The sequence below is a fragment of the Gossypium hirsutum genome, chromosome D08 (assembly GCF_007990345.1).
Source record: "Gossypium hirsutum isolate 1008001.06 chromosome D08, Gossypium_hirsutum_v2.1, whole genome shotgun sequence".
NCBI classification, from domain to species: domain Eukaryota; kingdom Viridiplantae; phylum Streptophyta; class Magnoliopsida; order Malvales; family Malvaceae; genus Gossypium; species Gossypium hirsutum.
The window spans coordinates 51814495-51886583 of record NC_053444.1 but is presented as its reverse complement, the minus strand read 5'-3'; the positions used below and the strand labels follow the sequence as shown (position 1 = coordinate 51886583).

Here is a 72089-nt window from a genome sequence, read left to right as displayed (position 1 = left end):
AAATGGGAAGTAATTTGAGGAATAGTAACTACCTTCAAGCATAAAAAAATCTAATTACCATAAAAATTATAACTATACTCAATCATTTAAATTCACACGATAATTAAAACAAATATATATTGTTCTTAACTGAATCCGAATAATTTGGAAAGACGCAAATTCCATTCCCAGGGGATCAGTCAATTAGATAAAAAGAAACTCTAAAGTTGCTATCTTTCTTTCTTGGCTAGGGAAAAAAATGAACCTTTCCTTACTCTTGTTTCTTAAAATTGTAAATAGGAAAGGGGAGTGAAGCTTCCATTAGAGGCAAGTTTACAAGAATTATTTTTGTGGGATTTATAGGATTAACCCCATCTCAATCGTCCATGACAAATGTGGAAGAATATCACAAGCAGATAAGGGAAACAATTCTTGATTCATTTTCTATTCAACCAGGTAGATCTTACATTTCTACAAATTATTTACTTTCTTTTCTTCTGCTGCTCAAAAGGTATTTTAATGTAATTTATTTTATTGAATTGTGTCAATAATTTGTAAAATCCTCTTCCTTTTCTTGGTTAGTGTCTGATGCAATTGTGGTTGTTTCATTTGGAGATATGGGTACTTTTTGGGTTTAATTCTTTAATATTTAAAAAATAAAAAACCCTACGTTGGTATTTTCGTGAAATTCTTAACATCTGATCTAAATTAATGAAAAATGAAAGAATTTATTTCCCAAGTATTTCAAGTTTTTTGTATATGTTTCAGAGAAATGCAGACCCTATAATCTTAAGAAGGCTGTCGAAGATGAACCATAGCATCGCATATATGAAGCAAGGAATGACTTCTTTAGCTCAAGCTCCTCCTACAATGTCCATTGCTCGAACTCCACAGGTTCGTTCCATCAGCTTACAATTGTTAAAATCCTCAAAGGTGCCACATTTGCTCGCCATCCATCGCATCCACATCAGACGATACCCTTCTATTTGCTGCACAAAGTTACCTCCATGGGAACATTCACCACTCACATCGGCTCACACTGACAAATCTGGTAATAACTTCTTGGAAAACCCATCTGAATTGTTTGAAACCCTTCGTTCTGGGAATAGGGCTGAGGATCCAACAACTAAAGCTGATCATCTCACAGCTAGGACCGATCAGGCATTGGCAGCAGCACAGGCTCGATTGCCAATGTGGGTGTTTGGCCCTTGTCTTCTTCTCATTACAGGCATGGTTCCCACCCTATGGTTGCCAATATCCACTATATTCATTGGCCCAAATGTGGTCAGCCTTTTTTCCTTGATTGGACTCGATTGCATCTTCCATCTGGGTGCAACCCTTTTTCTCCTCATGGCTGATTACTGTGCCAAGACAGTGAACCTGAGACAAGTCTCCAACTCCAAGTCTCCTTCCAATTACCAGTTATGTAACCTAGGTGCAACTTTGGCTGGATTTTTGATCCCTCTGATGTTACTTCTTGCTTCCCAAAGGGGTTTCATGCAACCTCACCTGCCTTTCCTCCCATTTGCAGTTCTATTGGGTCCCTACACGCTGCTTTTGTCGGTTCAGGTGCTAACTGAGATGTTGACCTGGCATTGGAAGTCACCGGTTTGGTTGGTGACTCCGGTTGTGTACGAGGGCTACCGTGTGTTGCAACTGATGAGGGGATTGAAACTCGGGGCTGAAATCGATGCACCAGCATGGGTGATGCACTCAATCAGAGGCCTGGTCTGTTGGTGGATACTGGTTCTTGGTATGCAACTCATGAGGGTTGCTTGGTTTGTTGGTTTTACTGCTCGAGCTAGTCAACAACAGGTTTCTTCTTCTGATTCTGATGCTCAACACTAAATACCCACCAGTAAAATGTTAAAAACAAAATTTTGGGTTTTGATGGTATACGAATCAAATAAGACGTATGTACATGTTTATCATACATTCCTTACTAAAACTAGTGTTGTAAGAAATGTTATTTACATTGAATAGATTATTATAGGAAATGTTAGTATTTGTTTCATAAGTCTGATTCGACATAAACTTCCCGTAGATGTGTGAATAGGGTTTGATATAAGCTTGCCACCAATTTGTATATCACACGTCAGATGGAGTTCAAAAATTGAAACTTATTATGTTTAATCAGTGATTGTTTTTCAAATATATATTTTACTAATTTCTCTAAAATATTTAAATAATAATTAGAAATTTTATCACACAATTATAATTTAAAAATAATACTCGTGATTTATTTTTATTAAAATCTTATCACGAAATAATGAAAAGTATGCTTTATTTTTTAATTATATAATAAATAATTAAAAATATGATTTAGAACTTAAAAAAAATAGATTAAATTGTGAGTAAAATGAAATTTAAGCAAAAAACACATCAGATGAATAATACTAAATGAATACAATAGTTTATCGTTGTTAAACAATTGTTTTTCTTTATCAATCCTGAGTTGGTGCCACGCTCATTTGTGATACTAATTCAATCAACAACATTATTCATACTAGAAATTCTGTCACACTCGTATGCGTGTGAAAACTACACATTATTATTACTCAGGGCACGTTTGGTTCGCTGTATTGGAATAGAGGCGTAATAGCAAATCAATTGTTTGGTTGAATGTAATGGAATAGAAGCGTAAGTTGAACGGAATGGAGGTGTAATAGCATAATGGAAAAAACTAAAATGACTAGAATACCCTTAGCATAAATTTGCTTAGGTAAATGATTATTGTTATTGTTATTAAATTTTAATAAGATTATTAATATCAGTAATAAATAATTTAATCATTATTATTAAATATATTATAATTAAAATATATAATTTAATAAAATTCTTAATAATCAATATTCTTATATGAATTTATATACTCATTTCCTTTTAAATATTAATATACCACATTAACCGGTTTATATTTATATCAATGGCACAAAAATTTTGGGAGAAGATTTCTGAGGACTGCTTTTGTTTGCAAATAACATCATTCATTCTGTAGCATTCTGTGGGGAAAAAATTATGAATGAGCCTGCTTATTAATTGCCTTTTTTATTTTGTACTGAAGTAGTTGCCACTGGTTCAAAAGTCGATATATATGTAATATTATTAAAATATTATTTTTTATTTTAATTATTTAAAAATATTTTTAATTAATGCGGTATATATGAATATACACATTTAATTAGTTTTATTTTTAATAAATTTTTTCTAATTTATTCATTCAATTTTAATCACCTTACAATTTATTCATTGTATTATATCTACTGATCCAATTTTAATATATTGAATATTTGTTTTTTAATCAAGTTCTTTACTTGATTATATCTAATGTTCCAATTTTAAAAAATTCGATTAAAATTTTCGAACTACATCAACTTAAGAAATTCGATCCCAAATTCAAATTAAATATACCAATAAAAATCAAATTACTACATCACCACTTGCAAAATATAACTCTCCAAACATTACTATGGAGTAAACCCCAAAAAAAAAACAGAACATATATATGTCTTACAATTTTTCTTTAGTTTAGAAGGTTTGATAAGTTACCAAACCTCTTGAATTGCAACTACAGCTTCAGCTTGCCAACGATTTATGTCTGGAGCAAATCGGTAGCTAACAGTCCAATACCTACAAAATTCCACATAGAACATCAATTTACTGGAACAACAGTGGTCAGAATAATAATATATGACTTATGTAACTATTACAAAAGTAATGGTACTATGACTTGAGAACAATTCAGGGACAACAACAGTGGTCAGAATAAAGCATATATTGACAACGGTACTATGACTTGAGAACAATTCAGGGACAACATGAAACTGGAAAAAGATCATCAATACAAACTACTACAGCAGCAATACAATTTTTATTATAATTCCACCCAAAGTATATGGACGACATCCCATTGCCTCAGCACTAACATAGCACATTATTTTTCTTAATTGAACAATTGGGCAATAAACTGATTTAAACAAAAAAGTTGAGTTAGTAAAGGAAGATATGGCAGCTATTAAAAAAACATATCTTACATCTAGATCATACTTTTTAAAACAATCTTCACATAGTGCCCTATCATTTGTCCTCTTTGTTTTATTTATTTTCCACATTAGCATGTTGCATCAAAGCTGGACATTGACAACAAACTATGACCAAATCACAATAAAAAATTAATACTTAAGCCTGAATACCTTTGCAAACCACATAAATAAATGAAATGAACGAAAAAGGGCAGATACGAGGCAATATTTACAATCAAAATAAAGAAAGGTAGCATCAATCTCAACCCTAAGAAAGAAAGTATTTCTGCACACAAATAAATTTATATAGAAAGATTCTAAGATACTCACTTCCTTAAGCATTCATCATAAAAGCCATACACTTGAGTAATCTGCGTTTAAAACATGAAATCATTAACAAGACATGAAACAATAAAGACGATATAACTGGCAATGAAAAATGGAAAACATAAATGACGCACAAATAACATAGCATACCTGACGGCTCTCATGATTTCCCCTGAGAATTGTTATCCGTTGAGGGTAACGCACTTTGAGGGCTACCAAGAGCTGATCAAGAATCATCACAAGCAAATTAAGAGTTGCAACTATAAGAAAACACAATTAATTTAAATCAGTTAAGGTCATTGAAAAATCATTCATAGAATGAACAACAATATTTATAGCATTATTCCTGAGACTCCACCTCATCTAGACTACTTATGACAATAGCAAAGAAAAAAGAATCGATTATACATTATAATCCCTTTGTTGTAGTGATCAACCCACAAGTATGGTAGGATATGAAACCCAAACAACAGATAGAACTCCAACAGAAAAAATACAAATTTAAACTTTAAAGATGAAATTATTAAGAGGGGCAGCCATATGGTCCCTAGACCATAAAACAAACACGAAAAATATCCCCCCCAAAAAAATTCTAACAAAAAGAAGTAGAAAAAAACAATAAAAGAATGTAAAATTAAATAGATAATCAATCTCTGCAAGTAGCAAGACACTAATTTCATAGAACAAACAGAGAGCAATTTACACAATATAAATGGACTTAAGCAGGTTTGGCCAATAGCAGACAACTTTAGAAACAACATAAGTCATCCTTGAACAGCATAAATTAGGACATACAATGCTGCAAACAACCTCAGCACCCTTTGCAAACCTACCGAAGCTTTTAAGCAATGGTAATATCCAATGGTAATATCCTTGAACAACATAAATTCGTCTTCTTTCGTCTGAACTTTTAAGGCCTTAAAAAGCCAAAACTTAACTACTACACTCTACTCTTTAAGTAATGGTAATATCCAAAGGATACCTTTTACACCGAAGAATGTAGCTTCAGTCCACATTGCATCCGACGATTAGTTTCTACATCTAAACCTTTTATGGACTCATCAAAATGCAATGTCAAAATTAAAGTATTTTTCTTTTCAGTTTGCAATTGAAGAATAAAAAGTGTCAGTTTCTTGATTTTTACTTTAGGTGGAAAAGTATTACACATACGAATCTTCTGCTAAACCACAGTACAGCCAAACAATCAAATCGACAATTTAGCAAATTACAGGAATCAACAACAAAATAGAAAAAGAAAACTTCAAATTTAACATGATGTGATAAAAATCGAAATACCCAAATCCAGTTTCTCAATTTAATTTCAAACAGAAACCCCTACTATGTGAGATTAAGCAAATGGAAATTAGCAATTTAGCATAATCATACCACTCAGATGCAAGTTCATTTTTTGGCAACCGATTCATACATGATAATAACTTGCATGTGAACATTAGCAGTCTAACGTATGCATTCATGATAATATGAAGGTCAGGAAGCAAATTATTAGAGAGACAGAGAGCAAATCTGCAAAAATAAAATAATAATAAGGTTGTATCTTCCTTACCGGTTCCAATGGACAGAACACAGTTTCACCGATGGAGAGGAACGGAAAACATGAGATGGAGGCTGCTTTCTGATCGATGTTCGAAGTCCAGTTGTGACTCCAAAGAGAGGTAAGACAGAAAGGTAGAAGCGTGAATCGGTGGAGACAGAAAGGTAAGACAAAAAGGTGAGGAGAGTGGAGAAGAAAGGTAGAAGGAAGAAACAGAAGACGGTGGATTTTGGGTAAGACAGAAGCGTGAATCGGGAGGGTAAAACAGGGACCAAAACTCAATCAGGACCTAAATTGAGCACAAGGAAGGGATTAGAAATCGGTGGATTTTGGGGATTAGATCAGTAATGTAATAGACCCGTATTAGGCTAATACACCCAACCAAACAATGTATTGAGTGGGGCCCGCGATTAGGGGTGTAATGGCTATGCCAATACACCCAACTAAACATGGTGTCAGTGTATAATTTAATATATATTGTTACAACATAAATTACTAAATCATATTTCTTAATCAAATTTAAATAAGTTTAGAACAACAAGTAATTATTTGCTTAAACTAATTTAATTTGTTGGGTTAATTTTTCAACTTTTTCTACAACAACTACGAACTTTGTTCGAGCAAATGAATAAAACAATTTCATATTTTTAACATGCAATTTTTTTCCTTGAAATTTAACTCTAAAAGTCCTCTCCATGTCATTTTCATTTTTTAAGAAAATTCTGAAAATCAGACATGACTATACAAATAAGAAAAATACTTCTAATGACATTCATTTTACATGAAGACTCTGCCATTTAATCTGGAAAAGACGAGATGAAATAAAAAAAGTTTCAAATTGAAAGGTTATCACGAAATTCTGAATTTTTTTCAATTCGAGGATCATAATTCTTTTTATCAAATGACCCTAAATAAACCTAAATTTAAAAATCCTAACACTGCTGACATGGCACACCTATAGGGTACCAGTAAGAAATTCAACGTATTCCCAGAGAGTATAACATACTTATTGATAGTCTAGCCAAAACCATTCATACTAAGACCCCGTTCTCCTCTACTTTTCACACGAACTTTTGTAATAAAAAAGTCCTTTTTCTCTTAAAAGCAAAGAACGGCCATCATTTGGTCACAATTTTCACCAAATAAAAAGTACTTTTTAGCTGATGAAGAAATTAAAATAAGAGACTAGGCTTAACCCTTTTTGGGTCTACTTTATTTACTTTGTATCTTTCCTTCTTTCGAGTCCACATTATAATCAATATAACGAAAAGACAATTATCACCCTAAATGGAACCGCATGATATTGTAAAATATGGAACCGGAAGTCAAAGTCGAAAGTTTTAAGACTGCCAAACATCGCTGTCCTCCCACGTTCTTGCCTTTAAGGTCTCTCTCAAACACTAGTTCCCATTCGTCTCTTTCCTCCGTCGCCAGAGGACTAGAAAGCCCACCGCCACTCTCAAGGGCCGACGGAAGCGGCCTATATTTAATATCTCCAACTAACATCTCCGCGATCCACTCATGATGAGCACCGGCGAACTTCTCAGCATCGACCCTCAAGAGCTCCAATTTCCCTGTAAACATCTTCCAATGACTTTCCCTTTCCAAACATTTCCATTTCTGCGTTGTCAACTGTTTCCAATTCTAACATTTGTTGCTTATCCTGAATTAGTTGAACTGAGAAAGCAGATCTCCTGTTCTCTAAACTTGTCCAACAAGACCCACAGTTATGTAGCTTTTAAGGTAATTATGGTAAAATAAAGACACAAAGTATATTATAAACAAATAAAAAAACCTTCTTCCTTATCTGGGATTTTGTTGTAACCTAAGAATACTTAGATTCTTGATCTTCTACGTAATACTTAGATTCTTGATCTTCTACGTAATCTTTTTGTGTGTATGTGTTGTGGCTTTCGCAGGTCAAAACGACAAATCCAAAGAAGTACTGTGTAAGGCCCAACACTGGAGTTGTTCTGCCTGCCTCTACGGGCAACGTTATTGGTCTCTCTCTCTCTGCCACATAATTTGAGTTTAACTATCATTATTTTAGTTAATCATGTGTAATGTTTAATTTACGGAAGCAGTTACAATGCAAGCACAAAAGGAAGCACCTCCCGATATGCAATGCAAGGATAAATTTTTACTTCAGAGTGTGGTTGCTAGTCCCGGAACCGCAGCAAAGGATATAACTCCTGAGATGGTATTTGCTATGATATACTCTTTTGTATCAGATTTGAGAATTGGGTTTTGTGTTTTCTAATTGTTGGCTTTCGAATGTGTTAGTTTAATAAGGAATCTGGGAACCGTGTTGAGGAGTGCAAGTTGAGGGTTGTTTATCTTGCACCTCCTCAGCCTCCTTCCCCTGTTCAAGAAGGATCCGAGGAAGGCTCTTCATCTACGGCTTCAGTCTCAGACAACGGTAGCTTGAACGCTTCAGAATTTACATCTGTGAGTATTCATCGGGTTTTAGTGTTTTTCAGTCTGCTCCTTAACCAATGTTAATGAGTTTTGTTGTGGTTATATATTATTGTGCCTGCAGGTGCCAAGGGCTCATGTCAAGCAGCATCAACCTCAACACAACTCATCGGATGTAACTTCTCTTTCTCTTTCACTCTTGTTGGTACTGTTAGCTTTGGCATTGGAATCTTATCGGCTGTTGAAAGGAATATTTAACAATTTCTATATAAACCAGTGAAGTAAAGTGAATGCATATGATTGCGGTTTCGTTTCGTAATAAGCATAATCTAGGAAATGGTATATTAATTTTCAAATTATAAAGTTGAAGAATACACTTGATGATGCTGGTAATCATACTTGCACGATGCATCTTGAGGTGGAAATTTTCTTGACTCGTTTTTTCCTTCTATTTTCCCCCTAAATCACTTGTCATCAAACATGGTTCATTTAACATCACTTGTCATAGAGTTAAAGAATGTTTCTCAGCATACCCCTGTGTTGGGGTACTGGACTCTGATGTTGGGGGTACGCTAGCTTGTACATACCCATGTATGCCAATAAGTTTAGTAAAAACTTGTAGAAGAATTTTGTTCATTTTGAGTAAGATTACTGGGTTTGCCTTTCAAAAAATTGAACCTTTGGTGTTAACTTCTCAAATGCACTTGATGCGGCTCTATCACCTCGGTAGCTAATTCTGGCAATGTTCCTTTGTCACTGAAGCTATTCATTTTAAGTAGACTGATGCTTTGTTATGGCATTTTTATTCTGAAAAGTAGTCTTAATTACAGGCAAGGTCTCGCATTTCCAAGCTAGCCGAGGAAAAAAACGCTGCCATTCAGCAAAATAAAAGCCTTCAGCAAGAACTGGTAACTTACTCCTAATTTCCTAAGAGTTTCTTTCTGGGCACTTTGGAATATTTATTAAATATCTGTTGTCCTGAACAAAATAACTGGTACCCGCAAGGTTAAGGCATTGAGGACCAATTGCTAATATGTCAGATATAATAGTGCATCATCAATCATCCATGGTCACTGTCCAGCTATCAATAACTTAAAACTGTCTTCACGTTGAAATGGAGCATGAAAATCAGTCCCGAAAATGGGATTTAAAAAATTAGAACAATAGTAGAGAGAAACTGCTGCCGACAATTCTATCGATACAAGACCGACAGTGTTTATGTTAGTAGCTTAATTGCAGCCTCAAATTGAAATTTTAATTTGCAGGAACTCTTAAGACGCAAAGCCAGAAAAGGTCACACTGGTATTCCACTCATGTATGTAATACTTGTTGGCTTAATTGGCGTCATTTTGGGATACCTCTTGAAAAGAACATGAAGGTGAAAATTACCATTTTCTTTTCCGCCGGAAAAATGAAATGTAGGAGACTTTGAAGAAACAAATATTTGACCCATTGATTAAGTTGTAGCTCTTATTGAATGTATCACTTCACTACCGGTCTGTTTGTATGCTAGAAAACCATGTCCAATATGACAGGTAGAAGCAACTGTTGTTCATTGTATTAACTGGAATTAACTGGAATTCACAATTGTGGCCAGTAACTTGTTTAAGAACAATTCTGCAACTGCCATTTTACCCTTCAATTGTAGTGGACCGATTCAGGCTGAGTCGGCCTCAATTTGTCTTTTATACGTAAAAAATTGGTAAAAGATCGCAATTTAATTCCTAAATGGTTTTTTTTATTAATTATACATATTTTTATTGATATAATAATCATTTACCCTACAATATTTATACAAAATATATAAACATCGAGGGCTAAAATTGTTACTATACCAATTAAAATTATGTACAATTGATGAAAAATATTAACAGTGTAATTAATTGTCTTCAGTTACTTATTTTTTAATTTAACTGTGATTAAATTGTTCCAATCGCTTTTAAAGGTAATAGAGGAATTTTTACCTAAAAACTAATAGAAATTGGGTTAAAATATGCCATAAGTCTCTATACTCTTTACAAATTTGAAATTTAGTTTTTGTACTTTTATTTTTAGGAATTTAATTCATCTACTTATCAGATTTCAAAATTCAAGTTCATTATGTCATTTTTTTAGTTACATTGTCACCAAGTGAGTATTTTTTTTTTATTTGAAAATGTCACACCAATAAATTTAACAAAAAATTTAACAGTATTAACAATTGGAGTTGAATTTTAAAATCTAAAAAGAAGAGCGACTAAATCCTTAGACATAAAAGTACAAAGACTAAATTTCAAATTTGTGAAGACTATAAACACCTAGACATATTTTAACCTAGAAATTAATGTGTAAACAAGGTAATGATAATAAGACGAGGGATAAAACAATAGTTAGTCCATGAACTTGGTAGTATTTTTCCAATTTGGTCTTTGAACTTTTTTACTCATATTAGTCTCAGAATTTAATAACTTTTTTTTAATATGGTTATTGAAACTTAAATTTCTTTAAGGTGTGATTATATGATATTTTTTATTTTAAATTTAGAGGTTATGAGATGCATATATGATGAAATTGAAGCCCACACCTTACCTCTAAGGTGTTAGTTAAAGGTGGGACTTCAAGCCTGAGTGCCTACTTTTTAGTTTTGGTATAAAAAAAGGCAGAAACTCATGCAATGAAGGCGTTGTTTCTAAGCAGAATAACAAAGAAGGCAAAACCAAAAAGTGAGGACCAAAGAGAGAAGATATGGTGGGCAAGGGCAAGCATCTATGAAAGTTGAGTGAGATCAATGCCATGAAATTTATCTCATAAATAAAATATCAATCCTTAATTCTTTTAATACCGGACCCATTTGTTTTCCGAAAAGAAGGGGATCAGATGAACCAGAAAATGCAATGGTTATTGAATTACAGAATTAGGGTCTAGTTAGTGACCCACCCAGACCCAGTCTTGTTTTTGAACTTGGAAGAAGACAAAAGCTGGCAATTCTCTCACTATCTTTCTTCTTCAAACAATAACAACTGAATCCCCAGATCTGTACTCCTAGGAGCTTCCTTCTTCAACACTAAACTGCTTACTTCGATTTCTTAATGAAAAAGTTGTTCATCATTACACTTTCTTAGCAAAAAAATAAACACTATGTTCAATAAAAGGGTTTTTTTTTTTCTTCCTTCTAAATACTTTCTAATTCAATTACTTTTATTTCAATTTTCAAACATCTTTTAACTTTAACAATAATACTAAATTAGCTTAAGAAGATGCTTTTAGAGAGTGCATTCAATAACTCCTTTTCACCTTACATCAATGAAAAATATTATAGAACAAATTTATGACTGGTTTCTTGGGAAATTATTATAGGTATAACCGTACAGTTACGGTTAACTAATCGAATGAGGAGATGAAATCTTTTTGCCATGGTGTCAGATGAGATTATGATGATGATCAATGGTGTAGCGTCAGTCTCTGTTAGGAGTATAAGGAAGGCCTTAGCCATTTGTTAGTCTGTTATACTCAAGTTGTTATGCAGTTGATGAATTGTTAGCAGCAGTTAACTCATACAACACTTATATAAATACTTGTAATTGTACCTATTAAAATAATAATCAATTCGATTCCTCAGTTCAATTTTTGAATTACTTTCAGTATTACTAGATATTTTAGCATGGTATCAGTCGCCTAATCTTTGGAGACCTGCCATATTGTGCTCTCATGGCTACCACCGTTTCCACCGATTCAACCACTACTCCTTCATGCTGCTCGACGTTCACCAACACTCAGTTGATTAAGTCTTTTCCTCGCCACGACACTGTGAAGCTCAATGATAACAATTTCGTGTAGTGGCGACAGCACATTCATTTAATTACAGACGGTTAGAATTTGACTGGGTTTCTAGACGGCACATTACCTGCTCCGCCGAGGTTCGTGCAGTCGCCGGATGGTTCTTTGATGGCAAATTCAGAAGCCTCATCTTATGTTCAATAGGATAAGTTACTTACCTCTTGGCTTCTTTCTACTATTGGCTCATCTATTTTGTCTAGTTTCACAGATGCAAATACGGCGAATGATGTCTGGACCATCGCTACTCGCCTTTTTGCCCCGTTTCTGGTGCGAAGCTCTCTCGAATCCATCATGATCTTCTCTCGATCAAGAAAGGTGCGATGTCGATCAAGGAGTACATTGTGAAGATCCAGAACACATGCGCCTAATAGATGCAGACAGATCTCAGATTTCTAAAACGGAAAAGGTCGATATTGTGCTTGTCGGGCTGCCATCGGAGTTTGACGCAGTGCTCACTCTTGCGTCCTTTTCATCCAAACCTCTACCATTACAACGTCTAGTTGATGTCTTGTTGGAGTTTGAGAGTAAGCAAATCCATGCAATTCAGGAGGCATCGTTACATGCACACTCAGTGGAGGCCACCCCGTCACCAATGGTGGTCAATTTCTCGCGCGATGATTGTCCGCCTGCTAGTCGTGGGAAAGGCTTTAGATCTCGAGTTCAGTGCCAAATATGTGGCCGATTTAGACACTTGGATCAACGGTGTTACTATCGTTTTAACCGTGATTATGGTGGTCCAGCGTTGGGGGCAAGAGCTTCATCTTCATCTGGTTTTGCTGACCATGGTTCAAGTGTGTTGTATGCTGCTATGTCTGCTCCGATGACAATTCTCTGTGTTGGTCTTCCGTCAATGGCGCCTCAGTCGAACTTTCCCAGTGGATGGTAGAGTGGTTCTTTCTCTACTGCGGCTCTCTCTTTTTTGCAAACTAGGGTTCCTCAACCTTTTGTGCCTTATGAAGATAGGGTCGATTATGCGCTTAGGCCATCTATTGGGCCTGGCGCTAGACCGCATAGACTTCAGCTGGGCATGGTGTTAGACCATATAGGTCATCAGTTGGGCTTTATCCTTCTTTTAGTCTTATCATTAGGTTGGACCAAATTTAGCAGGCTATCAGTTTAGCCCAACTTCAGTAGGCCCTGATCTTAGGAGCCATTTCAATAATGTTGGACCGTCCAACATGTTCACCCCACACCAGCCGGTTTAGAACTGTGTTCAATTTACGGAGACTATTGGTCATGGTTCAGGTTTTTAACCTGTCGGTGGTGATGAGTATGGGTCGGATTATGAGTCTCGCGTTTCATGGAGCACAAAACCACGTACTCGTATTTTTCCTGCTTTGGTGCCGCCGTGTGTTGGGTTACCCCGTGTTCCCAACTTTCACACGTCTGATGTCTCGAATTCCAATGGATCCAATGTTAATGCAACTAATTTTGGGTTTAATTTTGATGATGATTCCTATATTCCTATGCTTGTAGGGATATCATCTTGGTATCCAGATTCAGGGGCTATGCATCACGTCTGTCGAGAGGCCTCTGCTCTGAATGAATCAACACCGTACTCAGGTATATCTCATCTTCTCATGGGTGATGGGACTCCTACCAAAATTTCAAGTATTGGTAATTCTATTTTGCCCACGAAGAATAAATTAGTTCACTTGTCTAATGGTTTATGTGTGTCGACTATACAAAATAATCTTCTGTCTATTTCCTAGTTTGATATTGAAAATAACGTATTTTTTAAATTTCATCTGTCTTACTGTGTTATTAAGGACATCAAGACTCAAGAAATTTTACTACGGGGCCACATTCGTGATGGTCTATGCCAATTCTCCCCGATTGCTTCTGTTCACACTACAATGGCTTCTCCTACCTCAGATATTGAGCTTTTGTCTTCTTTTAACAACTGTAATACCTTTACTTTGTGGCACCAAGACTTGGTCACCCATCTTCTCCTATGGTTAAATCTGTTTTAGATAAATATCAGATCGTATTAAATAATTCTAGTCTTACCAATGTTTGTATTGCCTACCAGAAAGGGAAATTTCATAAATTGCCCTTCTCTCACTCTACTACTAAATATAATAAACTGTTTGTTTTGGTTATCTCTGATTTATGGGGACCTACGTCTATTGCTTCTGGTACTCACTGGTATTATGTGTCGTTTATTGACATGTGCACTTACTATACTTGGCTCTATCTTATTTAGCGTAAGTTTCAAGCTGTGGATTGCTTTATTCAGTTTCAGCGGTTGGTTAAAAATCAATTTAGGTGAGATATTAAACAGTTTCAGAGTGATTGGGGCAGAGAGTGTCATGCGTTCAAATCTATCTTGGTAGAATATAGAGTCATTCATCGGCTTTCCTGTCCGCATACATCCGAACAGAATGGTGTGGCAGAACGTAAACATGAACACATTGTTGATATGGGACCTACCTTGTTAGCTTAGGCAAATCTTCCTATGAGTTTTTAGGGCTACACATTTTGTTGTGCAGTTCATCTTATTAATCGCCTTCCCACCTCTGTTTTGAAGTGGTAGTCTCCTTTTTCAGTTCTCCATGGCAAAGATCCCACGTATGATCATTTACGAGTATTTAGATGCTACTGCATTCCATATTTGTGACCTTTTCAGTCTCATAAGCTAGATTTTTTATCTCAGCCATGCACCTTTTTGGGGTATAGCTCTCAACATAAGGGGTATCAATGTCTTACTCCAGATGGGAATGTTATTTTATCTTACCACGTTGTGTTTGATGAAAATCATTTCCTGTTTCCTAAGTCTGTTACTGACTCCTCCTTGTCAAGTTCATGTGTCTCTACTTATGTGCCTATTGTTGATAGTCGATCCACTGAATCTTCACAACCTTATCAGCCTCGTCACTTGTTTTGGCTTCGTCTTTAACCCCATCTATTTCAGTTCCCTCTCCAGCTGACTCAGGATCTTTATCTCTGAGCACCGCTCTTCAGCCATCCTCTGTCTTCTCTAATCTTCCGCCTATTCCTCTGCGCCTGAGCAACACACGTTCCATGGTTACTCGTTTCAAAGTTGGGATTTTCAAACCAAAAGCATTCACTGTAAGCTTCTACTTATGAACCCCAAAAAATTGATGAGGCGTTTGCTAGTGAGGAATGGCGTCAGGCCGCTCAAGCTGAATATGATGCTCTTCTTCAAAATTCTACTTGGGAGCTCGTTCCCTTACCACCTGATAGGAAGATTATTGGTTGTAAATGGCTATTTAAGGTTAAGAAAAATCCTGACAAGACTGTTGCTCGTCGTAAGGCCAGGTTAGTAGCAAAAGGTTATTCCCAGGTTCCCGGATGTGATTTCAAAGAGACATTCAACCCTGTGGTCAAACCTACTACTATTCAAACCATATTTTCTGTTGTTGTCTCTAAAGGCTGGCAACTTTGTCAAGTTGATGTTAATAATGCCTTTTTAAATGGAAATCTCATTGATGAGGTGTTTAAGTAGCAGCCTCCAGGATATGTTCAATATGGTCCCCATAGTGAGCACTTGGTGTGTCGTCTGACTAAAGCTTTATATGGTCTACGTCAAGCTCCTCGTGCATGGTTCGATAAACTGAAATGTTTCCTTCTCTCTACTGGGTTTGTCTTATCTAAATCTGATGCCTCTTTATTTGTTCGTGTTACATCTTCCTCCACTTTGTTTGTCTTGGTTTATGTGGATGATATTATTGTTACTGGAAGTTTGTCAGATAGCATTGATGGTTTTGTTCAACAATTACATAGTGAATTTTCGCTTAAGGACATGAGTGATCTCCATTACTTTCTCGAAATTGAAGTTACACGATCCTCTATTAGATGTCTCCATTTATGTCAGCGTAAGTACATTCGAGAAATCCTTGACAGAAGTGGCTTAGTTAATGCAAAAAGTGTTCACACACCTATGATCAATTCTTCGATGTTATCAAAGGATAAAGGAGATCGTCTAAGTGATCCCACTGAATATAGGAGTCTTGCCGGTGCTTTACAATATATAGTCTTAACTTGACCTGATATTGCCTACGCCATGAATTGAGTTTGTCAATTTATGCATACTCCAACTCCTGTGCATCTGGTTGCATTAAAATGACTTTTACGTTATTTACATGGCACTATTGATTTTGGGCTAGTTTTTCGTCCCTCTAATAGACTGTCCTTAGTGGGATATGTCAATGCCAACTGGGGGTTAGGTTTTGACGATTGTCGGTCAACGACAGGGTATTATGTGTATTTTGGACATACACAAGTCTCGTGGTCATCCAAAAAGCAACAAGTAATGTCTCGATCTACAGCTAAGGCTGAGTATCGGAGTTTGTCTGTCGCTACCAGTGATGTTACTTGGTTAATCTCATTGTTACAAGAACTACATTTGTGTTCTGCTGACCTACCCGCCATTTGGTGTGACAATTTGAGTGTCGCCGCTGTTGCAGCTAATCTTATTCTTCACTCTAAATTCAAACATGTTAAGCTCGATCTCTTCTTTGTTCGCGAAAAAGTTGCAAATGGATCACCTGTTGTTGGTGAAGTTCCAGCTTGTGATCAGGTGGTTGACATCCTCGCCAAACCCCTATCTGTTTCGTCCTTTGTGCGTTTTCGCAATTGTCTTCAGATTTTACCTATAGAGAAGTTGGGAGAATGTTAGGAGTATAAGGAAGGCCTTAGCTATTTGTTAATCTGTTAGTTTGTTATACTCAAGTTGTTATGCAGTTGATGAATTGTTAGTAGCAGTTAACTCATACAACAGTTATATAAATAATTGTAATTGTACATATTAAAATAATAATCAATTCAATTCCCCAGTTCAATTTCTGAATTACTTTTCAGTATTACTAGATATTTTAGCAGTCTCTCACCACTTTGAGGTAATTTGGGGCAATAATGTTTTCAAAGTTTCCCATTTTTTCATTGAAAATAATTTTTGTGAATGATTTACTTTTTTGTAAAAATTAATATTTCTTGATATTTGGATGAATTTGTGTAAAATATTTTTATTGTTTGACAAATTAACAAGCATACATTTTAAATTTTCTTATCTTTTTATTATTTAATTGAGTTTATTTTATGTCTATAAATTTATATTTTACGTTGTTCTTTATAAAACAAACACGACATGAATACATTTGTTATAAAATATTATAATGCAATTTTCTTATAAAAGAATATTGAAATTTATTTTATAATAAGAAAATATTTTATAACAATCAATGTCTTATATAAACTTAATAATAAATAATACTTAATTAAAACTTAATTTAAATTACATATATGAGAATACATATTAATACATTAGAGTTGTAAGGGATAAATGAAGCTAAGCATTATTTAAACACTCATATTTATATAATTAAAATATTCATATTTTTATACTAGATTTAAATATGTCATAAGTTACTGTACTCTTCGTAAATTTGAAATTTAGTCCATGTACTTTCATTTTTGGGTTAGTCCTACTTTTTAGATATCAAAATTTAGGTTCAGTTGTTAATATTATTAAAAGTAGTTTGTTAAATTCATGTTAATTATAATGTCATTTTTTAGTTACATGAATACCAAATATTTTTTATTTAAAAATGTGACATCAATAAAGTTGACAAAAAAAAATTAATAATGTTAACAATTGGACTTGATTTTCAAATTTGAAAAGTAGAAGGAATAAATTCTTGAAAATAAAAATACAGACACTAAATTCCAAATATGTGAAAAGTACATAGACTTATGACATATTTTAACTTTTATACTACAAAACATTTATTCTTAATATATTTATAATTGTAATAAATATTTATTATTGAAATATTAATATTGAAATATTTTTCAATAATATATGAAGAATATTATTTAAAATTATTATTTTTAAATTTTATTATTGAAATAAAATTGAAATATTAAATAATTTATTAAAATAAAAAATTATATTAATAATTCATTATATGTTTAGATATAGATAATTAACGTTTAACATTGAAAATGATAATATTTTATTAAATTTAAAAATAAAAATAAAAATTTATTATTAATATAATAATACTAAAATTGAAAGTTAATTTTTATAGCTTATAGAAGAGCTTTTTCTAGAGAATAATTAGAAGAAAAAAGGTTTATTTTCCTTTACCTGTAACTCATTTTTCCATTGATCAGAAACAAACATTAAAAAAATTATAGGAAATATTTTTCAAAAATCATTTTCAGGGATTCAATGGATGCACATAAAAAGTTAAAAAAAATTTGAAAATTCAACCCAATACTTACTGAATCAAATTTAAACTTTTTCAAGTTAAACTTGTAAGAAGGAGTATCTCATTTGTTTATAAAAGTTTTGTTGATACCTTCAAACTAAATGTTAAGAAAAACATTATTGAAGAGAAAAAGTTACGAATCGAAAAAATAATCTTTCATCACTGCTGATGTCAAGTTCTTTTCTCTTTAGTAAGTGACCCATTAAATAATTCTAATCGATTTAGTAAGTTGCCTCTACCATTTAACTTTCAATAAGTTTATCATCCTTCTATTTTTGATCTTTCATCTGCTGATGTCAAGTTCTTTTCTCTTTGCTCAAGACATCCCAAATCTCATGCAACCCAAACATTAAAGAAAATAAAACTAGACGAAGCTACTAACGCAAAGCTAGTAACAAAAACTTTCTTCTTTCAAAACATGTTTATAACTATTCTGGTATAGTTTTTAAACTAAATTTTGTTTTTATTAGATTTTATATTTTTTTATATTAATTCTATTCTATTTTATTTTTCATTATTATTAGATCTAGTTTAAATTGATTTGAGCTTTTCTGGGTTCGTTGTAGGTCTGAAATGAAGATTGGAGGAGTGAGGCAATGAAGAAAAATTGACAACAAGCTGTTTAGTCCACTAAACTTAATACTCAGTGGAGTGCTGCGTTAAAAGACTAGGAACCAGGTTATTCCAGGTAACCATTTAACGAATTTTTTCTCTAATAGTTTACATGAATGAATTCTTTCTAATGTGCAGGACAAGACAAAGATTCATGGGGGAGCTAATTTGCTTACCTTTTTAGATTACTTGCTTGGCGCATTTGGAAGAACTATAATCTCTTTATTTTTCAAGAAAGAATTTGGAGCTCGAGTGAGATAGTCAAAATATCGTATAGTTGAGCCAAACAATATTTTTCGGCCTTTAGTGATGAACCGAATGGATACTACGAAGTTTCTTTTGGAGAACAGATAATTGAGAATTGGGTTCTTATCAATACCGATGGTGCAGTTCAATTGGATTCAAGGAATGCAACTTCTGGGGGAGTAGTGTGCGATGAGAATGGGGATTGGGTCTTAAGGTATAACTGATATATAAGAAAGTGTTCGATTTTTTATACAGAACTTTGGGGCATTTTGGAAGGTCTCAAGCTTATTCAACGTAAAGATCATGACAAGGTGATAATTCAATCAAATAGCTTGGAGGTTGTTAAAGCCATTCCAGGAAGCATTTCTAATGCATCGAACTTAGCTTTGATTAGACGAACCCAATGCATTTTGTCTCAAAAAGGCAAGTGGGTCTTGCAATAATCAGGTTGCAGATTGTTTAGCCAAACTAGCTTTGGCCAAAATACAAGATTTGCAGGTGTTTGATTTCCCTCCAAGGACGATTCTAGCATTTCTTGAAACAGACAAGGGAAAATGTGTTTTTCCACCAACTCTTTTTGCCTTTAGCTTAATAAATATTTATTACTTGATTTAATTTTAATACTATGAATTAAACAAAGGTAAATAGTCTATACTTAACTGGTTAGAACGATTTGATTTTATTACTTTATTAATCAGCCCTCCACATTTTAATTCCGGACCAACATGAGAGTATACCATAAAAAAGATCTCAATAACAGAGGTATATTCGAAAAATTAATTTTATAAACCAGGTCTCTATCACCATTCATGATTTCTATTTACTAATTATATATATGATATGGGAAAAAGATAATATAAATATTCTTAATTGATAGGAATATAGATGTTTGTGGTTGGTGATAAAGTCTTTCATCATGTTATTTGGTGCTTGAGCTAATGGTATGTTTTTTTTTTTTTATTCCTCTAATGAGCAAAATTCTAGAAAAGAAATGCAGAATAGTTACGGGTTGCCAACTTTGAGTGCCCAAAGAAACTTGTTTACATCAATATGAAGAAAAAGTTACAAGTTTTGAAAGGTGTTGGTGCCAGAAAATTCCCTGTTTTCCTTTACACCTGACCTACCAACCATTTGGGATTTGTTGGTCATCCCAGAATAGATTGATGGTGAAAGATCTGAATTGAACGGTTGCCATTGCTGCCAGCAATTACAAATAATATTAATAAATTCTATTGTGCATTTTTAGTTCTTTTTCTTCATATATTCCACATCTTTTATATATCTATCCTTTCTAAGTTTGATGAAAAAACTCAATAGTGAAAGTACGTAAAAGTTGAACTACAAACTAAGTATTATTAGAGTTGGGAAGTGATCTACTTATACCGATATATATTTTAGAATGATTAAGATTTTAATGATTCAATCGTCATATTTTATATTTTATTCTCGATTTTGAAATAAATTAAAATTTCATAATTATTTGTTTTATATAAAAACTTTTAACCGTTTAATAAATGTTAATGTATATATATAATATTCTAAATCAATATGTTAGAGATATTAGCCAATTTCAAAAACTTACACGAATGAAAATTACAATTATATCAATAAATTCAACAATTAGATCTTTAAAAAATTATTTTAGTTTTACATCATTGTAGTGGATCCCTCCTATTAAATCTATATCAATAATACAATTTTTTTTCATTTAAATAAAATTATTTTCGTTATTTATACACCTCCTATTTTTACTCTTGTATATTCTAGTGTTATTTGAACCGGGTTAGGAGATTGGTTTGAAAAGTGGTTTTGAACCAATTAAATTAGGAACCAGTACGAACCGGTTGAATCGACTAAAAAATCGATTGAATTGACAGTTGAACTGCGATTTTTAAATTTTTAATTATTTTTTAATTAAACCGATTGGACTGACAAACCGATAATTTGATCAATTTGACCACCTATCCGATTATATTATGTTATTTCACTGTTTTCAATTTAAAAATATAGATTTTTATAATAATTTTTTTTAATTATGGAGTGAGTGTACATAATATTATTTTAAAGAAAAGATAAAAATGGAGAAAAATATATAATAGTTGTCCAACTGTACTAAACAATGTCAATTATATATGCCATATCACATGTTTTAAAAAATAAATCAAATCGAATTATTTGATTAAACTATTAAAATAATTTACTTTGAGATTGAAAATATATATTTATAAGAGTAAAGTCACAAAAATGATAAATTGAGAAAAACAAAACGTAAGACACTTACATTTGAAAAAAAAAATATTTAAAAAATTTATATGTAAATAACTGGTTTTCATAATAATTATATAAAAACTTAAGTACTAAAAAAGCTTTTAAAAATTTATTGAATCTTTCGTTGAAAAGTGCAATTATTTGAGTTGATGGGGGTTGAATCAACCAAAAATAAATGTCTATGACTAAATCGGAAATAAATTAAATTTATAGTATAGAAAGTAGGGTCGATCCCACAAAGACTGGAATGATTAATTTTACTATTTCTTATGACCAATATTAGACAAATCTACGAAATTAAAGAAGAGGAAATTAAATCTAAATCTAAAATAAATAATAGAATTTAAATGAAAATGAAATAAAAATAAGTAAAACAAGATTAAATCTAAATAAAACAAATAAATGAAAACTCTAGGCTCAGGCATAATTCTGACTCCAGCTCCAAACTGATCCTAAACAATGAATTTTCTCATCCAATTGATAAGTCGGTTATAGGGATTGAGGAACAGCCTTAAACCTCCTAATTCTTCTGTAGTAATAAATTAACTGCAGGAATAGTTCAACAACTAACTCGTAACAGTCCGATTTTGACCCTAATCGGAATAGTGGTTTTGGGACCACAAAATCTAGTCTGAAAAATATTTTAATATTATTTTCAGTATTTATTATATGTGAATTTGATTGTGTGAAATTTTCGTGTTTTAATTTTTTCATTTGAGTGACCGATTAAAGAAAATGACTTAATCGCGTAAAATGAAAATTTAGGGGTTAAATTTAAAAGTACCTAATTGTTGCTGTCTTTATAAAGTGGAGAATTTTTAATGAAATAAGGCCAATATATATACAGTGGGCGGCAAAGGACTAATATGTCCTTATTATATATGTTTTGTTTATTAGGTTAAATTATTAAACTAAAAATATATGATAATATATGTTAAATAAAACAAAAAAAAATAAAGCCATTATCATCTTCTTCTTAGCCGAATGTAAACAAAAGAAAAAGAAGAAAACTTAGCTAGGTTCGGCCATTGTTGAGCTTGATTTAAGGTTAGTTCTTTGTTCGGTTTTTGATAATTTTTACGTTTTTGATATCGTTGCTTCGAATACTTTAAAACCCATGTCTTAATTTTGTGAATTGTTGATGATTTTGAAATGTGTCATTGATGAATGTTGGAGCTTTATGATGTTAGTTGATAAAATATGAAATATATATATGTTAGATTAACATGTTTTGTCTTTGAATTTTTGGTGAATTTGAGTAATTAGGGCTAAATTGTGAAAATAAATTTTTGAGGGACTAAAATATGAAATAAATAAAATGCATGGACTTGTATGAAGACAAGGAACATTCGGCCCCAGCATGATGTGTGCAAATTTTGTGTATTTTGTGTTTTATGCAATAGGGACTAAATTGCAAAAAGTGTGAAATATTAGGGGTAAATGGTAATTTATCCATTTATGTGTTTTTAGATAAAATTGAATGAATTGATGAATAAAAGGGTTAAATTTGAATATGTTTAGATCGAGAACCGAAGAAAACGAAATTAGATCGGGGAAGTAAAAAATAGTCGATTAGTCGATTACGTCCGTAGATATCCGAGGTAAGTCTTTAAGCTAATAAATATCGTTAAATTAGAATTTATATGAATTCTATATGCTGAATTTAATTGTAGGGATTTACATATGTTAGCAGAAAGTGAAATGTGTTGCGAAAATTTGAGCAAAAGTTCGATTTTATGGAGATATTATGTTTCAAATTCCTATATAGATATAAATTATGTGTAAGATCGATTTCATATCAGTGATAATCGGGCTTTCTGCCTAGCAGGCTTTATGCCAATGAATTATATCAGGCTATACGCCTAGCAGGCTTAATGCCGGTGTACCATTACAGCCTTTATGCCTAGCAGACTTATTACCGGTGTTTCATATTAAGATTTTTGTTTAGTAAGCTTTATCCCGAAGTGGTATCAAGTAGGATTAACGAACTAAAGTGATCAGGTATATGATGTTTAATTAGCTATATGAAATTTGGTAAGTAAGTTGGTTGGTTGACACAAAATTATATATTTAATGCTATTATAAGTATATGTATATATGAAAGGTGTTCAGCCTTACATTAATTGGAGGCAAATGGTTGAAAGCTTGAGATTATTCGATTAGTCAGGATAAAAATATTTGAGATGTGTGATTGTATTAGTAATGTTCATATAAGTGTGTATTTTGTTTTCTTTTTAAAATATTGCTTATAAAATTATATGTTATTTAAGTATTTGTTTAAGACTTACTAAGCTAAGTTAGCTTACATTGTGTATTCATTGTCATTGTTTTATAGATTTTGGAGGTCGTTACGTGCTCGGGGATCATTAGTGAAGTCATTCAAACTGTCGTCTACTTTCGGTACTTTTAAAAGTTTCATTTTGAACTTATGGCATGTATAGGCTAATATATATATTTGGTTTTGATTGTAGTTATGTATATAAAAAAAAGCCATGCGAAAATGGCTTATTTTCTCTTGTTAAATTTTGGTAATTATACACATAGTAAGATGATCAAAAATGGAGGTTTTAATATTTATATTCGAGTGTGATTTAAGCTTATATTAGGGGTTAATAATTGTTGTGCATTGGTGTTGAATTATTATGTGATGAATTGAGTGTCGAATGTATTTGTAATGAAAGATGTTAAATTAAATGTGTGTGTGGGCTAGTAATAGTAAGTATGCTATATATGTATAGGTGCATGTTTTGTTTGATTTTGATATGTTATATATATTCGGTTATGGCATGGAGTTGAAAGGCTAAGTAGGATTTTCATGTTTTGAGAAATTGGCTTGAAATGATGTTGTTAACTAGGTATATTCGGCTATGACATGAGTGTTTGGTTATGAGCCTGTCAAAATTGTTTTTTTTATTATTTAGCTTGGCCTTAGTTTGTTATAAGAAATATGGTTGTTAGGTTATGGTTGATTAAGTGGATATGTTTTGGTAATGAATGTTAATTTAAGTCATGATTTCTCTTATACATTGAAGTCTTAAAATAGAATAAAATTAAACATGTAAGTACCATAATATTGGTTTTGATATTTGCATTATATTGATGATTAGGTTGTATCTTATGTGATATATTGGCACATGAGGTTAAAGCTTAAAGTTTAATATGTTATATATTAGTATATGGTAGGTTCGGCTTTTGTGTTTCTATTATTATGTCTATAATATGTAATTATAAAATTCAGTTATAAAGTGCTATTATATTTGATTTAAGATGTATTAAAATGATAAGACATATGTGGATTGGTTATGTTGCATATTTGAGTATGTAAGTTGATATGAGAAGAATATATGTTTGAATATGCTCTGAGTATTAGAATTCGTTTGTGATGGTAACGCTTGCATCTTTAATTGTTTTGAATGGTTTAGTATATGTCAGTAAAGTTGATTATTAAGTATGGAACATGTATGAAGCATGCCCTATTGTTTTGACGTAAGTTCAAATAAAAATAAAATTGAAAATTTCAAATTGTGCTGATTCGTAGATTATGATTAGTCTTCTATTTGATCTATGAGTATATTAACTCTGATAACGAAATAAAAAGTATAGTTCTTCCTTGGTGAGTTAATGATTGTGACGAATCATGCTTTGTTCGGTAATGCCCTGTAACCCTAATCCGGCGACGGATAAGAGTTAGGGGTGTTACATAACTCTTATTAAGCGATTAACTTGAAAGCATTTTCCACGATTTAATTCCTCGAAAGCCTTACACACTATAACTTGGCTCAAATCAACGGCCTCAACAATTATGGATCGTACCAATTCACCAATGGTATGTCGTCCAACACTAACCGAGGGGTGCCCTTTCTCGATTTGATGCTAAACAATGTAGTGAGACTACTAAGTGTATCTCCTAAGTTGGAGAATTAACGAATATCGATGTGAAAAATATTAAGTGCGAATTCGAAGTCCTATGATTCAAATATCGAACCAATTATTGACCTAAAACTAAATTAAAACTAACAACTAATAAATTGAAGAACAAGAAAATCAAAATGATTAAAAGAAAATTTATTAAATAAATAAAAGAAAAAGAATGAATAATGTTTGGTGGTTGGGCGACGCCTCTTATTCTTTTAAACACTATATATAATTAACAAAACCTAAAACTATAAGGGCAATTTGGGAAATCTAAGCAAAAAGAATCATTTGTAGGAAGAAAGGGACAACTAAAGTTCATGGGAAAGGGATTGTGATTGGAGGTAGGCCTAGAGTAGGTCCAAATGTATTACGATCCACTACTACCAATATTGGGTCAACTATTAATAATGGGGGAAATGGATTTGATGATGATTCTGGAATGGGCCCGTTTGTCTCAAATATTAAGGATAAAGATTTTAGTTTTTTGCTTGTAAATTTCCAGACAAAATTAGACAAAAACAAACATGGGGCAGTTCGGGTGGTTGAAAGTGGAGAATATGATGCTTCAAAAGGGAAAGAAAACAATGTGTTTAAATTTGGCGAGGCAAGTACTGGGTGCTCAAACCCAAATGTGCAAACTTATGAGGATAGTAACGTGCAACAAAACAAACTGCCTGATTGTGAACTAGGAGGTTCCACGAATCCCATGGTGGAGTTATCGGTGGCAATAGAGGATATTGTACGTGGCATTGAATGGGGACTCGACGCTAATCTTCGGACAGATGTATTGCTTTCAGCTGTGGAAGTTTTGGATGATGATAATGATACTGGTAATAATGAGATATGTTGGCTTGTTGGTGATTTTTATTGTTAGTTGGTTGATGGATTTAAAACTTTTTTTATGGAATTGTCAAGGAATAAGGCATCCCCGTTTCCATAATTTCGTGGTTGAGTATAGGAGAGAAATTTGCCCAACTGTAACGTGTTTTTTTAATACACATGTTAGTGGTATTCGGGCGGATGGAATCATTGTAAAACTTGGGTTCGCAAATTCATTCAGAATTGAAACGAAGGGGTCTTTTTTGGGGGATTTGGATTCTCTGGAGTGATAATGTCCTTGTTGGTATTTTGGATTTGCATCCGCAGGTGATTTTTATGAGGGTTAGAAATAGACAATGACCCTCTAAGTTTTGTGTTCAGCAGTGTATGCTAGCCCACAACCAACAGCGTAATGAAGTTATGGGAGTATTTGGATTCTCTTGCTAAAACTATTGGGGAACCGTTGGTACTAGCAGGAGATTTTAATTCTATTCTAGAGCCCTCAGAACGGGCAAGTGGGCAGCAAGCATGAGAAATGGATGTAATGGTTTTTAAAATTTCATGCTTGATAATAGTCTTTGTGACTTGGGTTTCTGCGGGCCTCAATTCACCTGGAGTAGAGGTAATCTTTCACAGTGCTTAAATAGGGCTATATGTAATTTGGGTTGGGATACTTTTGCGCCAAATTACTCAGTAAGGAATTTTCATCTTCTGAAATCAGAACATTGACTGATTTTGGTTTCCCTCAATCCGTTGCAAAGTAGAGGTACTAGACCTTTTCGTTGTTTGGCTAATTGGTTGCTTCTTGTGGAGTTTAAGAAACTTGTTAGTAGTAATTAGAAGAATGATTTGGATGTGTTTACGAACTTGGAGCATTTCTAGAAAGAGGTCCAAGAATGGAATAAGCATGTTTTTGAAACTTGAACGTATACAATGAATTATGGAATTTAAAGACTCAAAAAGACTTCGTGACCATGAGTTGGAATTACAACAAGAAATGGATGACGTTTTAAAGCATGAAGAGTTGTTATGGTTTCAAAAATCAAGAGCAGCAGAATGGCTTATGAGTGATGATAGAAATACAATGTAATTTCATACTCGTACTATGGCTAGGCGAAAAAAAAAGGTTGAAGGTCTTAAAATGAATGATGATTAATGGTGCTTCAATGCGAAAGTCCTTCAACAAATTGTGGTGCATTTTTTTAAGGATCTGTATCTTATGGATTACTTAATCAATGGATTATGTCCTTTTCGAGGAAGGTTTCTTTCGATTTCGTCAACCGAGAAAGATAGTCTTTTAGTGGGAATTTGTGACGAGGAAATCTACAAGGCAGTTTTTGCAATGACCCCATGGAAAGCACCATGAGTCGATGATTTTCATGCTAGATTTTATCAGTCACAATAGGACATACTTGGCGTTTCTGCTTATTGTATGGTGAGGAAAAGACCAATGATTGGAAAGCTTGTTAAGTAGAATTAAGCAAGTTTTGTTCTCGGTAGAAGTATATCAGATAACATTGTAATAGCACAAGAGGTTGTTCATTCTATGCTGAGTTTCAAAGGCAGAAAGATGGGAATGACTTTGAAGATTGATCTAGAAAAAGCTTATGATAAAACTAGATGGGATTTTTTGGAGGACACATTGGTTGAAGTTAGGCTACCATGTTTGTTGATCATGATTATTTTAAATTGTGTGTCAAAATCATCCCTTCAGGTTCTCTAGAATGGTGCGGTTACAAAACCTTTTTGGCCATCCTGTGGCATATATAGGACAAGGGGATCCGCTTTCACATTATCTTTTTGAGAAGCTATCAAATAGAAAAGTTGGAAACCATTGTTTTTGTCAAGAAGGGGGCCAGCAATATCTCATCTTTTCTTCGTTAATGACCTATTTCTCTTTTGTAAGGCAGATAGAGAGCAAGCAATGATGATAAATAGTATTTTGAGTTCATTTTGTCACTTCTCAAGACAAAAGGTGAATCAGAATAAGTCACAAGTGTTCTTTCGCCTAATACTTCGGATGATTTAGTTAGAGAAATTTGTAGTGATGTGGGTTTCGTATGTGTGGAGGGTCTTGATTTGTGTCTTGGCATGCCTCTTTTCCACAAAAGGGTGACACTGAACACGTTCAAATTTGTGGTTTCTAAAGTACGAAACAAACTTAATGGATGGGATACCAAAAAGCTATCAATGGCTGGAGAATAATGTTGGTAAAATTTGTGCTCTTAGCTATTCCTAACTATTTCATGTACATGGTGTGTATACTAACTGATTGTGCGTGTGCGCATTAAAACAATGAATTTATAAAATAATTTTTAAAGTTCGATTTTACTACAAGCGTTGTAACAGCCCGTTTTTAGTGAAATTGGAACAGTGGTTTCGGAACCACAAATTCGAGTCTGAAAAAAAATTTATTTTAATAATTACTTAATGGTCTACCGTATGATAGGAATATCGTATAAAAATTTTGTTAAGAAAATTTTACCGATTATATGTTTAATTGATAAAATTACCAAATTGCATGTAATACAAAAATTAAGTTCTAGTAGTTATAGGTACCAAATATCTATGGAATTCAAAATTGGAGGTCTTTATATGGCAAATAGACCATTAAGAGAAATTAGTAGATAAGTATGATGATTCATCCATGGAAAATTAAATAAAGAAAAGGACTAAATTAAAAAGACAAAATAATAAAAGAAGATATTTTAATGAATAAGAAATATCATTATTTTATATCATCTTTCCCAAATAAAAATCCATGGAAACCCTCGCTATGGGTATTGAGTTTTAGCAAGCTTATTTTGCTCAATTAGGTATGTAATCTTGTCCCCTTTTTAATGATTTTTATGGTTTCGAGATCATAATAGTTTAACCTAGCTATCTATAAAAATACGAAAATAAAAAAACACTAAGGTAAAAACTCTATTTTGCTCGAGAAAAACCTCCTTAAGTGTGTTGAAAGAGCCTAATTTGCCACATCGATTTGTGCCAGATCATATACCTATATACGTGTGTAAGAAAGTTGAAAAAATAGCTCACAGTTTTATTTGGGGTTCTACTTTGAAGTCGAGAAAACTGATTTTATTGTCTTGGGAGGTTTGTTGTCAACCAATTGATAATGGATGACTTAGGCTGAGGAACCTAACTGACCAAAATAAAATATTCTTGCTAAAACTGAGTTTCCAGTTTCTCACTAATACGGAGGCGCTGTGGGTTCAAGTTTTAATGAATAAGTATAATATTCAAGGAGTGATGCCGATCTCCATTAAAAGAGGTAACTATTTTTTTTATTTAGAGGTACTTGATGTAGGTTTTGGCAAGAGGTAATTAATAATGTCTTCTGTGAGTTAGGTAATGGATAATTGGCGAATTTTCAGAATGATGTATGGCTTTGTCAAGTTGGCCCTCTTAGAGCCTTTTATAAAGGTATGGTACAGCCTGATGATACTTTACGTGTATGTGATGTAACAGATGATAATGGCGCTTAGGACTGGACAAGACTAAGGACTTTAGTGTTGGATAACATTGATACACAAATAACAATTATGTTGCCACCATCCGTAGATGTAGAACTGGATCGCCTAGCTTGGAGATGGATGTCCATAAATCGATTTTCCACTGCTGAAATGTATAGGTGTCTTTATCCTATTGTTAATGAGGGAAATTCTAATACTTGGAAGTTGATTTGGAAGGTTAAGGCTTCCTAGAGAGTTTAACTGTTCCTTTGGTTGTTATGGAATGATAGATTGTTGACAAATGGAGAATGGGCTACGCGACATATGGCTAATAAAAGTCATTGTCCAAGGTGCGGTCATGCTGTGGAATTTGAGATTCATGCAATTCAGAATTGTCCTTTCTCAAAGTCGGTGTGGGTCTTTATGGTGCTGAGGTTAGATCATAATGTTTTCTTTACTATACAGATTAGTGACTAGTTTCTGTGGAATATGCAGAATAAAGGGCATTATGGAAGCAATGATGTTGAATGGCAAACTCTTTTTCCTATACTATGTTGGTTGCTCTAGAAAAGTCAGAATAAATTTGTTTTCTCTAATAGCTATAATCTGTACAGGAGGTTATGGATACAGGTGTTGTGTGGGCAAGAAGTGGGATCAAACACCATTATAGTGCTTTTTATTCCAATGGTAACGGGCAGGTGTTGGTCTCCACCTGATAGAGGTTGGGTTAAGCTTAATACGAATGGGGCAAGTTCATTGAATGTTTCTAATGCTTCTATTAGAGGAGTGTTTAAGGACTCAGATGCAAACTAGTTATGTGGCTTTTTGATGAGGATCGGTAAGGATTTCATTTTTAGAGTTGAAGCAAGAGCAATTTTAGAAGGGCTGCGTATAGCTTGGGAAAGGAATTTTAGACAAATAAATATGGAGTGTGATAATGCACTTTTAGTGGAAACTATTTTATCTGGTGGCGCCGCTACTAGTAATTTGATGGAATTGCGCCTAATTCATCAATTGTTTAACCCGGAATTGAAAAGTCCAATTTCTTCATATTCCAATATCTCTAAATGAAGTTGTTGAGCAAATAGAAAAATATGCTCCTAATGGTGTCTCAAGATTACTCTACTTTGAAGAGCCTCCAAGTTTGATGTATGATTTATTATAGAGGGATAGAAATAATTCATCAATACTTTAGTCTATGTTTAATATTGTAATAGTGTAATGTTGTTATTTCTACCAAAAAAGAAACAAAACCTAAAACTATATGGAATGGTGTTGACTGTGTGCCACTTTGCTTTTCTCCTTGCTATTCGCGCGCGCACGCACACGCACACATATATATTAATAATTTAAATGACTAAAGCTCTAAAATAAAAAGAGATAAGTTTAAAATACAAAAAATTTTAATAGAAATAATCTTAAATTTTCGTCTTATGCGTCAATTTGAGCTCTCGTGTCAAGTTTTCCATACTTTCTGCATATTGACTCATTTTCCATTAAATTAGATAATTATCATACCTACATAGAAAATGATTAATTAAGTGCCAAATTAAGTAGAACTCACATCCAAAATTAATTAAAATATTATACATATGTTATGAAATATATGAAAATATCATATAAATATTATAAAATTTTAGAAATTATATAAAAATAATTAAAATGATAAAAAAATCTATAAAAACTAATAAAAAAGTTATAAAATTTTATTAAAAGTATAAAAAAAGTTGTAAAAATTAAAATATATATAGGAAAATTAAAGAATTTTTTATGTTATTTTAAAGGTATGGATTAAATTTTTATAGGGAGCTTGAACTGTAATTGTAATCAAATTGGTATGGAGTGTCAAGTAAAAGGTTTGAGATAGGCTTAGTTAACCATTGATGTTGAAAAGTACTTTTCAACCAAAAAAAATTGGTAAACAAATAGCTTTCAAATCAATCTTTAATTTTAAATTAGGATTTTAATTTTTATCCCAAACTAAAAAGCCAAAAAGAATTAGCTTTTGGTTTTTGGAAAATGTTTTTCAATGAAGCTACCTTTTTACATGCTCATTAAATCTTTTATTTTACAATACCATATTTAAAAATTGACATTTTACATTTTTAAAAATATTTTTGACAGTAATAATAAACACTATTAAACTTTCAAAAACTACTTTTTAAAACTTCTTTTTCACGGTACTTTTAAACCTAAATGGTAAACTAGTCCATGATGATTCCTGTTTGGTGGCTTAAGAAAGGTGATGAGTAAGCCATGAGTTAATATATGATGAAGGGCAACATTAGTAATTTTTATTAAAAAGTTTTAAAAATTATTAAAAATTACTAAAATATTATAAAAACGGTAGACAAATATAAAAATATATACAAGTTATTAAAATTTATTAAATATAAAAAAAATAAAATTCTACTCCTTTTATAAAATTTTATTATTTTTATATTTTTAAAAAAAATTATATAATCTCTAGAAATCATTTAAGTCCTCTTAAAATAAATAAATGAGCAATTACCTTATAAAATAATTTTAAAAAATTAATTAATCCTTCACGTAAGCTTTTCTTTACATATAAAATTTTTCATGTCAAATATTACATCACTTACCACGTCAATACTTAACGGTTCGTCAACGACTTCAAAAGAAAACTATAGTCGAGGCACTCAATTGATTAGTAAAATTCGATTAAAATCTAAATTTCAAGAGTAACTCAATTGATTATTGAATTTGTTTCTTACAGATATTTTAATATTTAAGCCGAATATAAACATATTAATCCAAATATATATATATTTTAAAATTATATTTGAGTAACAGAGTTGAAGATGAGGTGTTTGCTCACCAAGGATGATTCTAAAATGAAGTGAAATGAGGAAGCGTCATCCAATTCCAAGATTGGATAAGTATTGAAGAAAATCCAAATACTGTAGGAGACTGACGTGGCGGTTACTTGGTTAGCAACCTAGCCTAGTTGGAGGAGAAATGCCCCCAAACTAAAACAAATCTTAAATAAACACCTCTTCCCATTCATCTTAATCTTCAAGACAACAGCACCTCATCCATCGGTTAGTTGATTTCTTCATCATCTCATCTCTTTGTTTCAATTCAATCTGCTGGGGTAAAAAAAAAAATCTTGAATTCTTGTTCTTTTGGTTTCTCAATATCAAATATGGTTTGGGTTTCTTCTTCTTCTTTACTGTCTTGAATTTATGATGATCGGATTCTTCTTTCTTCTTTATTTTTTATTTAATTTGGAATTAAAGGATATCTTAACTTGAATTTGAATTGTTGTCCTACTTTAAAGTTTGTGGTTTTTGTCTACGGTAAGGTCTAAAAATAGGGTATTAGTTGACTTTACATCCTGATGGTTCTGCAGTGATATATCAGCAGATATGACTAAAAGCAGCTTCAAGATTGAGCATGATTTTGGTATGTTACTGCTGATCATGTATTAGCTATTCTTTGGTTGCTTTTCATTAATTTATGGATTCTTAATATCCAGAGAAAAGGCGTGCTGAGGCTGCCAGAATCAGGGGAAAATACCCTGATAGAATTCCAGTAAGAATTCATCCTTACCCTTGTCTTTTTCCACCCTTTTGACTTTTTTTTTTCCTTTCTTCTTTGCTGATGTTAAAGAATAATTATGATTGTTCCACCACTTGTCTATTCTTTGTGCATTCTGTTGCTTCTTAATTTTTTTTCTAGGTATCCATTTTAATATATATAATTGATTTTTGCACAAACGAAGGATCAAATGATTCAATTGGCTAATTTACTGAAAAGTCTTGTTTTTGTTGTGTTATAAATTCTTTTCTCGTCTATGAGCTTTAGAGTTGAGCCTAAATCAGGACTTTGCACTGCCTTCACCTGTAATGCTGGTCTAACTTTTGCTTTAAGTAAACATGTTAATGGATGACTTTTTTCTTAAGACTTGTCGTGGTGTCTTTGCGGCGTTTTGATATCTATTGTGTTAACATCGATTATACACTTTGTTGAGTGTGACTTGATGATTATGAGCAATAGATGAGTTCTATTTCTGTCACGATATCTAGAAAGCAATTTCAGTCCTGCCAATACCAATGTTCATCTATTGGTGGATGTGACTTGATGATTAAGAGCAATATCTACTAGTAGAACAGCTAATGGTCTGGAATGGTATGTGTGATCTATACATTTTCTATTTTAAAGCTTAATAAAGATAAACCTGAGCCTGAAATCCCCTGCCCCTCCCTATCAAGTCTAGAAAAGAAAAAAACTTCTTAAGGAGGAGGAAGGGTTGTAACTCAAGAACTTGAAAGTGTAGAATAGACGATGTCTTTATCCCAGATTGAGTTATCAATAGAAAAAGACTTCATAATTTAGCTGTGCAATTGTTTAAATGGAGCCTGCTAAAAACATTTTATTCACGTTTGGCTTTTCATCCCTGCATAAGGCAAAAGTGAAATTTATAACATTTTAATACCCCAATCTTGCTTCTATTGATGTTTGCGCATGTGCTTTTTAGGTGATTGTGGAGAAGGCAGAAAGAAGTGATATTCCTAACATTGATAAGAAGAAGTAAGCAACATTTTCATGCCAAGTTTACCTTATTCCTTGTTATCATTCATTATTATTTATTAGCAACTGCTAGCCACCATGTGTATGGTTGCATTTTAAGCCCATTGATCAATTTCCTTTGGCACAACTGAAATATAGGTAATGGATATCTTTTTGATGATTTGATTTAAATAATTTACAGATACTTGGTCCCTGCCGACCTCACAGTTGGTCAGTTCATCTATGTAATCCGGAAGAGAATTAAACTGAGCGCTGAAAAGGCTATCTTCATATTTGTGGACGGTGTCCTCCCACCGACCGGTATTAAAATTTGCAAATTTCTTCTCTTTGAATAATGTTATACGTTAATACATTCACCTTTTCAATTTCTATATGCTAAGTAGCCATCACCGTTATGCAGGAGCAATTATGTCAACTATCTATGATGAAAAAAAGGATGAAGACGGATTTCTGTACGTTACATACAGTGGAGAAAATACATTTGGCTAGCAGATCATGCTGGGACCTTATTTCCATGCTATAGTTTACATTTAATTGAATAAATTAATAGTTGTGGCATTCTGCCTAATATATGATATGATTCCTCGGAATGCCTATACGTGTATAGTTTCTCCGTACATAATTCCATGTCAATCTAAAATGTCGGAACTATTGCTCAAATTCATTGAAGAATGTTATAACCCTTTATTTAACTTTGTCCGTAAAAGTTGACAATTCAACCCATTTATTAGTTTCACTGATGGCTGATGTTTGACAATTCCCCTGGTTCAGAGGATTTGAATCATACTATAGTTAACATGGAGAACAGTGGCACATCGTATAAGTAATATAAAATTGGTGCCGTGGAGACAAGGGAGGCTGAGACAACCGAAAATGCTCGACTTTTACCAAACATATCGATTGGATCCGATTTGTCAACGACCCCTGCCCGAATCCCCATCCCTCTGGGAACTCGAGCCTGTCTCGCCGGCGCTCCCTTCTAAACCCAACAAAAATAAACATCCCCCACGAGACCTCCAACATTCAAACTCCAAATGCATGATACAAACAAAACATGAAGGCACAATGCATGCTTTCACCACGAGAATGTTTATCTGCAGGTCATGCCAAAGCATTTTATGTTAACGAGAGATAAAGATGGTTTAACTTCATACATCAAATTTGAATATTAAAAGAAGTTGGGATTTTTAAAGAGAATTAATGAAATATGTGAAGATTTAATCTCTGTATCATCCCCACCCAGGGTTGGGTTTCTCTCAGCGTGTATATTTCCGGATGACCTGCTTTTTGGCTTTGATATGCTGTTGGTTTAAAAGGTTAAGAATGGCGTTGCCAGGAGTCGGACCACTAGTGGAAGGAATGGATTTCGGCGGCCATGGTGGGGGGTTGAATCCACGTGGCAATTGAATAACTCAGATTGTATGGCCGGCGTTGACGGTTAAGGGGGGAACCCTTGTGTTTCGCGCAACATATGAAGGAAGAGGTGGTGGTGGTGGTCCATGTAACCTTGTCTCCTTGGTTGCATGGTCCTACCTCGCTCCCGCACATTTCCGCTTTGTAGGACCGACGTACGTGTATTTTCACATTCACTGTTCAATCTTTTTGGAGCCTTGCAAATGGCTGAGAGTGCATGTGGCATTGGCAAACTACACATAATATTGCTCATGCTTATGGAGGTCGCTACTTCACAATGAGTTCCAACATCGATCTTCTTAAAACTGTTCTAAAAAGAAGCTAACAACATATATTTCTTATTATTTTCGTTTTCTTTAGGGGTTATATAGGGACATTTCAGTCATTAATTGCAGCATATTCTCCAAGATCTATCGACTAAGATCTAAAAAGGGTTCCCACTTTTTTAGTTTTAGCATTAGAATATCATCGGTTTCAAGTTTTCCAAGAATGAAATGGTGGGTAAAGGCAATTAACTAGAAGTAAAAACGACATGAGATTTAACTAGTGTCCCTCGGAACACACAATTAGCTAGCTAAGCACGCATTAGCTTTCTTCAATTTATTTATCTTACTTCTCATTTTCTTACCTTTTATACTTTTTCCTTCCGATATATAATCACCAAAGTAAGCTCTTATGTTGCTTCTCTAATTTCCCTGGTGAGGGGTATATGTTGCTTCTCTTCATACATCTGCATGTTCTAAGTGAAGGATATAGCTGCATTTGATGATCTTACCAGTACCACATCTTGTTTTGCCTTAACATGTCAACCCCATCTTGTTTTCTTCTTCTGCTTCTATGCCTTTCTCTGCAAGCGTGCAGTGCTCGTCGTCTTGTTGCAGTTGACAGTAAGCATCATAAGATCGATAATATACTTCACTTCTCCATCAAGGTTGGTCCAATATACAATGACAATCATCATTTAATGTTTTGCTATTTTGTTGTACATAGTGCGCATGCATTATTTAACTTCGTTTGGGTTTGGGGGCCTTTTGTTTTGCAGAATGATATGAAGAAGGATCGAAAGAATAACTCAGTTGCAGTATTACAGGCGAAATCGTCTTCTTCCAAGGAACTCCGATCCATGAAAGTAGAAAGCATCGAGGAATCTCATGGATATAATGTCACTCAAAAGCTGGAAGATGCTGAGGTGAAGTACCATAAGACAATAGTAGAAATTGAGAAGAAAAAAAATCCAAGTGTTGCAGTTTCTTGGCGTGTGCCTCACAAGAAACATGGCGAAAAAAATCCAGGTTTTAACTTGGATTACTCACCACCAAAGACACATCCTCCTCATCACAACTGATATATAAAAAAAAAAGTTTTATTTTCTTTGCTAGTCCAGAGAGTCGAGGAAAGAAAGCTAAGATACCAGCTCCGGCAAGAACTGCAAAACAAAGAGTTAAAAGAGCCTTTTAATAAAATATTAGGGCTCAAGTCAAATGTTGATCTTTCCAGCGCATAGGCATAACAAGTTATATATATGACCATATATATAACATAGGGTGCTGAATTATAACGAGTTACAAGCCCTTTTTTCCCCTCTATAAATTTAGTGTATATTCATCATGGATCATATATATATGTTCCTCGGAGAGAAATATTTATGTTTCATTAATCTTTTCAAACTACATGTAACTTCCACTATTCCATTCTTTTCTCTTTATATTTCGTTTAGGTGTGAAAGATGAAGCAAATATAACAGTTCGGAATAGTAGTGGGTAGATGCAAGTCAGAACACTACGGCAGTCATTAAATTAGTTTTGGCCAAGTTACACTTGAATTGGCAATTTCTGTGAAGGAAAAACAGCGTTGATGATCAAACTTTGAGCTAACCAAAAATGGCGTTTAGGTAAAGTGAGAACAACGGAAATAAGTTCCGACAACTGAAAATGTAGGTCTCGAATGGTTCATGATTTCGTTTTCAAGAAATGCCATTTAACATGCATGCATTTCGTGTGTGATATATATATTACTTTTTATATCTTATTGGAGGCTATCCAATTTAATTTGTTGATACTCAAATAGGAAAAAAAATCATTTTTATAGAGAGAAAAGAAAAATAAAAGGTTTGGACCAGTGTTCATACGCATAAAAGGAAGACTCAACATTTTAAATAGAATAAGAAGGATACAAGGACTCTCTTGATAAGTGAAGGGCACAAGTTCTACCATGATCGATCCCTTGAAAGGTCCAATAAGGGATAAAGAATGTGTAAATAATCTATGATTAATAATTCCTCTTTCAACATCTTCATCCATCTATATAACACAACAAATATATATAATGATAAAAAAAAATTTTAGTTACTTAGATGAAATATCCATAGAAAGAAAACTTTGATTTGGTTTGATGTACAATTTGATTTGGTGTAATTATACACATAAAAATTTGTTTGTAGTTCAAATGTATACGTACTTACTTACCTTTAAAGACTTTACTATATTTTTATTCTAGAAATTTTTATTCTAGAAATAAGATACGTCTATTTTTATTTCTCAAATTGAGAAACCGATCGAGAAAATGGCGTCACGTTTAAATAAATTTACAAATTAAGCTATTTTTATTTCTCCACTGTTATATATGGTTTGAAAGTGATATGAAAAAGCCTATTTTAATTGCTTTTATAGATATGGGACTGAAAATGATGGAATTTTACATTATTTATCAACATAAATATTTCTGAAATGGGAACTGATGTTCAAAACAAAGTTGGAACAAGATAATTTATAAAACACAATGAATAAATTCAATACATGGTATTTGTTAACACGGTTCGGATTCATCAATATTATTTTGTAGAGCCTTGTACAATAAATGATTTTATTCAATAATCTTTCGAATCATCTACTCTTGCAACAATACCAATTGAAATCTCTAACACTATCAAGTAAAGATAAAACAAATAACCAGCAAAAATCACTCGATCAACCACACAAAAATGGGAGGAAATGCAGTTTATTTATAGGTGGATACAAGAGCTCTTCAATAACTTTTTGAAAACTTAAAACTCCTAAATTTATTTCTAATAATTATCCCATAAATTCTTTCATATATATATCCAAGCAAATCCAAATGAGCTAAGGATAAGAAAAATGTTTGCATTTAATCAACCACTCCTTCTATTTGAAATAAAATTCTTCAGCCAAGTAAAAATAATATACTGTTTTAATCAAATAATCATTTGTTGATTGAAAACTAACCAAGATGAACTAAGCCAAAAATGCCAGCAAACTTTCTACACTTATGGTGTCCTAATAGTCAGTCCAAAACAAGAATGTAGCTTCAATGTTTTGGACAGTTAAGGCACAACATCTTTAAGAACGTTTTTCAAAATACTTTGTTTCGAGGGAGTACCTCGACATTTTGATTAAACAAAGAAGGGAGAATTTTGACCATAAACATAAAACTATTTATTTTCTTTTCTATATAACAAAACTTTAATTATAAATTCTCTCCTGATATTTCTAAGAGTTCTTTTTTATCACTGACATAGTAATATTTTGGTTCAATGTTAATTTTTGAAGCTAAAGTAGGAAGATGCATATTTGTTGATCTTGGGTTATGCTCGAATCTTACATTCTCAAAACATCTTCCACAAAGCTTGAGCAAGAGTTTTGTTAATCCCAATAACATTTGTCGTATGCAAACCCAAGATCAATGCTTCATATTTGGATTGGTTATTAGTGCAAGGAAAATCTAATTTAAAGGTCAGAAAAATAGGTTCTCTACTTAAATATGAAAGGAGCACTCTAATTCTTTTGCTTCTCCTTCTAAGGAGATGTCTTTTCTACTCGAATGAAAGGAGATTAACTCAAAACTCTCAATACATGAATTGACTTCTCTACTTAGTGGGATTAAAACTATTGTTGCACCTCCTCTTGAAGTTGTTGAAGAACCATCAAAATGTAGCTTCCATTCCCCTTCCTTTACATTCATTGAACATACTTCTTCATGGAATGCGTTCGGCATAGAATGATTCAACATTTCTCCATTTTGAGATGATAAGTGAACAAGTAAGTTTGAAAGTGTTTAAGACTAAATAGGTTTTGATAGAGCAACAGAAATGTCCAACTCACCCAACAAAGCAAAAGGAGCCATTTTGCTATTCTTCTTTATAGAGCTGGTCTAGAGAGCAAGAATTTGATAGGATCGGACTTGGTTACTATAATGAATTTATTAGCTAGGACGTATCAGAGTTTCTAAGTAGCAAAAACCAAGGAAAGACGGTGCGTCTCTATTGGTGAATAATTCAACTCACTCTCATGTAAACATCTACATTGGTCGCTCTGGCAGCACTTATTGAATGTGGAATAGATGTCAAATACAACATTATTGGCTTATTCTTCACAAGCATTTTCATGGTTGTTGGAAAAGTTAAAATTTCCTCCATATTTTTAAATGCCTTCTGCTTCTGACAAAGCTTGAAAAAGTTAACAATAACTTTTCTCAAGGATAGAATAAAACCTAAAAATGTAAGAGGCTTTCTCCAACAAATTTTTAATGTTAGTTCAAAACAAGTGGGGAATTGGTGTTTAAAAAATCTTAAAATAAAACTAGCAAAGCTCAAATTAAATCAACACAAAGATTTATAGTGTTCCACTCTCGATTGCCCTTTTTGCTAAGGATTTTTCTAATTTTCTCTATTAAAATTGTTACCTTCCAATGATAAAGTATAACATTTACAACTCCCTATCTTTTACTAAGGCTAAGATAGAAACCTCTCTAGTTTTTTATGACTCAACTATGGTATAAACAATAAAGACCACTCTAAGGTGGGTGTTTACAAATTTAAGCTCTTTCAAATACAAATAAACACTTGAATAAAGAATGAAATTAAACTCAACAAGTGTTTATATACAAAGTATTAGTATGAGAAGAATGAAAGTAAGAACATTTAAATCTAAGCACTAAATCTTTGGTAATTGTTCTCTTGCCTTTATCAGAGTGCTTGGAGACCTTATTTATAGTTTCTCTTTGATTTTTAGCCTTTTGGAGTTGTTGAAAGGAAAGCTAGTCATTTGGAGCAATTTATTTGTGCCTTAAAAGTCTTTTTGCAACTTGGGTATCAATGCGTCGCCTACATAAGTATTTAACACTTTTAAGCATTATTTTCTTCTTAAAATCAAAATAGCATTAAAAATAGTATATTAAACACACACAAAAAATATACAACAAGACCTAATTTCGACACGCAAACTATTAAACACCTAAAAACACTCAGTTTTACTCGAAAACACATTATAGTAAGTATGAAAGAATCATCTTTACATATATCAAATTTTCACTCATCAATACCCATAAAGGAGGTGTTGATACTCAGTGGCGTATCTAGGGGCCTGGCAGGGACCCCGCCCTCTTAAAATAGAAAATTATCTATTTAGACTCTTTAGAAATTTTAAAATTTTAAATTAGTACAGGGAAAATTGCACTTTGCCTCCCTAAAAATAATAAAAATTTGAGTTAATCCTTTAAAAATTATAAAGATATAGGCTATTAAAATTTAAAATTTAATTTAGCCCCTCCTAAAATTTTTTTTTTGGCTTCACCCCTGTTGATACTCGAAGCAAATAATCATTAGAAACAATATGGTATAGACACCAGATATGGTATTGATACTTTGGGGCATGTATAGACACCAAGCTATGGTATTGATACTTTGGGGCAAGCTATCAATACCTCAAGAATAGGTTTTGATAATTTGCCCATCTAGAAAGTGATGTGAGTACTAACTTGCCAAGGTATCGTTACCTTATCAATGTACCAAAAGTCTAGGTATCAATACTTTATCCCTCTAAAAATTGTTTTAGAGATTGTTTGAGAAAAATATTGATACCATAAGCTAAGGTATTGATACTTCATCTAAAAATTTACTTGAAAATCATTTTAAAACACTTCTAAAGGGTTATAGGTTTATTCAAAAATATTTGAAATAATTCAAAGTATTTTGAAAACTTATTTTTCAAGTATTCATAACACTTAAAAATATTTTAAAGATATTCAATTTGATTCTAACTTAATAGATTAAGGGTTTTAAATGATATACAAATAGCATCATGGCAATAATGACCACGAGCATCGATAGTGTAGACAACATCTAAGTATGAAAATATCATTAAATTGTTGGCAAATATTGCACCAAGTTGATGAATCAAGAATACGAGTTGAATAGTTTAAGATGTGCTGGGCACTATCCTTAATGATATTTTATCGTATAGCGTAACCTTCAGAATTCAACAAGCTTTTCAATTATAAAAAGGGAGTAGGAATCAACAATAAACCACACTAAAAAAATTACTCAACAATCTCAAAATGATGGAAAGGACGAACGAGAGAAGAATGATAGAGCTTTTAAAGTGTATTTGGAGTGAAAATGAACTATGGTATTTATAGAAATTTTGCTGTTTAAAAATAACTTAGTCAAAAATAGTTGTAAAAAATGTTTAAAGTTTTTTATTCGCCAAATTGTGCCTAATCAAAAAAAAAATCCAGAAACAAAAGGGCTAAACATGGTGATTTATTGCAGACAACATCATATTAATCTTTTAAGCCTAGTTCAGGCAACCTCCCTCTCAAATCATTTTATATTAGTTCAATGAAATATGATGAATTATAAACAAGAGTCTCAAGATTTTCATAAAGAATGTGGGATTTATTTTTTGGGGAATATTTAAATTTTTCCGAGACTTATCACCTCGGTGGCATTAGTGAGACTCGAAATGCACATTACCGTTTCATCATTCTTCTGAAACCTCACTGAACTGCCTTTGGTTAATGAATGTTGAATTGCATCTTGTATTTCTAGTGTCCCGGACTAGCATATGAAACTGGATGAATAGAAGCTATCTAGAACCCACTGTTAATAGCAGTAGAATTTATAAAGACTATATAGCTACGAATATGGTTCAAATTTGAACGTATTAAGAACTCTGTACATCAAACTTTAAGATATTTTCACATGTGATATAGCGTGAGGATGTTGCTTTTGTTCAGGGTTAAGATGCAATGTCATCTTCTTTGTATCAGCTAAATCTACCTGAAGCCATCCGGGACCCACAATTTGATATGCAAAGCAGATAAAGAGGGTAACATTTTTCTTGGGATTCTTTTGTTTTTTTTTTTTTTTGGAAGGGAGGGGGGTTAGTTTTTAAGTGGTTTAGTAAATTTCTTGGCAAATTGAGGTAGCAGCTGGGAGGGATGTGTGTGTCATCTAGAAATGCAATGGGAAGCTCAAGGCAAAAGATGGGTTTCAGTTCCATAACAGGGATCATTAAAACACATCAGTTTGCACCGCAGCAATTGCATGCATTGTTTTAGTCTAACCTAGCTCCCAATATTCTCCATAACTTTTTTCTGATACATATGGTATTTCTCCCCACTGGTGCTCTCTATTCTATGTATATCATTGTCATGGTTGTCTGACTCTTTGTATGGGTAGCAGGTCATTTCATGTTGTCAGGATGTGGCAAGCAGTTTCTTCCACTCGGTACTTGTCCATAAAATGTACATATATAATATGTGCCCTTTAACTCAAAATTTTAAACGCTTGTAGTGGCCAACAAACAATGGATGAGATTTTAAAGCAACACCAAATTTGACCGTTGATGGGGGTACTAAATACTAATAACTTTGCAGCATATTGAGGGGATCTTCAGTTGCCATGCAGGAAGTGCCATCCCATAATAAGGGTAAAGAGTGAACCATGGGGATCAAGCCCAAGGTTTCAAGATCCATCAACAACTGATAAACAAGTATGTACACAGATTTGGTTTGTGAGTGTGCAGGTTAGCCACTTGAGGCAAGCAGAGGGAGACACAGTGGGTAGGAGCTGACCAGGCCTTATACAATTAGGTTATACAATAACAGTGATTTTTATTTTTTATTTTTGAAAAACAAAAGGTAAAGGAAAAGGGTGTCTTGAGAGAAATTGTGAAATAATAATCCATTTTATCCTACTTTGGTCCATAGTGAATACACGGCAGCCGATGCGAAGGCAACCTTACTGTAACTTCTGGACCCATTTTTAGATTGTGTGAAGGAAAAGAAAATCGATTCCCTCTCTTCATTCCTTTTCCTGTCAGAGATTTTGAACAATCAACAACGCCAAGCAATGGCATTTACAATACAAGGCAGAGAAGAAGCAGCACATAAATTTTGCTACAAACATGAGATTGATGGTGATGAACTGTATCACTTGTGCAAGCAAAAGCTAGAGCAAGCAAGAATGGTAGCCATTTTGGGGACCATTTTATTTATGCTATACAAAAGCCAAGGAATTGAAACACTATGATTTTTATTTGCTTCTTTAAATACAAAGGTCGTCAATGCATGCTTCAAAATTCAAAGCTTGTTCTGATAAAAGCTATATAACTTGTGTATTAATTTGCAGGGTGCAGATAATGACAAAGAGCCAATACACATCCTCATACGTGGCGGAAACCCACAGCTGGGGAGGATCAATAAATGCCAAACACTTGTCCTTGCTTCAGGTGACCAAATAAAGCCCTCCTATCTACTACACTATACACCCTTCATTTCTCAACGACATTTTTCCCAACATCCTCATGAACCTTCAAAATTTTTCTTTTTTTGTCCTAGTCATTATTTATATATTGTGTAAAGAAATGGATTAAGGTGTAACATTTTTAGGAAAGAGAACCAAATAATGGCCATTACTGTCTCTTCTGTTCATTCTTTTCTATTTTGAAAATGGCTAAAATTAGAGAAGTATGGATAACTTGCAACATTATTGAAGGGTCCATTGGAATTTGTAGAAAACATTGCAGGAGGAACATGCTTGACACCTACCTCACCATTCTTATTGCCTGCCCAAGTACTTGTCTCATTATATGTTCTTTTTGGTCTACAGAAGTCCCGATTAAATTTAAAGTCTGAAACAATGATGTCGCATTTCATATTTTTGCTAAACTTATTTGCATGGCAAAACATTGCTGCTATGTGGATGAGAAATTTGTCAACAATCTAGCCGTAGATCTTGAATGGGAAGAGCCAGAAACAAAAACCTGTTTTTTTAGCTACCTTTTTAGAAAAGAGGGATAGGAAAAAGGAAAAGTTTGACACAATGGAAATGACTATTGAACTAAAAAGCGACTAAGGTGGGTAATACACTATTGCACTGTAAAAAGCTTGAGTTTTTCCTGGAAAATTTTATGAAAAGCTATCCTTTTATCTGTAACCCCAATAATTAAAAAGGAAAAGAATCAAGTAAAAACAGTATATCTCTTCTCTTTTTAAGCAGAAGAAACTGTAGAGGGAGTGGTCTACACATATCTCAAAGTAGCAAGCCTAATAATTCTATAAATATATTAATGAAAAGAAGATACCCTAAATAAAGTATATATTATTAATCACTAAATTAATGTATATCAAGTTCCAAGCAAAATTAGTATATTAGACTAGTCAAGTCAAGACATTGGGGATGGGAAACAGTAAAGAATAGCAAATGACCCTATTCTGTCCAAGGAAACCAAAAAGATAAAGCCATGAAAAAGAACCAGAAAGAGACAGTTCTGGATTTGTAATTTACACATATCACTTACTAATCTTCCTTAATTATCTCCACCTAAAATAAAATGTAGAGCAGAAAAAGGGTAATAACGGAATAATACAAGTATTACTCACAATAATATAATATAACTATGTAAAAGGGAGAAAAAATAATAAATTGCAATAGGAGAGGAGAGTTTTACATGATCAAAATGGGATTTGGGGCAATCATTTTTCGTATGTAACTTGACTTTTTAAATGAAATTTTAAAATACCAACAATGTCCCAATCTCCCTTACCTCTCTCTCTATCTTTCTATGCTTTCATTTCCTTAGGCGAACAAATTCAATAGAGTGGAGCTCGTTGGGGAGTTTTCTTTCTCCGGTTCATCAAACTTCCCGAAACTTCGGATACTGTCGGAGGGCATGTCGGTCGACATGCTTTTAAGCTACTCCTCTTCTTTCTCACAATTTCCGTCGTAGCAGTGGATGTGAGTGACACTTCCCCGTACCCACCAGACCCGGTCGAACCAGATGGTTCAAGGACTGAGTCCGGTGTCACCAAACCATAATCCTCCGAACCCGCTTCTGGTAAAGGTAAGAAATTGCACTCGAACAGGAACTTTGAAACCCCATCTTCTGTTCTTAACAGATCATTAACCTGCTTGGAAAAGAAGGTTTTTTTTTATGGTGTTGAGAGATGGTGTTTATGGAATTATACGATTAAAAAAGAAGAAAAAAAATGGAACCTTGCAGGAGAGAGAGCAAAAGAGATAAGGGTCTTGCAGGCTTCTGTCGCAGGTATTGCAGAAGTTGCCGGAGCCTCTGAACTGTCTTGTTTGTGGCCTTTGGTTTATAAATATCACTTTTGCGCTATTTGTTATGTATGACTAAATATAAAAATGGAGAAGCAGTGAGTATCATTGAACAATAACGAAATATTCTTTCATAATTCAGACACTTTTTTTTTTCTTCTGGAAATTTCAATGTTATTTTATCAGTTGGTTAAGTATACAGTAAGATGGATGATAACCAATGCTCAAATGAAATGATTACATGACTCGAATTTCCTAGCAAAGGCTTCGTTTTTTCATTAGGAATAAATCAACAGTTTCATGAATATCTTGTTTGTGGCCTTTGGTTTATAAATATCACTTTTGCGCTATTTGTTATGTATGACTAAATATAAAAATGGAGAAGCAGTGAGTATCATTGAACAATAACGAAATATTCTTTCATAATTCAGACACTTTTTTTTTTCTTCTGGAAATTTCAATGTTATTTTATCAGTTGGTTAAGTATACAGTAAGATGGATGATAACCAATGCTCAAATGAAATGATTACATGACTCGAATTTCCTAGCAAAGGCTTCGTTTTTTCATTAGGAATAAATCAACAGTTTCATGAATATCTAAGCATGCATAGAAAAAAAGTGAAGGGGTAATTCAATTAACCAAAAAAAAAAAAAAGAAAAAGGGTTTTCAAAAGAATATGCTTTTTGAATGTCTGAATTATGACTTACTTGGACAAAAGCACAGTCCATTAATCTGGTTGCATCATCCAGCCTTATAACATCATGATAGACATACCTTCTTATCTGCAAAAAACATGAAACCATGCTTTCATGAAGAATTGGAAGGAAGAAGAAGAAGAAAATTGAAAGATGTTGGAACCTGTAAGAGGCGGTGAGAGCTGTGAGGGGATAAGCAGTTAGGGCAAATACTGATACAACAGTCCAAGCAATATATATTCTTCTCGTTTTTCTTGGCATCTTCATGAATTATGCAAGCGTTGAAGAATTTCTCAGTAAGAAGAACTTGAAGCCAACGAGGTAGATGTGAAGAAAACAGCTGCAAAAACAAAAGCAAAAAAAAAACCCTAATTGAATTAGCTTAAGTGAGATGAACCCAAGAATTGAAAAATTAAAAATGGAAAGGAAAGGAAACAGTTACCATGGTTTTCTTGGGTTTGAATTTTGAAGAAGAGAGGGACTTATGAAGAAAATGGTGGACTCACCATTATTGCAGAAAAAGAGAGAGAGAGAGAGAGAGAGAGGGTGCAAGAAAAGAGAAACGGCGTCTGGCAAACTGCTGCTGCTACTGGGGGGTGGGTTGGCCTCATTTAAAGAGGTGCACTGTCTTTTTTCTATATATATATATTTTTGGTACGTCAATGTAGTCTACTATAGTGTAAAACAAAGATTACAAAAGAAATGAATATTTTAATTACAGGCGGGGCTTGGAAAATGGGACGCCAGGACTAGAATGAATGAAAGGCTGGACATTGAAACCATAAGTAATAGAATAGTGATAAACTGATAATACATCAAAATGGGACGCCAGTTTTTCTTTTTATTTGTCAAATATTGCTATTACTGCTTATACGAATTTAACCTTTGTACTTTAATTTATTTATTTAAAATTTAGTCGTGAATTTTTTCGAAATTTTATACGATAAATATATTATTACATACATAATATTATGTGAAGTTGTTAGTTTCACATAATAGCTACATGATAGCTACATTAATAAATTTAACGACTATCATTTAAGTTTGTATTTGATATTTTAAAATTTGAAAAATATAAATATTAAAAATAACTATTAAATCTACAACTTATGTACAATACAAAACTAATAACAAAATTTAACTTAATAAATTTAACCATTACTATTTAAATCCTAACTAAATTTCAAAATTGAAAAGATATAATGACTAAAATTTGCATCTTACATATAATTCATGGACCCATATTAGAGTTTGACCACTTTTTCTTTCTTATTCTAATTGCTGATTACTAAAAACCCATGTCCCCAAAACCCTAAAAACCTAACCATTTGGTTCTTTGTGAATGGTTGAGTTCCTTCCTGCCACACACACACACACACTCTCTCTCTCTCTCTCTCTTCCTGTGCTAAGTGCAAAATGACAAGACCAGAAACACCCAACTTTTTCTCAGTTCTCGGTGGAAAACGGTGAAAGAAAAGTTGCAAGTGGTATTGGGGTTTAGAAAGTGACCCCCCTCCCCCTCAAAAAATAATTTGTTTTTATGGAATTTAGATACATGCATGAACCCCTTGGTCATGCAGTCATAGGCTGCTGATACATATATATATATTCACCCTTACAACACAATAAAAGACTTTGATGGGGTCTCTGCAAATTTCACAGTTCTCAACAGTGGTTTCACAAATCTAAATATGCATTTCCTTCAACCACCGGGATTAGCTCAACTAAATAGTGATTTTGCTATCATTGATGATAAAAAAGAAAAGAATTTTTGTCTGCCTACTATGCCGTTAAGCACTGAAATTCATTCTCAAAATGGACCAAACCACAATCTGAATAAAAACATAATAAACAAGCCCATTACTTGCAATAAACAAGGTTGCTGAGGTATTATTATTAATTAATTATAGATCGTTGGAAGGCGTTTTAGGTCACTTCAGGAAAAAAAGAAAAAACAAAGTGAGGGTTACGGCCTTACGGGACTTTGGGAGAGAGATGGCATCAAAAAAAAAAATGGTACGAAATAGCAGCCAGCCCCAACTGCAGCGGCCAGCACTGAGCAATGCAGCGTTAAACCCTCCCCCTTATCATCATCATCAGGTCCTTTTGTTTCTATTATTTACTATTTGTACTAGCCTTTTCAGCTAATGTTTTTCAACACCATTTTCATATTTATCTTCTCCATCTCTTCTTCATATACCTAGACAAATAATGATTCATCAAATTCTCACCAAACCTTTACCATTTTTCTTCCCTTTGCAAAAGACCTGATATGAATAATCTCCCCAATTAACTGCACATGATCTTCCCTTACTTATTGGGGGCTTTACACGTTAATTTTTTTATTTAAATTTCCTATCCGGAAGCAATAATCTTTCTTTCTCTTCACATTTTGGTACCTTGTATTCAAATCATTGAATACTTCAACTAATAAATGTTAAAGCCTTTCTATTTATGAGCTCTAAAGCTTTGCTTTTTTCTAGTTGTACGTGTAAAACTAAAAGCATTTTTAGCTAACAAACTGCTGAATCACCCACTTTATCAAAAGAAAATTATGTTTATAATACGTGGAAATAAAGTTATTATTGGAAATCATCGCCATAAGTATTGAGTGGTTAAAAATCTTGAATGCTTTAGGTGTGGCATTTGCCATTTGACACGAAATAAGAAGCCTGTACTCCAACTTTCAAATCGAATCCAAGGGTGCTACGCTAAATCTTCATTGCCCATCTTTCACACATATATCAAGATTTGCCAATCTTTTCATCTGATTTTTTAAAAATTAATACGGAGCTTTTTGATTAATTATGTGACTTGCAAATGATTTTACACCTTTAATATTTAATTAATTTTTTAAAATACTATAGTTTTAATTTCACTGGTTAGAATAAATTAATATTTCTTATTTAAATTATTTTATATAATTAATTAATTATTTCAGATATTATAATAAAAATTTTCAAATAATAATTAAAAATGCAAAGTAGCATTATTCACAATAATAATTAATTAACTATAATATCAATTAAGTCATAGTTAATATGCTCATAATTCTATTCAAATAATAACTCTATTTTGCATCAATAAAATTAACCAACTTTTAATAAAATGATAAAATCAGCACAAATTTTGTTAAGATCAAAATTTTTGGTAAGCTATAATTATAATTATAAGTATCGCAACTTTTTTTCCACTATATTTTATGCTTAAAGTTGTATTAAGTAATAACTCTATTCTAAAAATAGCGCAACTTTTTTAATCAATAATTGTAATTTAAATCATAATTATTTTAAATGTGTAATTACCACAACTATTAAATTTTTAAATGTATAGTTATCACTTCTATTTTATTTCAATTTTTAACTAATAATTCTAAATTAAATATTATAACTATTTTTAAATGTGAATTTAATAATATAATGAAAAATTAATGATATTTTTGTCAGTTCAATTTTTTCCAAACTCGTAATTTGATATATGCACTAGTTCCAATATCGCGTGCATTGCACGTGGTTTTACGTGCTTTTATATTTTTATAATTAAAAAACACATTTACTAATTAAATTAGAGGTAATCTAAATTATAATAAAAATCTATTGATTTTTAAAATATTGAGAGGATAAAATAACATTTTAAAAAGTAATGAAAAAAAAGTAAAAATAATTTTCAAATATTTACTTAAAATATTTAATTAAAAACTTGGATTTTTGTTATTTTTAATTTATCTAATTATATTCAATGATTTTATAGATTCACAATGCTATTAATTAATAATATATCATATTGGAATATTTTCAAATATTTATAGTGTTCCGATAATTATAAATGAAAGGGTATAATGCCTTTTAGTTATTGATCAAGAGTTATATCACTTGATTTTTTACAAAGAATTATAACTATGATATTTTAGTTGAATATTTATGTCTCTTTTAAAGATGTGGTTATTCAAAAAAGTCATTTATTTGAAGTTATGCCTCTATGAAGAGACATGAGAGTTCCTATAAATAGGAGTCGCATTTCATTTGGAATATATACCAAAAAATTCTCAGAAGGTTCTTCCTATTCTTTCTCCATCTTCTATAATTATTAAATTGTTCTATAAAGAATTACTGCAGAAATTCTTTATAGAAATTGATTTTCTTATTATACTCTGCATTGTGCTTAGTGGACTATTTTCATTAGTGCAAGACTCAAATAGTCACCGAGCTTCATTGTATCATCGATGTTCATTTGCTTGAAACTCATTTGCACACCGAGTATAGGTGGGAGCAAATAAAACCTTAAAGATAGTGGCTTGATACACACATTAGAGCCTTGTTTCGAGTTGTTGTTCGTGTTCCGTTCGTGTGCTCGAAATTTTCTTCACCGAAGTTCCGCACTAACAATTTCAAGATTCTATTCATTTCCATGATAGCTTGTAACAGCCTGAAATTGGGCCTAGTCGGAACAGTGGTTTTGGGACCACAAATGTAATATTTTGAAAATTTCTACCGTAAGATATTATCCTTGGTATAGTAAAATAAGGAAATAAAGTGATAAAAAGGGTAATATTGAGTTATGTCAACATTGGGAAGTATATTATGACATATTAATTCAAGAAAGGATTAAATCGCAGAAGTGAGAAAAGTTTTGTGGGTCAAGAGTAAATATTCAAAATTTGAGGGGTTAAAGTGTAAATAAAAAAAGGTTGAAGGACCAAAGGTGTAAATATTTTAAGGGTGGAATGATCTAGAAACTAAGAAAAATGGATGGATTAGGACCAAATTGAAAAAGGTGAAGAATTTTGAGGGACTAAATCGTAATTTTACCAAATTAAGTGATGACTCAATGATGAAATTTTAAAAGATCATAAAGGGCAAAATGGTCATTTAGAAGAGAGAGAAATCTAGAAGATAATGATGATGTTGGAGATATTTTAGATTAAATAAATAAATAAATATTAGTTTATTACTATTTTAATTTGATTTTTAAAAAATAATTTATTATTTTATTGTTTTATTGTTTAGTATATATATATATGGAAAGAAAGATGAAAAAAAACCAACCAACCCATCATCTTCTATGCATCCAACGTGAGGAGAAGAGAGAAAGAAAGAAAGTTTTGCTTTCTTTACAATTTGGTCATTCCTTCAAAAAAAATTACCATTTTCACCTAAAAATCAAAAGAATTTCCTTATCCATCAAGAGAGAAAGATAACAAGGAGACTATGGGGAGCTAGAATATCAAGTTAGATTCAATAAATAGAGGCTGGAGGAGAGAGAAAATCAAGTTAAAGATGAAATCAATTGAGCAAGGTAAGAGCATCAAGATTTCAATATATTTTTGAGTTTGATATTATTGAAAAAGTATGAAATTGATGTTAATGTAGGGTTTTATTATATAATGTTTTATGTTCTTGATATGTCAGTGAAGAGAAAATAAGAGAAAGTGATGAGAAATAGTGTAGAGAAGGAAAATAAGAGTGTTATAAACTTAGTAATCAATATTTTGTACTAAAACAGTTTTGGACAGCAGCAGTAGGTTAACTTTGAAAAATAACCATAAATTGTAAAAATCGAATTATAGGATGAATAAAATATGAAATTAAATATTATTGAGTCTAGTTTCTTATAGAAGAAACGGTGTAAGCAATAGAATTGTAAATCATGAGATATAATAAATTTTGTGAGACAAGGTCAGTATGATTTCGGGTTCCCCTGTACTGACTTTGGAAAATCATAAAAAATTGGAGAAAAATAATTAGAAGCTTAAATTTATATGTTTAAATCCTTAATGGGTCTATTTTCAATAGAAACAAACGGAAACATCATTAGAATTCTGTACGAGGAGATAATTAATTTTTAGTGAAGAAGGGTCGGAACTGTTAGACAGCAGAATAGGGATGACTTTAAAGAATAAACTGTACTTATTGGCTAAGACAAAAATTCTGAAAATTTTATGGTAAGAACATATGTGAGTCTAGTTTCAGATAAAATTTATGGATCTTAATTTAGAGTTCTGTATCTCAAGATATAAATAATTTAGTGACTACGACTCAAGTGGACAGCTTTGAATGAATATATATAAGTAAATGGTGAAATTATAGATAATGTTACCTATAAGCATGTTATATACATTAAGGATGTGGAATAGAGAGGAGGAGTAGGAAATATATGGTTATTTAACTAGCATGAGTTTTCATTAAAAATGACCAATTTACATGTTTTAGGTTCAGGGACTAAATTGAACAAATGTGAAACTTTAAGGGTAAATTTGTAAAAATGTCAAAAAGTGACCAAATTGCATGAAATGGATTGGTTATTTATCTAAATTACAAGATTGGATGAAATTTAGAACAATATTGGGTGGAAATATGAGAAAAATAGAAAATTTCTAAAATGTCCCTAAATTTTGGTATTTCTGTAATTTAGTCCGGTTAGCTCGTATGAGCTATATTCTATATAATTTTAATTGAAGTGAATGCTATTTGGTAATGAATATTATATATGTGTGTGTGTGTGTGTGTGTGTTTTATTATTGGAATCGAATTATTATTGGTAATATGTATAATTATTTGATGCATTTAAATGATTATCGGAAGCTCGATTGGGTTGGAAGCTTGTTGGAGATATATCACATTATCCATTGGTTCTATTGGTAATTTTGGATGATTTGATTCTGGTTATAATGACTTGTATAAGTTAATTTGGTTAATGTTAGCTCATAAATGTTTTGATTTTAATTGGTCATAAATATGAATGCTTGATGAAATGAAATGTCTGAAAATTAATTTGTAAGCTCCGGTAATGCTCTATAACCCTATTCTCAAGAAGGATACGGGTTAGGGGTGTTACATAGCTACTACAACACATGAAAGTGGAACGTAAAGGGAGTTGGCTTCCAACTTTGTCAAGCTTGACCAGTTTGATGGTGGCAATTTTCGGCGATGGCAGAAAAAGATGCACTTCTTACTATCAACTTTGAAGATTGCTTATGTTTTGGATACTCCAAGATCGGAAGAGAATGAAAACAAATTTGTCGATACAATCCAAGAAAGGCAAAAACGAGGTCACCACAAAAGAACTATGGTTTAGCCAATGGTTTGTTCGACACCTACCAAAATGAGGTCACTGATAAGAAACTATGAGACAAATTGGAGACAAGATAAATGATAAAAATGCTATAAGTGAGAAATTTCTTGTTAATTTTTTCAATAATTATCAAATGATTGATGGTCATTCTGTTATGAAGCAATTTCGTGATATTGAAAAAATGTTGAATCAGTTTAAGCAATATGATATGAAAATGCATGAAATGATTATTATACCTCCATTATAGACAAACTTCATCCATTTCGGAAAGACTTTAAAAAAAGTCTCAAACATAAGAAAGAGGAAATATCTCTTGAGGCTTTGGCAAATCATCTTTATGTTGAAGAAGAATATCGAAAGCATTAATTAAAGGTAAGGTAAGTTAATCATGGTTTGTTAATTATTAATCTAGCTATAAATAATAAAATAAAATGCAAAAAAATCATGTTTCTATTCAACTTTTTCTTCCCCGAATTTGAAAAGAAAATTAGGGTTTCAAAAGCTTCAGTCTTTTGACCTAAAATTGGTGTGTTCAATTAAGTCCTTTTTCTTATAATTTTTATATTTTGAGGTTGTAAGAGCTTGATTTTAAGCTTTTGAATGCTTAATGAAAATGGTATTAAATTGTTAGATTTTAAGCTTAGAAGTGAAAAGACTACTTTATAAAGTTGAATTGCTAGGTTTTTTTTTAACATAGGGACTAAAGTGCATTTTGAAATTGGTATAATATTTTTGTAATTTTTATAATAGAGGGTTATAGAAGGATGAAATTGAGAACAGTCTTGAAATCGAAGCTCAAATTTGAAAGTAATAGCAATTTTAGTTTTAGGAACTAAATTGAATAAAATGAAAAACTTTAAGGGCATTCAAAAATTGAAAATTGGATTGATTCATGCATTTAGTAGGATTTTATAAACTATTTGGAATTGATAAATTAAAATGAATTATCGTATCGATCAAGAATTGAACAAAACTGAGTATATTCAACTTATTTTTTGATTTAATTAGGTAAGTCCATATGGTATGATTGTTAGGGGTGTGCAAAATTTGGGTAAAACCGAAAAAATTTGGTTAACTGACCGAATTTGGTTAATCAGTCGGTTAACCGAATTTTTTCTGTCGGGGATCGGTTAATTATTTTTTAATTTTTTGGTTAACGGTTAATTCGGTTAGAAACTGGTCGGTTAACCAAACTTTTTCAGTTTAATAGAAAAAATTAATAAATAAAATTATAATATATAAATAGGCCCACTATTCACCTAAACTCAGTCTAAACCCAAGTATCCAACCAAACCTAATTACCCAACCCAACCCAATCATAAAAATTACAAATAATTTAATAAATAAAAATAAAAATTTTATTCTTGTTAACTTATAATCTATTCATTTGTTTATATTATTTGATTTTTTTAAATGCGTATATTTCTATTATATGCTAAATTTTTGCACATATTTTTTTTTTGTAGGTTTAATGAGAGAAGAAATGGATACAAATGGAGAATATTAAAAGACTTGCATTTCAATTATGTGTTAATTTCAAGACTTATGTAATGTTAGTGATTCAAAGACTTATGTAATATTTTTAATTATGTAGTGATTCAATTCGGTTAATTCAATTAATTCGGGTAATTTGATTAATTCGGGTAATTCGGTTAATTCGGGTAATTCTGTTAATTCGGTTAATTTTTAACCAAAAATATAATTTTCGATTAATTCGGTTAACCGACCGAATTAACCAAAAAAATTCGGTTCGGTTAATTTTTTGAAAAAATTTCGGTTCGGTTAACGGTTAAAAATTTTGAAAGGTCGGTTAATTTAGTTACAGTGCGTTTGGTTCGCTGTATTGGATTAGAGGTGTATTGGATTAGAGGTGTAATAGCAAATCAACTGTTTGGTTGAATGTAATGGAATAGAGGCGTAATAGTAATCTTGTGTTTGGTTGAATGGAATAGAGGTGTAATAGCATAATGGAAAAAACTAAAATGACTAGAATACCCTTAGCATAAATTTGTTTTGGTAAATGATTATTGTTATTGTTATTTAAATTTTAATAAGATTATTATTATCAATAATAAATAATTTAATCATATTTAAACATAATTATTATTAAATATATTTTAATTAAAATATATAATTTAATAAAATTCTTAATAATTAATATTCTTATATTAATTTACTCAAATCATAATATATGATACTGTAAAATATAAATTAACATAATTATTATTAAATATATTTTAATTAAAATATATAATTTAATAAAATTCTTAATAATTAATATTCTTATATTAATTTACTCAAATCATAATATATGATACTGTAAAATATAAATTAACATAATTATTATTAAATATATTTTAATTAAAATATATAATTTAATAAAATTCTTAATAATTAATATTCTTATATTAATTTACTCAAATCATAATATATGACACTGTAAAATATAAATTAACATAATTATTATTAAATATATTTTAATTAAAATATATAATTTAATAAAATTCTTAATAATTCATATTCTTATATTAATTTACTCAAATCATAATATATGATACTGTAAAATATAAATTAACATAATTATTATTAAATATATTTTAATTAAAATATATAATTTAATAAAATTCTTAATAATTCATATTCTTATATTAATTTACTCAAATCATAATATATGATACTGTAAAATATAAATTAACATAATTATTATTAAATATATTTTAATTAAAATATATAATTTAATAAAATTCTTAATAATTCATATTCTTATATAATTTACTCAAATCATAATATATGATACTGTAAAATATAAATTAACATAATTATTATTAAATATATTTTAATTAAAATATATAATTTAATAAAATTCTTAATAATTCATATTCTTATATAATTTACTCAAATCATAATATATGATACTATAATTAATATTAAATATATTTTAATTAAAATATATGATTAAATACAATTTAAAATAATTATTATTAAATATAATTTCATAAAATGTTCTTATGAATTTACTAAAATCAATATATAACTTGAGAATTATATTCTACATAAACATAATTAACTTATACTAAGAAAAAGTTAGATGAAAATGAAATTGTACATCATAATCCATATGTTATATAGTTTTACAACATCAAAAAGTTTGAACATTGATATTTAATGGTGAGAAAGAAATCTTCTGACCCATTCCAATCGGGCAACAAAAGGTAAACTGAAGAAAACGATCATTTGAGTTGGATGATCGGGAATTTTACTCAAGCATCATACCGTTGATCGTCGGTTAAACCTTCAATTGACCATAAGGCTGAATATAAATTTGAAGCTTTCTCTTCCATCTTTTCTTCTGACTTCTGCTGAACTACCACCTCGGAGGCAATACTCATACTGATTTTATCGCCAACGGCCTGAATTTTTTCCCCCAACAAGGTGGCAGCCTCCTCAAATGAAGAATACACATTATCACGAGCTTCAGATTTCTTCTTTCTCTTGTTTGAAGATGAGGAACCCCCTTGGTCTCTATCTCCTCGCGGATCTGTACCAGAAACATCCATGTCGTCTAAAGAGACGTCAGCTTCGCAGTCATAGAATGTGTTTCTCTCTTCATTCATATCTGTAGTACGTTCATCCTCAGCATGTATTTCTTCAAGAACATCAGCAGCTGTTTGAGCGTCTTTCCCAATCGCCCGATCTCTTGTGTATATCGCAGTAAACTGGTTGTAGTAAGGGAAAGAACGATGTCTGAACTGAGAGGCTTCTTTGTGACTCTAAAAAAAACGAGGAAATCATATTAGTTATAAGTTTTGTAAAAAACAAATAAATACTTGAAATACATTTTACCTTTACATATGATTCCCAAACTGCATCTTCAGCAACAACGAGCTGCCTATGCTCGTCCTAACCAAAACCACTGTTGTTTTGGCCATTAAGCATGTCGTAGACGACTGACCATTCCCTTTTTAGGCACCTAATCCGAGATTCAATATTTGGTTTCGCCTTCAACATTGCTCTTGATAAAGCCTTTTCTAGTATTTTCTCTAGCTTGTTCAAATAACCGGCTTTGAACCCGGTATCAGCATTAAATGTTCCTACATTGTGCAAATCCACCATGCAAGAAACCAATGCTGCATCCTCCTCTGGAACCCATTTTCTTTTGCTTCCTCGAGAAGCTTGAGAAGAAGCACCCGTTGGTGGAACACCTGACATATTGTTCTTAAGAAAAAAAAACAAATTAACATTATTTACTATTTTGAATATCATTTAATTGTTGGGTGAATAGTTTATAATATTATATCGGTAGTTCAATACTAAATTTAAATTTATAACACATGCTGAATGAAAATATAATTACATTATAATTCAACAAAGTTTAGTACAATACAGAATTTTAATCAAAGACCACCAAAGTTTCATAAAGTAGATACATAAAATAACATCAACAAATCAATTCAAACTGAATTTGTCCCTAAACCTAACTAATTTCTAGATGCTTGCCATTCATCGAACATTTTGTTGGCTAGTTCCATCCTCCAAGTTGCCCAAGCATCCGATGGATGAATATTTGTGATATTCGGTTCATCGTCATCCACCACATTAGTAGGTAATCCTTCTCCCACCTCCGCTTCAATGGGATCAATACTCATATGGGTTCGAATAAAATTATGGAGCAAACAACATGCAATAATAATTCTATTGTGTACCCTTACAGGATAAAACGATGGACTCCTAAGTATTCCCCATCTAAGTTTTAATAAGCCAAAGCATCTTTCAATGACATTACGTGCTGAGGCATGTTTCATATTAAAAAACTCTTGCGGAGAACTTGGCTGATAACCTTGACGCCACTCGTTCAGATGATATCGCTGTCCTCTAAATGGTGCAAGAAATCCCTCACAATTTCTGTATCCAGCATCAACTAGATAATAACAACCTATAAAATAAATTGGCTAAAAAATGATTAATTCAGCAAACAAAGTTTGATCTTAATGAATAATTCAAATTCCTTTAAGTATACACTGTACCATGAGGAACTTTTAGTCCATGTCTTCTGCTAATGGCATCTCGAAGCACCCGTCCATCGGCAACTGAACCTTCCCAACCAGGAAGAACATAAACAAATTGCATCTCAGGTGTACAAACACCTAGCATATTTGTTGCTATGTCACCTTTTCGGGTTCGATATCTAGGTTTTTCAACTGTTGGCACCCTAATTTTTATGTAGGTTCCATCAAGAGCACCTAATCAATTCTATATCACATGATATAAAACCTTGTGTTAGAATACTAATTTAAACCTAAGTGAACTAAATGTTGTACAAGCTATATATAAAACTCAGTCTACTACCTTAAACCATTTCCACCTTGTGTCAGAAGAATCGGCTGTAATTGGCTCCGGCTCTTTAAATAAGACATCTTGTAAGCGTATGACAGCATTTAAAACACTATGAAATGCTCTGCTTACAATTTCCCCGGACCTTCTAAAGTGATGCTTGATAACTCGATTTTTCAGGTGATGGGAGATGATATGTAAAAACATTGCTACTTGCTCATCAACAAGCATGAACCTTGACGACTTCAATCCCCCTATCGATTCTAACATCTCACATAGTTTAAAAAAGGCAGTTCTATTCATCCTAACTTGTTCAATACAAGTCTCGTCACTAACATATACAAGCCTCTTCACATAATCCCGTTTTGCATAAAAATCTAAGGTATAGGACCTAATCCTTGGTCTATAAGTCTGTAGGCTAAGGCTGTCACCCATTCTAAACAAGAACCAAATCGCAATTCTACATATTTCCAACCAGAATGTCAATGCAAGACCAATTCTTTTACGCCTCACACTTTGTGCAATTAAAGGCAAACGAGCCATTACTGCAACATATTAAAATTAGAACACACTATCAATAAATTGAAGTTGCAATTACACATTATCAAATAAAAATAAACAATACAAATTTAGAACACACGAAGCAAAATAGTATCTACTAAATGATATCGTTGCAACTTTAATTTCATTTCTTTATGAATCACCCAAACAATAAGATAATTATAAAGCATGTATAATTGACCTAAAATTAATTGTTGGTGTATGTATAATTGACCTAAAATTACTTGTTGGTTTAATTTTATTTACCCTAAAAAACATTGTTGGTGTATGTATAATTGTTGGTGTATGTATAATTGACCAAAAAACAACTTCACTCACAATTCACAAGAAACTCGATACTAAAAACACTAACAAAAGTAATTTAACCATGCATATAATCTTTTAATTTTACGTTTATTTGAAATATACATGATAAATTTTATTAATTAATATAAAAATATAATTCTCTCCACATAAAATTATATCAACATTAATAGTTAACAAACAGGTTTCATGTTTATTATTAATTTCAAATTATTAATATTAAAGATAAAAATTATAATAATTACAATTATATTTATGTTATTAATAATGTTCTCATTATTAGTATCATAATAATTATAATTTAATTCAACATCGAATTTATATTAAATTACCTATAGTATTTTAAATAATTACTATTTAATTAGTGTTAAAATTATATACAAATTAAAAAAAATTAACATTATATATATAGATGTATTAGCAATCATTTCATTCAAGAATCATTTAAATAATCATGGGGAAATAAGGCGCAATAATTTTTTCTCTATCTTCTTAACCTTTCCCGCATGAAGATATTTTTTGATAGATTAGGTCACAAGCCCAAATTTTTGGTTTAATTATTCTTTCGTCTCTATATTTTTTACACATTTAAAATTTAATTTCTTTATTTATAATTTTAAAAATTTAATCCTTTTACTTTGTTAAATTGGATTAAGTGACATTTTTAACTTAAAAATGCTCTCATGACAAATATTATACAAGTGAAAGACCAGATAAGCAAATAAGATTGTTAAATATGAATAAAAATAATAATCGAATGGAGTATTTATTTTTTAAACTCGTTAAATTATTTGACTAAAAATAATAATCGAAAAATAATTTAAATACCAATGTAAAAAAAATTAGAGACGAAAGTAAACGAAATGAATATGGTTTGAGAGATAGTGACGAAAACCATAATAAAAAAGAGAGCAATTAATCACATTCAATTAGCTTACTTTGGTTGGTGAAATGTCATATAAAGAAAAATATAATGATAATTTAGCTTTGGTAAATAGATTACAAACTTTCACCCTAAAACATCATGAAGGGCATGAAAATTAATTAAAAGGAAAGGTATTTTAATGAAATTAATTTATTATAAACAGAGTGGTCCTGCAAGTAACTCCCAAACAACATTTGATTTCCATTTTCATATTCTATTGACTAACAAATCAAGAACAAATAAAGTTCCAGTTTCATATTCTACTGACTAACAAATCAAGAACAAGTTCCAGCAGACAATCAAAACAACTGCCACAACAGTTTCATCTTCTACTCACTAACAAACTAAAATAACATTTTCCAGCAGACTATCAAAACAATGTCCAGAACAAACCAACAAAATCTTTATCGCCTATAAACTCTTCAAACATGAATTTGTAATGTACAAGTACTTTAACTTACCTACAAGATTGAAATCATAAGGTCTCTGATATCTATGTAACTGACCATGTGTATGTATAATTATTTTAGAAAAATGGAATACATGAAAGACATTGAAGTACCAGTATCAGTATCTTCACACATATATCCAAAGCCAGACTACACAAATTGCATCTAACAGCTTCTAGTTTCTATGATCTACACTCAGCATGAAATTCAATATTCTTAACATTATAAATTCTTTTGAACATTCGTTATCATCTAACATTTTCATCTTACCTATTTTTGCTACTTTCAGAGGACCAAATTAAAAAACGACTAAGTTCAAGCACTTAAACAAACAAACAAAAGAAGAAATCTCATTCGGTTTTGGAGATCAAAAAAGGACTCAAAAATTACAACAGAACAAACAAAAATAGAAGATTAGCAGAGAAGAGAGAACAATTTCGAACGCTGGGAACCACTTCAAAGTTATCGAAATTCGATCAAACAAACTTCATAATTTGGCTATAAAAAAACCATCCATCATAAAAAAAAAAAATTCAAAAGCGAAGGTTAGCAGAGAAGAGAGAACAATTCAAAGGATCATCTGTTAAGCCTAATCCGACTATTGTTTTCAAAGGATTGTCGGTCCTATGCTGATGAAAAGACATACATGCATAATTTTCCCTACAATATCCATAACAACAATAATAGCAAATCAACAACATGCATTTCTTAAGCCTAACCAACAACAGAAAACACATTTCAATCGCACATGCAATACAAACAGAATAACTATGGAAAACTAACCTATTAGCAAATCGGGGCACAATGAAGAAGAACCTGAAAAAAGCAAAAGGGGAAACCGATTAGATAAAAACAATAGATCATATTTACCTCGAAAGTTTTGGTTTTCATCTACAATAGAAAAGGATATTAATCTATCGGGAAACATAGACTAACCGATAACGCAAATCGGCAGAAACTGTGAGCAAATCGGCCGAAATAGAAAAGAAAAGAATCGGGGGAGCAAATCGGCAGAAAAGGCAAGAAAATAAACTGGGACCAAATCGGCAGAAAATAAAAGCAATGAAACAAGGAAGCAATTCGGATGAAGGTGGAAAACAGAAGAGAAACAAAGGGGATCGATTAGGGGTAAAAGAGGGAGGGTTTAGGGTAGCGTCCTCTAATCTGGGCAGAAGGGGGGAATAAAAATCGGTGCTTTTCACCGATTAGGAAAGTAACGGGATACACGCGTATTAGCAATACGCTGAACCAAACGGCGGATTAGAGAGGTATTAGGTGGGGCCCACCGATTAGGGGTGTATTGGAATAGCCAATACACCAAACCAAACAAGCTCTTAATGTTATTTCGGATCGGTTAACCGATTAAACACCCCTAATGATTTTATTTAAATTTTTATGTATTTGAAATATGAATTTGTAAATGATTGATTGTATTTTGAATTGTTTGCCATTTAGTACAAAAGGTGAGTTGTGGACTAACTGTAAAGAATGATTATATGAACTTTATATGCCCGAGTGAACGTGATAAATGATAGGATACAAATGGCACGCCAATAGATTTAATTGCACACTGGTACGTGATATATGTGATGATACAAATTATGTGATTATACGTAGTTTATTACTGATTATATCAGAATCCAACATTTGTTGCGGATTACTGAGTTTTATATCTCTACAGAGACCTTGGTGTAATGGAGGGGTTTAATTGCGTGCTAGTACGAGATATATGTGATGACACGAAGTATGTGATTGTATGTAGTTTATTATTGATTATAATTTTATAAAGTTTATTACTGATTATATCAGAATCCAACATTTGTTGCGAATTACCGAGTTTTATATATCTCTACAGAGACCTTAGTGTAATGGAGGGATGTATGGTTGTACGATTATATATGTTTGCCTACGGGCTTTACACTTCGATGCCTTAGTGTGGTGGAGTTATTGCTCTGACGAGCAACGTGGTATGGTGTAGTTACTCGTGTATCCAAATCTGTTCATTAGAGTTTATCGGGCTAAATGGCTAATGAAAAATGACAATGGAATAATATGAGTTTGGTTTACAAATGGTCAAATGTGGATTGAATTATGCAAATGATATTGAACTTTGGTTCCATGTGAATGGTATTGAATCGAAAATGTTAAAAGTTTAATTTACTATATGATTGGTTATATGATGAACTCACCTTGTTGATATGCGGTTGCCATGTTTAGGCAAAATTTTAAAGTTGAATAGCTAGTTGTATTAAATTGTAAAATGAGATAAATTGTTGTTTAATACCTATAGATTTACGTAGCATTCAATATGTTTACCTCGTTGTTTTTCCCTTTCCCTGTAGATTTCCAACTTGCGAAACATGTCGATCAGATTATCTAGAAGCTCACACTATCCTCCTATTGATTCGGTAACCTTTTGATCGTATTAAGTTCAATTTTGTGGCATGTATATAGGCGTTAATATATGTGTTAGCTTTAGTTTGATAGTTTGGTTTGAATTTGGCTAATGTTTGAATTATGAAATGTTAAAGTTCATATATGTATTTATACATGATTTGGTTGTGTTGAGACCATATGTGTTGAATATTGGCAATATCCCACATTAGGAAAAGATAGAAAGGGAGGGGGTTTGGTTTGTTATATATAGAACCCCTCCCCCTTTGGTTGTATCATCCCAAAATCTTCTCCTTTGTAATATTTCTAGAGGAAATATTAATTTGGTAGTGTCCGAGGACGTAAGCTAAATTGGCCGAACCTCGTTAAAACTCTGGTATTTTATTTCTTATTTGTTTGCTTTTATTTAATAGCTTTATGTTGGTTATATTTATTTAGTTATTATTGCTATAAATATCTAAGTGAGTTCTGTCTAGTTGTTGGGTTTTAAGCGGGACCATTGTGACCCCTCCAATTTAACTGGGAATTTTCTTAGTATAATTGTTGGCATAATAATTATCTAAATATTTCTGATAATATTGTTATTAATATTATCGTCGCTTCCGCAACAATTGGTATCCGAGCCAAGGTTTTGTAGTATGCTCTGTGTTTGCAGCTTAGTCTGATCTTACACATCAGAAACATTTCCTAAAGCTTGTGGGTATTCTGCATTTGGTGGCTATTAAGTAGAAGCTATGGCAAAAATGACAGAAGAAAAACCATCCATATCAACAACTTCCACTTCGTACATTTTGCCGAGGATTGGAACTGCAAATACGAGATTTGTAGTGGAAATTTTTGATGGAACAGGTCATTTCGGCATGTGGCAAAGTGAGCTTCTAGATGCCCTATTTCAACAGGGTCTAGATATTGCCATTGAGGAAGAAAAACCAGAAGGGGTTGATGATAAAGAATGGAAGACCATCAACCGATTGGCATGTGGTACAATTCGATCATGTCTTTCCAGAGAGCAGAAGTATATATTCAGTAAAGAGACTTCTGCAAGTAAATTGTGGAAAGCATTGGAGGAGAAATTTCTGAAGAAGAACAGTCAAAATAAGTTACATATGAAGAAAAGACTGTTTCGTTTCAGTTATGTTCCTGGTACCACGATGAACGAGCACATTACCAATTTTAATCAGCTGGTGGCTGATTTGTTGAATTTGGATGTGACTTTTGAAGACGAAGACTTGGCGTTAATGTTGTTGGGATCGCTTCCAGAGGAGTTTGAGTACCTTGAAACTACTTTACTTCATGGAAAGTCGGAAGTAACTTTCAATGAAGTAACTGCTGCATTGTATAGCTATGAACTACGCCGAAAGGATAAGTTGAAAGGTTCAAGTGAAGCAGCAGTGGAAGCATTGGTAACAAGAGATCGTCAGAAAAGTCAATCTAAGGGGAAGAGAAGAAAGTCCAAAGGTCGAGTTGTTGCCAAAGATGAATGTTCCTTTCGCAAAGAAAAAGGACATTGGAAGAAAGATTGTCCAAAATTGAAGAAAAAAGGGAAGACTCCGCAAGATGCAAATGTTGCAGAATGCAATAGTGAAGCAGAGTCAGACTTTTCTCTTAGTATGACATCTTCAACATTATATGCAGATGAGTGGATCATGGATTCTGGTTGTTCCTATCATATGTGTCCCATTCGGGAATGGTTCTTTGAATTTCAAAAACTAGATGAAGGGGTTGTTTACATGGGTAATGATAACACATGTAAAATAGCCGGGATAGGTTCAATTAAACTGAGGAGTCATGATGGATCTACTAGAATTTTGCGGGATGTACGATATGTCCCAAAGTTGAAGAAGAATCTCATCTCTTTGGGGTCGTTAGAATCTAAAGGCCTAGTTGTGACAATACGAGATGGAGTTCTTAAAGCAACTTCAGGAGCATTGGTGATGTTGAAAGGCATAAGAAAGAACAATCTGTATTACTACCAAGGTAGTACAGTGGTCGGGACAACAGCAGCAGCAATTTCGAGTACCAAGAAGGACGCTGAGGCAACACAGCTGTGGCATATGCGTTTGGGCCATGCTGGTGAAAAATCCTTGCAAACTCTAGCCAAGCAAGGATTATTGAAAGGTACAAAGACTTGCAAACTTGAATTTTGCGAGCATTGTGTTCTGGGAAAACAACGAAGGGTGAAATTTGGCACTGGGATTCACAATACTAAAGGTATTCTGGATTATGTGCATTCTGATGTATGGGGACCGTCCAAGACTCCATCACTTGGAGGAAGACGTTATTTTGTCACCTTTATTGATGATTTTTCCAGACGAGTTTGGGTGTTTCCTATGAAGAACAAAGATGAGGTGCTTGAAGTTTTCCTTAAGTGGAAAACTAAAGTTGAAAATCAGACAGGAAGGAAGATTAAGGTTCTCCGATCAGACAACGGTGGAGAATATAAAAGCGATCCTTTCCTGAAGATATGCCAAGATTGTGGCATAGTAAGGCACTTCACCGTAGGTGGAACACCGCAACAGAATGGGGTGGCAGAGCGTATGAATCGAACGCTTGTGGAGAAAGTTCGATGTATGTTATCTAATGCTGGATTAGATAGAAAGTTTTGGGCTGAGGCTGTGATGTACGCTCAACATCTCATCAATCATTTGCCATCATCTGCTATAAATGGCAAGACTCCTTTGGAGAAATGGTATGGAAAACCTGCTACTGATTATGACACCTTGCGCATTTTTGGTTCTATTGCATATTATCATGTGAAAGAATCAAAGTTAGATCCAAGAGCAAAGAAGGCTCTATTCATGGGCTTCAATGCTGGTGTTAAGGGATATCGTTTGTGGTGTCTAGAGGCAAAGAAGACGATAATCAGTAGGGATGTTACCTTTCATGAATCTGCCATGTTGAATAAGGTAAATCCAGAAGGAGTGAGTAGTACTTCGCAGCAGGTGGAGTGTACTCCGCAGCAGGTGGAGTTTGAGCAGAGTGTGGTAATTCCAGCAGAAGGTACCACTAGTGATTCTTCATTGGCAGATGCAGAGTCAGATGAGGAAGAGGTTTCTACCCAAGAACCTCAACAGCAATCAGAGCCAATTGCAGTCAGAAGGCAGAGACGAGAAATTCAGAAACCAGCTCGTTTCACTGACATGGTAGCTTATGCACTTCCAGTTGTTGATAATATTCCATCCACTTACACCGAAGCCATTCAGAGTTTAGAGAATAATAGATGGTTAGGTGCAATGGAAGAGGAAATGCAATCTCTAGAGAAAAACAAGACGTGGAAGCTGGCACAACTACCAAAAGGGAAGAAGGCGATTGGTTGCAAATTTGAAGACACTATTGAAGTTAGTGTTATGAGAAGATGTTCGAAGATGTGGAATATCGCCAAGGTGGAGATTTGTTGAATATTGGCAATATCCCACATTAGGAAAAGATAGAAAGGGAGGGGGTTTGGTTTGTTATATATAGAACCCCTCCCCCTTTGGTTGTATCATCCCAAAATCTTCTCCTTTGTAATATTTCTAGAGGAAATATTAATTTGGTAGTGTCCGAGGACGTAAGCTAAATTGGCCGAACCTCGTTAAAACTCTGGTATTTTATTTCTTATTTGTTTGCTTTTATTTAATAGCTTTATGTTGGTTATATTTATTTAGTTATTATTGCTATAAATATCTAAGTGAGTTCTGTCTAGTTGTTGGGTTTTAAGCGGGACCATTGTGACCCCTCCAATTTAACTGGGAATTTTCTTAGTATAATTGTTGGCATAATAATTATCTAAATATTTCTGATAATATTGTTATTAATATTATCGTCGCTTCCGCAACAATATGAATAGTATTTAAATGGCAAGTTTGAGTGTGAAATGGTATGGTTTAATGATTGTATGGAATTGTTAAGTGTATGTTCGACTAGGTTGAGTTGTATAAGTTGAATTGGTATGAAATGGTGCCAAATTGAGGCATATTGGATTGATTGATTTTGGAAATGGTTAAATGAATGTTTCGGTATGTGTTTTGGTTGGTTTTGTGCAAATACAAGTGTACAAATATGCACCAAATTTGTAAATGTTTTATTTTATTTTAAATAGATACTAAAAGGCCTAATTTGTGCCAAAAACAGAGTCCACATCGCAATATCAGGCGATGGTTGTCACAACAAGATCTGGATTTCAAGCCACAACGTGACGAGGAATCCTATTGTCACAACGAGCCAAGTTAGCATGTCACATCACAACAAGGCACTCCTTCATGTCGGGATGTCGACTTGAATTTTGAAAATGTTGTAATTTGATCCTTGTTCAATCTCGGGCTTACTTTAGAGCAAAAATGGTTGTTTTTGATATTGTAATATTTTTGTTTACATGATTAAAGTTTTAAAATGATTATTTTACTGTGAATTTGACGGTAATTGTTCCAACAACGATTGTAGCATCCTGTAACTCAGATCCGATGACCTAATCGAGCAAGGGATGTTACATAGGGCACCAAATCTAACACAATATCGGAAGCTACTGATAGAATCGAATAATATTACTTTTATGAACTTGTTGAACTCTGGTGCAGAAAAAATTCATTATCTTTCTATTGTTAAAAGTATTAAGCAAACAAGTGAGAATGATTGGACTGTCATCATCAGTTATTTTAACAAAGAAGCCAATAAAGTAGCAAATTTCTTGGCCAATTTCGGGAAGGAGTCGAGCTATGATTTTTCTTTTTGGATGTAGCATCAACTAACTTAGAGAGTATCTTGCTGCAAGATGGTTGTGTACCTTGCACTAGTCATTGAGTTATGCTTATTGTCTTAGGCTTTTACCTCTTTCATATAAAAAAAGTAAAGCATTTAATCTCTTTTCTTCTGCTCTCTCTACATGGGCAAGCTTAGGGGGAAGCCTTGGATCCTTTCGTCGGCCTCCTCCCCTTCTTCCTAGCTCCTCCCTTTTAACACTTGGTTTTCCCTGTATTCTCTATGTTGTTGAATTGTTAAAATACGAATAAAAAAATATGCAAAACTACTTTATAAATAGACTAGACTTAAATTGATATAGAGTGCATCTCTCTCCTATAAAATATTATAAGAAATTATTTATTTCTATTTCATTAATTGTTTTTTTTTATTTTCTGTTGGACTTAAATCTAAACACATATTTTATTATTGATATCGATTTCACTATTATAATATCTAATCTCATTTTTATAATAATTAATATCACTTTTACTACTATTTTTAACTAAAAATTTTATCACATACGTATGCATGTAGAAACCACATAATTAGAATACATGAGTGTGTTTAAAAATAACATATAATAACTAATGAAATGTAGGTTTTTAAACTAATTAATAATAACACATGAAATATGTACAATATTAAAAATTAAAAAATAGATTAAATTGTGAGTAAAACGAAATTTAAACACATAAATACATTAGATTAAGAATATTAAATTAATACAATTGTTTATATCATGATGTTGTCGTCAATTCTAAGTTGATGTTGAGTTAATTTGTGACATCAACTTAATCAACGATATTATTAATATATACAATTGATAGAGATAATAAAGTGTACAAAATAAAATTAATAAGGATATGGTTCAAATCTCATCATATCTATAATATTTTATTATTTTCATTAAAAAATTAAAATCCTCTTGAATAATATAATTTATTTTAAATATGAAAAAAATATTTTAATAATTTTTCAAACAATTAATTCTAGACATTAACTCTATAGTTATTATCAGAACAAATCTCATCAATCTTTCAAACGGACCCTAAGCTCTAATTTATTAGGTTGTTTAAGTTGGGCTGAAAGTTGTTTACAAATAAAAAGTTAAAAAGGTTAGTTTCAATAAGGCCCAACAATCTATGACCAGTTGAGACCACAAATAATCTAAAGTCCAACTCTAAGCTTTATAATTTTTTTTTAATTACAAAATTGAATAAAACCCGAATAACAAACGTAACTAATGTAACTTAAACTCAGATCATATTTAAAGTAATGAACACCCTTGACGATCAGACCATACTCCAAATTTTCATAATATTATCCCACTCTTTTTTTTCTTTAAATATAAACTCTACTTGCTCCCATTCGAAAAATATATATATCCATTCTTGCCGCCAACTCTCTGTGGGGAAAAATATATATATTATAAGTAAAATTTTGTTATTAGTTTTTGTATTATGTGATAGATTTAATTTTTGTATTTTGATTATTTTTAGTTTATTTATTTTTTGAATTATGAAATTTTAGCCCTAATTTAAATAACATCGGTTGAATTTATTAAATAAATTTTTACTATTTTCAAAACCTTATGCAACAAATATATTATCATATTTGTAATATCATATTAGTTTGTTATTTTCATATAATGCTAAAAAAATTCAAGTTATTTTAGTTAATAGACCTAAAGGTTTTCATTTGAGTCAAAAATGAAATTTCAAATTTTAAAAAACACATGAACTAAAAATAATAAAATTAGAGAACCTGAAAAAATCCATAATTTACACATTGCATAAGATTTATAGGTCAAACCCATTGGATTAGGATTAAAAAATTAAAATTAAAAGTACAAAGACTAAAAATAGCAGAATCAAGTTGATTGAGTTTTAACTCGGTTGACATTACGTGCGTTCAAACAATCTTATTTACAAGTTGAAAAGAGTTATAGATAACTCTAGAGATTATATTTTAAAAAACCCTAATTAAATCACATAAATTAGGATTTAAGATATGGTATAATTAAATAGAAGCAGGTAGGTCCATTGGCAAAACAGTTGAGCAACACCATAATTTATCCGATAAGATGAAACAAAATCTGTGTGACATGTGATAGATTATGATTGAATCATAATATATTGTTGTCTTATACTACATTATCTCTTACAAACTTAAAATTAGCTATGAACTTGTTTCAACACTTGGAAGCAAGGAAACTATCCCAACATCGCGGCTGCTGCCACTTGATCACTTCCAATACATTTGTATGTATGTATGTATGTATGTGTAGCAACGACCAGTAAAACATTGGTTGGTAAATGAAGGGGGGGACTAAAGGTGCATGCCAGTGCTTATGTCATTACCATCAATCCAATCATGAAAACTAGTTCCGTGGTCCCCTCGTTTACATGGTTATGACCAGGCTTTAGCCTTTGTCTTTTTAACTGTCACACTTACCATGTCTAGTGGACACAGCTGAATCAGACAGCACTATACTCATGTCTCAAATCTAAAAAACATCCCCATGTTTACTGGGAACAAACCAGCTGATCATAATTAATAACCCCCTTTTTTTTTAAGAAAAAAATATTAAGCTCTCTAACCATTTAAATTATTACATTGCTCTTTTGTCATTAATTAATGTAACAAACCCTAAACCTACTTCGAAAATTTCACCAAACAGATGTTCCTTTGTATGTAAAAACGATTTTGCTTTGAGTTAACACTAACTCCCAACTCTCTTCCTCCATGTTTTCACTAATGGAAAGAAAGAGTTTTGGAAATTGCTTTATATTTTATTACTCCTTTAATTTTCAATGGTACACTTGGTTTTTTTTTTCTTTTTTTATGGTCAATGTTTTAAAGTGTGGTTTGAACTATAAAAGATGCATAAAAAGTAAAGGTTTTAAGAAGCTGTAAAGTTAACTTCTTCTTTTTTGGTACATTACAATAGGGAGGGAGGATCTGATTGTCAAGAAACCTTAAATCTCAAATGCCAATACAAAATTCTTAATCACTCCCTCCTTTATTGTGCCAAAGCTACTCTTTTTTTTAACCAATGAAATTTGGAAGAAAAAAATCGTAAAAAAATCTAAATAATTTAATATCTGCAATTAAGAACAATTAATCACAATATTAATATTTTGTCAATCATAATAATAATAATAATAATAATAAATTTAGCCATTAAAATTCATACTAGTAAAATGATATCATCTAATTCGTTTATATTTATACAATATTATTTATTATATGTATTAGTAAGCACAAAATTGATATTCTCATAAATGTATAAGTTAATGGGCCTTGTTATATTAATTAATGTGATAATAAATGCGTTGGTGAAAGTTAGTTAAGCCTTCAAAACTTGGAAGAGTATCGGTGCTTCTTTTTCCATATCAGGTTGCTGTAATAATGAGTATCTGTCTAAACTAGAGATCATCATGTGCCATGGGGCTGAGTATTCCATTTTCTAGGTTCGGATTTGGCTCGATTTAAAAAATTAATCTAAAATCTCGCTCAGATAAAAATGTTAAAATTCAAAGTTGGCCTAATTCACCCGTATTAAATTTTTTATATTTTTATTTTTATATAAAAATAAATTTAAAAAATATAATACATCAAATTTACTAAAAATATTAAAATAAATGT

The 72089-nt window shown here is 32.1% G+C and overlaps 5 protein-coding genes and 2 long non-coding RNA genes across 13 annotated transcripts; 5 read left to right on the top strand and 2 right to left on the bottom strand.

The window, feature by feature from the left end:
* The first annotated feature begins 159 nt into the window (after nt 1-159).
* LOC107900249 (uncharacterized) lies at nt 160-2110 on the top strand. Of its 2 annotated transcripts, XM_041098341.1 has the most exons (3): nt 160-435; nt 748-1030; nt 1127-2110. In XM_041098341.1, the coding sequence occupies exons 2-3, from the start codon at nt 787-789 to the stop codon at nt 1825-1827; spliced, it is 945 nt and encodes a 314-aa protein (XP_040954275.1). In that variant the 5' UTR covers nt 160-435; nt 748-786; the 3' UTR covers nt 1828-2110. The 2 variants fall into 2 exon arrangements, with proteins under 2 accessions (XP_040954275.1, XP_016681418.2); XM_016825929.2 differs by having other exon boundaries at nt 748-2110.
* A 1244-nt stretch (nt 2111-3354) lies between these two features.
* On the bottom strand, nt 3355-6317 carry LOC107900250 (uncharacterized). 2 transcript variants are annotated; one of them, XR_001684850.2, is made up of 4 exons: nt 5893-6317; nt 4479-4588; nt 4332-4372; nt 3355-3609 (listed from the first exon to the last, which is right to left on the bottom strand). It is a non-coding gene; the product is annotated as an uncharacterized lncRNA (long non-coding RNA). The 2 variants fall into 2 exon arrangements; XR_001684851.2 differs by having other exon boundaries at nt 4479-4550.
* Nucleotides 6318-7165: 848 nt separating this feature from the next.
* LOC107900835 (vesicle-associated protein 1-2) lies at nt 7166-9918 on the top strand. 2 transcript variants are annotated; one of them, XM_016826565.2, is made up of 8 exons: nt 7166-7456; nt 7553-7623; nt 7800-7881; nt 7965-8080; nt 8164-8328; nt 8420-8470; nt 9126-9203; nt 9561-9918. In XM_016826565.2, the coding sequence occupies exons 1-8, from the start codon at nt 7402-7404 to the stop codon at nt 9669-9671; spliced, it is 729 nt and encodes a 242-aa protein (XP_016682054.1). In that variant the 5' UTR covers nt 7166-7401; the 3' UTR covers nt 9672-9918. The 2 variants fall into 2 exon arrangements, with proteins under 2 accessions (XP_016682054.1, XP_040954274.1); XM_041098340.1 differs by having other exon boundaries at nt 7201-7456; nt 7962-8080.
* Nucleotides 9919-18479: 8561 nt separating this feature from the next.
* LOC107900251 (uncharacterized) lies at nt 18480-19776 on the top strand. 3 transcript variants are annotated; one of them, XR_005916808.1, is made up of 3 exons: nt 18501-18783; nt 18914-19035; nt 19098-19776. It is a non-coding gene; the product is annotated as an uncharacterized lncRNA (long non-coding RNA). The 3 variants fall into 3 exon arrangements; XR_005916807.1 differs by having other exon boundaries at nt 18505-18783; nt 18914-19025; XR_001684852.2 differs by having other exon boundaries at nt 18480-18783; nt 18914-19776.
* A 12709-nt stretch (nt 19777-32485) lies between these two features.
* Nucleotides 32486-34911, top strand: LOC107900836 (autophagy-related protein 8f). Of its 2 annotated transcripts, none has more exons than XM_016826566.2 (6): nt 32486-32727; nt 33039-33091; nt 33165-33220; nt 34167-34219; nt 34401-34519; nt 34620-34911. In XM_016826566.2, exons 2-6 carry the CDS (start codon nt 33055-33057, stop codon nt 34706-34708), a joined length of 354 nt encoding a protein of 117 aa, XP_016682055.1. In that variant the 5' UTR covers nt 32486-32727; nt 33039-33054; the 3' UTR covers nt 34709-34911. The 2 variants fall into 2 exon arrangements, with proteins under 2 accessions (XP_016682055.1, XP_016682056.1); XM_016826567.2 differs by having other exon boundaries at nt 32504-32780.
* A 125-nt stretch (nt 34912-35036) lies between these two features.
* Nucleotides 35037-37712, top strand: LOC121219840 (root meristem growth factor 10). Its single transcript, XM_041098338.1, has 2 exons — nt 35037-36563; nt 36675-37712. The coding sequence occupies exons 1-2, from the start codon at nt 36435-36437 to the stop codon at nt 36975-36977; spliced, it is 432 nt and encodes a 143-aa protein (XP_040954272.1). The 5' UTR covers nt 35037-36434; the 3' UTR covers nt 36978-37712.
* A 7621-nt stretch (nt 37713-45333) lies between these two features.
* On the bottom strand, nt 45334-47569 carry LOC107900837 (protein RGF1 INDUCIBLE TRANSCRIPTION FACTOR 1). Its single transcript, XM_016826569.2, has 5 exons — nt 47131-47569; nt 46852-47028; nt 46701-46775; nt 45927-46067; nt 45334-45838 (listed from the first exon to the last, which is right to left on the bottom strand). The coding sequence occupies exons 1-5, from the start codon at nt 47131-47133 to the stop codon at nt 45524-45526; spliced, it is 711 nt and encodes a 236-aa protein (XP_016682058.1). The 5' UTR covers nt 47134-47569; the 3' UTR covers nt 45334-45523.
* Nucleotides 47570-72089: the final 24520 nt, after the last annotated feature.

Bases quoted from the DNA above. Each gene is read 5' to 3' on its own strand.
- LOC107900249 (XM_016825929.2), top strand. From the start codon at position 787: ATGAACCATAGCATCGCATATATGAAGCAAGGAATGACTTCTTTAGCT.
- LOC107900835 (XM_041098340.1), top strand. From the start codon at position 7,402: ATGATGAGCACCGGCGAACTTCTCAGCATCGACCCTCAAGAGCTCCAA. The intron at 7,624-7,799 runs GTAATTATGGTA...TGGCTTTCGCAG, and splicing joins ACAGTTATGTAGCTTTTAAG to GTCAAAACGACAAATCCAAA. The intron at 9,204-9,560 runs GTAACTTACTCC...TTTAATTTGCAG, and splicing joins AAAGCCTTCAGCAAGAACTG to GAACTCTTAAGACGCAAAGC.
- LOC107900836 (XM_016826566.2), top strand. From the start codon at position 33,055: ATGACTAAAAGCAGCTTCAAGATTGAGCATGATTTTG. The intron at 34,220-34,400 runs GTAAGCAACATT...AATAATTTACAG, and splicing joins CCTAACATTGATAAGAAGAA to ATACTTGGTCCCTGCCGACC. The intron at 34,520-34,619 runs GTATTAAAATTT...ACCGTTATGCAG, and splicing joins CGGTGTCCTCCCACCGACCG to GAGCAATTATGTCAACTATC.
- LOC121219840 (XM_041098338.1), top strand. From the start codon at position 36,435: ATGTCAACCCCATCTTGTTTTCTTCTTCTGCTTCTATGCCTTTCTCTG. The intron at 36,564-36,674 runs GTTGGTCCAATA...TTTGTTTTGCAG, and splicing joins TACTTCACTTCTCCATCAAG to AATGATATGAAGAAGGATCG.
- LOC107900837 (XM_016826569.2), bottom strand. The intron at 46,776-46,851 runs GTTCCAACATCT...TGTTTTTTGCAG, and splicing joins GCTCTCACCGCCTCTTACAG to ATAAGAAGGTATGTCTATCA. The intron at 45,839-45,926 runs GTTCCATTTTTT...TTTTCCAAGCAG, and splicing joins TTTGCTCTCTCTCCTGCAAG to GTTAATGATCTGTTAAGAAC.